Source organism: Chiloscyllium punctatum, chromosome 12 (assembly GCF_047496795.1).
Source record: "Chiloscyllium punctatum isolate Juve2018m chromosome 12, sChiPun1.3, whole genome shotgun sequence".
NCBI classification, from domain to species: Eukaryota; Metazoa; Chordata; class Chondrichthyes; order Orectolobiformes; family Hemiscylliidae; genus Chiloscyllium; species Chiloscyllium punctatum.
Window position 1 is genome coordinate 107210390 of NC_092750.1, and position 71680 is coordinate 107282069.

General features: G+C 51.9%; 1 long non-coding RNA gene across 1 annotated transcript; it reads left to right on the top strand.

Annotated features, from left to right (window-relative positions):
* Positions 1–30533: 30533 nt before the first annotated feature.
* On the top strand, positions 30534–59061 carry LOC140483506 (uncharacterized). Its single transcript, XR_011961998.1, has 3 exons — positions 30534–30733; positions 31129–31239; positions 58806–59061. It is a non-coding gene; the product is annotated as an uncharacterized lncRNA (long non-coding RNA).
* Positions 59062–71680: the final 12619 nt, after the last annotated feature.

The window sequence follows — 71680 nt, forward strand, 5'->3', positions numbered from 1 at the left end:
CTTCCCCCTCTCCTTCTCCCGTTCCCCATCTCCTTCCTTTCACATCTCCTTCCTTCCCCCTTCCTTCCTCCCCTCTCCTCCCCCCTCTCCTTCCCCCCATCTCCTTCCTCCCCCCTTTCTTCCCGCCTCTCCTTCCACCCCTCTCCTTCCTTCCCCATCTGCTTCCTTCCCCCTCCTCCCCCTCTCCTTCCTCCCCATCTCCTTCCTACCCCCATCTCCTTCCCTCCATGTCCTTCCCTATCTCCTTACTCCCCCCCTCCTTCCACCCCCTTCCTTCCCCCTTCCTTCCCCTCTCTCTTTCCTCCCTCTCCTTCACCCCATCTCCTTCCTTCCCCTTTCCTTCCCCGATCCTTCCCCCACTCTCCTACCCCCACTCTCCTTCCCCCTCTACTTCTTTCCCCCTTCCTTCCCCCCTCCTTCCCCCACTCTCCTTCCCCCCTCTCCTTCCTTCCCCCTTCCTGCCCCTTTCTTCCCCCCTCCTTCCCACCCTCCTTCCTTCCCATCTCCTTCCTTCCCCCTTTCCTTCCCCGTCCTTCCTTCCCCCCCTCCACCCCATCTCCTTCCTTCCCCCACTCTGCTTCCCCTCTCTCCTTCCCCCCTCTCCTTCCTTCCACCCTCCTTCCCCCCTCCTTCCGTCCCATCTACTTCCTTCCCCCTTTCCTTCCCCCATCCTTCCTCCCCCCTCCTTCCCCCCTCTCCTTCCCCCATCTCCTTCCTTCCCCCTTCCTTCCCCACTCCTTCCCCCGCTCTCCTTCATTCCCCCTTCCTCCCCCCACCTGCCTCCCTCCTTCCTTCCCCCTTCCTTCCCCCATCCTTCCCCCTTCCCCCATCTCCTTCCTTCCCCGGTCTCCTTTCTCCCCCACTCTCCTTACCCCCTCCTTCCTTCCCTCCCTCCTTCCTCCACCCTTCTTCCCCCTCTCCTTCCCCCCTCTCCTTCCTTCCCCCCTCTCCTTCCTTACCCCCCTCCTTCCTTCCCTCCCCTCTCCTTCACCCCCTCTCCTTGCGCCCCTCTCCTTCCCCCTTCCTTCCCCCATCCTACCCACTCTCCTTCACTCCCCCTTCCTCCCCCCACCTGCCCCCCCTCCTTCCTTCACCCTTCATTCCCCCATCCTTCCTTCCCCCATCTCCTTCCTTCCCCCATCTCCTTCCTTCCCCATTCCTTCCCCCCCTCCTTCCCCCATCTCCTTTCTTCCCCCTTCCTTCCCCCCTCCTACCTTCCCCCCTCCTTTCTTCCCCCTTCCTTCCCTCTCTCCTTCCTTCCCCTTTTATTCCCCCCCTCCCTCCCCCCTCTCCTTCCCCCATCTCCTGCCTTCGCCCCCTCTCCTTCCCACCATCTCCTTCCTTCCCCATCTCCTTCCTTCCCCCCTCCTTCCCCATCTCCTTTCTTCCCCCTTCTCTTCCCCACTCCATCCTTCCCTCTTCCTTCCCCCTCATTCCTCCCCTCGCCTTCCCCCATCTCCTGCCTTCACCCCCCCTCTTCTTCCCCCCATCTCATTCCTTCCCCCCATCTCCTTCCTCTCCCCCTCCTTCACCCCCTCTCCTTCCTTCCACCCCTCCTTCCCTCCCACCCTCTCCTTCTTCTCCCATCTCCTTCCTTCCGCCCCCCTCCTTCCTTCCCCTCCTACCTCCCCCCTCCTTCCCCCATCTCCTTCATTCCCCCTCTCTCCTTCCCCGCCTACTTCCCCCCCTTGCCCCCTCTCCTTCCTTCCCCATCTCCTTCCTTCCACCCATCTCCTTCCTCCCCTCCTTCCCCCCTCCTCCCCCCATCTCTTTCCCCCTTCCTTCCACGCCTCCTTCCCCCATCTACTTCCCCCTTCCTTCTCCCCCTGTCCTTCCCCCTCTCCTTCCTCCACCCACTCTCCTTACTTTCCCATCTCCTTTCTTTTCCCCTCCTACCTTCCCCCCCTCCTTTCTTCCCCCTTCCTTACGCCTCTCCTACCTTCCCCTTTTCCCCCCTCCTTACCCCTCTCCTTCCCCCCATCTCCAGCCTTCGCCCCCTATCCTTCCTCCCCCCTCCTTCACCCCATCTCCTTCTTTCTCCCCATCTCCTTCCTTCCCCCAATTCCCCCATCTCCTTTCTTCCCCCTTCCTTCCCCCCTCCATCCTTCCCCCTTCCTTACGCCGCTCCTACCTTCCCCCTTTATTCCCCCCTCCTTCCCCCTCTCCTTCCCACCATCTCCTTCCTTCCCCCCATCAACTTCCTCCCCCCTCCTTCACCCCCATCTCCTTCCTTCTCCCCCTCTCCTTCCTCCCCTCTCCTTCCCCCCATCTCCTTCCTTCCCCCATCTCCTTCCTCTCCCCCTCCTTCACCCCCTCTCCTTCCTTCCACCCCTCCTTCCCTCCCACCCTCTCCTTCTTCTCCCCTCTCCTTCCTTCTGCCCCCCTCCTTCCTTCCCCCCAACTTCCCCCCTCCTTCCCCCATCTCCTTCATTCCCCTCTCTCCTTCCCCCCTCGTTCCCCCCCCTTGCCCCCCTCCTTCCTTCCCCCCATCTCCTTCCTTCCACCCATTTCCTTCCTCCCCTCCTTCCCCCCTTCCCCCATCTCCTTCCCCCCTCCTTCCCACCTCTCTCCTCCCCCCTTCTTTACTCCCCCTCTCCTTCCCCATCTCCTTCCTTCCCCCTCACATTCCTTCCCCTTCCTTCCCCCCTCCATCCCCCTCTCCTTCTGCCCATCTCCTGCCTTCCCCCCCTCCTTCACCCCAATCTCCTTCCTTCCCCCCTCTCCTTCCCCATCTCCTTCCTTCCCCCTCCTTCCCCCCTCTCCTTCCCCCTCTACTTGCTTCCCCCTCCCTTCATCCCCTCCTTCCCCCCATCTCCTGCCTTTCCCACCTCTCCTGCCCCCCTCTCCTTCCTTCTCCCGCTCTCTCCTTCCCCCTCCCCTTCTCCCCATCTCCTTCATTCTGCCCCCTCTCCTTCCCCCCTCTCCTTCACCACCATCTCCTTCCTTCCCCCATCCCCCCTCCTTCCCCATCACCTTCCTTCCCCCATCTCCTTCCTTCCCCCCTCCTCACCCCTTCCTTCCCCCTTCCTTCCCCCCTCTCATTTCACCATCTCACCTCTCTCCTTCCCCCTTCCTTCCTCCCCACTCCTTCACCCCCTCTCCTTCCCCCTTCCTTCCCCCCTCCATCCTCCCTCTCCTTCCCCATCTCCTGCCTTCCCCCCTCCTTCACCCCCTTCTTCCTTCTCCCCATCTCCTTCCTTCCCCCATCTCCTTCCTTCCCCCTTCCTTCCCCCCTCTCCTTCCCCCATCTCCATCCTTCCCTCTTCCTTCCTCCATCTCCTTCCCCCATCTCCTTCCTTCTCCCTTCCGTACCCCCCTCCTTCCCCCCATCTCCTTCCTTACCCCTTCCTTCCCCCTGCCCCCTCCTCCTTCCCCCCATCTCCTTCCTTCCACCTTCCTTCCCCCTTCCCCTCCATCTCCTCCTTCCTTCCCCCTTCTTCCGCCCCCTCTCCTTCCCCCCATCTCCTTCCTTCCCCCTTCCCCTCCATCTCCTCCTTCCACCTTCCTTCCCCCTCTCCTTCCCCATTTCCTTCCTTCCCCCTTCCTTCCCCACTTCCTTCCCCTTCCTTCCCCCCTCTCCTTCCCCCAATCTCCTTCCTTCCAACTTCCTTCCCCACTCTCTTTCCCCCTTTCCTTCCCCCTCTCCTTCCCCCCTTCCCCCATCTCCTTACTTTCCCATTTCCTTCCTTCCCCCTTCCTTCCTCCCCTTTCCTTTCCCCCCTCCTTCCCCATCTCCTTCCTTCCCCCTCTCCTTCCCCCATCTCCTTCCTTCCCCCTTCCTTCCCCCTCTCCTTCCCCATCTCCTTCCTTCTCCCTTCCATCCCCCCTCCTTCCCCCATCTCCTTCCTTACCCCTTCCTTCCCCCTTCTCCCTCCTCCTTCCCCCCATCTCCTTCCTTCCACCTTCCTTCCCCCTTCCCCTCCATCTCCTCCTCCCACCTTCCTTCCCCCTTCCTTCCCCCCTCTCCTTCCCCATTTCCTTCCTTCCCCCTTCCTTCCCCTTCCTTCCCCCCCTCTCCTTCCCCCAATCTCCTTCCTTCCAAATTCCTTCCCCACTCTCTTTCCCCCTCTCCTTCCCCCCTTCCCCCATCTCCTTCCTTTCACATCTCCTTCCTTCCCCTTTCCTTCCCCCCTCTCCTTCCCCCCTCCTTCCCCAACTCCTTCCTTCCCCCTTCCTTCCCGCTCTCCTCCCCCTCTCCTTCCCCCATCTCCTTCTTTACTCTTTCCTTCCCCCTCTCTGCCCCCCATCTCCTTCCTCCCCCATTTCTTCCCCCTCTCCTTCCACCCCTCTCCTTCCTTCCCCATCTCCTTCCATCCCCCTCCTCCCCCTCTCCTTCCTCCCCATCTCCTTTCTACCCCCATCTCCTTCCCTCAATCTCCTTCCCCAATCTCCTTCCTTCCCCCCTCCTTACACCCTCTCTTTCCCCCTCTCCTTCCGCCTCTCCTTCCCCCCTTCCCCATCTCCTTCCTTTCACATCTCCTTCCTTCCCCCTTCCTTCCTCCCCTCTCCTTCCCCCTCTCCTCCCCCCTTTCCTTCCCCCCATCTCCTTCCTCCCCCCTTTCTTCCCCCTCTCCTTCCACCCCTCTCCTTCCTTCCCCATCTCCTTCCTTCCCCATCCTCCCCCTCTCCTTCCTCCCCATCTCCTTCCTACCCCCCATCTCCTTCCCTCCATGTCCTTCCCCCATCTCCTTCCTTCCCCCCTCCTTCCACCCCATTCCTTCCCCCTTCCTTCCCCCCTCCTTCCCCCACTCTCCTTCCCCCACTCTCCTTCCCCCCTCTCCTTCCTTCCCCCTTCCTGCCCCCTTCTTCCCCCCTCCTTCCCACCCTCCTTCCCTCCCATCTCCTTCCTTCCCCCTTTCCTTCCCCAGTCCTTCCTTCCCCCCTCTCCTTCACTCCATCTCCTTCCTTCCCCCCTCCTTCCCCCACTCTCCTTCCCCCACTCTGCTTCCCCTCTCTCCTTCCCCCACTCCTTCCTTCCACCCTCCTTCCCCCCTCCTTCCCTCCCATCTCCTTCCTTCCCCCTTTCCTTTCCCCGTCCTTCCTCCCCCCTCCTTCCCCCAATCTCCTTCCTTCCCCCTCCTTCCCCCCTCTCCTTCCCCCCATCTCCTTCCTCCCCCCTCCTTCCCCCCTCTCCTTCCCCCGCTCTCCTTCATTCCCCCTTCCTCCCCCCACCTGCCTCCCTCCTTCCTTCCCCCATCCTTCCTCCCCCTCCTTCCCCCCTCTCCTTCCCGCATCTCCTTCCTTCCCCCTTTCTTCCCCACTCCTTCCCCCGCTCTCCTTCATTTCCCCTTCCTCCCCCCACCTGCCTCCCTCCTTCCTTCCCCCTTCCTTCCCCTCTCCTTCCTCCCCTCTTCTTCCCCCCATCTCCATTCTTCCCCCATCTCCTTCCTCTCCCCCCCTTCACCCCCTCTCCTTTCTTCCACCCCTCCTTCCTTCCCCCCCTCTCCTTCTTCTCCCATCTCCTTCCTTCCGCCCCCCCTCCTTCCTTCCCCCCTACTTCCCCCTCCTTCCCCCATCTCCCTTCATTCCCCCTCTCTCCTTCCCCCCCTACTTCCCCCCTCCTTGCCCCCCTCCATCCTTCCCCATCTACTTCCTTCCCCCCTCCTTCCACCCCTCGCCTTCCCCCCATCTCCTGCCTTCACCCCACTCTCCTTCCCCCATCTCCTTCCCTCCCACCCTCTCCTTTTTCTCCCCTCTCCTTCCTTCCGCCCCCTCCTTCCTTCCCCCCTACTTCCCCCTCCTTCCCCGCATCTCCTTCATTCCCCCTCTCTCCTTCCCCCCTCGTTCCCCCATTGCCCCCTCTCCTTCCTTCCCCCATCTCCTTCCATCTCCCATCTCCTTCCTTCCACCCATCTCCTTCATCGCCTCCTTCCCCCCTTCCTCCCCATCTCCTTCTTTCCCCCATCTCCTTGCCCCCCTCCTCCCCCATCTCCTTCCCCCTTCCTTCCACCCCACCTTCCCCCATCTACTTCCCCCTTCCTTCTCCCCCGTCCTTCCCCCCTCTCCTTCCTCCCCCCACTCTCCTTCCTTCCCCCTCTCCTTTCTTCTCCCCTCCTACCTTCCCCCCTCCTTTCTTCCCCCTTCCTTCCCCCTCTCCTACCTTCCCCCTTTATTCCCTCCTCCTTCGCCTCCTCTCCTTCCCACCATCTCCTTCCTTCCCCATTCCTTCCTCCCCCACCTTTCCCCCATCTCCTTTCTTCCCCCTTCCTTCCCCCCTCCTTCCACACCTCGCCTTCCCCCATCTCCTCCATTCCCCCCATCTCCTTCCTCTCCCCCTCCTTCAGCCCCTCTCCTTCCTTCCACCCCTCCTTCCCTCCCACCCTCTCCTTCTTCTCCCCTCTCCTTCCTTCTGCCCCCCCTTCCTTCCCCCTACCTCCCCCCTCCTTCCCCCATCTCCTTCATTCCCCCTCTCTCCTTCCCCCCCCCGTTCCCCCCCTTGCCCCCTCTCCTTCCATCTCCCATCTCCTTCCTTCCACCGATCTCCTTCCTCCACTCCTTCCCCCCTTCCTCCCCATCTACTTCCCTCCCCCCTCTCCTTGCCTCCCTCCTTCCCCCATCTCCTTCCCCCTTCCGTACTCCCCCTCTCCTTCCCCCATTTCCTTCCTTCCCCCTCACATTCCTTCCCCCTTCCTTCCCCCTCCATCCCCCCTCTCCTTCTGCCCATCTCCTGCCTCCCCCCCTCACCCCGATCTCCTTTCTTCTCCCCATCTCCTTCCTTCCCCCATCTCCTTCCTTCCTCCTTTCTTCCCCCCTCTCCTTCCCCATCTCCTTCCTTCCCACTTGCTTCACCCCCTTTCCTTCCCCCCTCCTTCCCCCCTCTCCTTCCCCCCATCTCCTGCCTTCCCCCCTCTCCTTCCCCCATCTCCTTCCTTCCCCCATCCTTCCCTGCCACCCTCCTTCTTTCCAACCGATTTTCCTTCCCCCATCCTTCTTTCCCCCCTCCTACACCCCATCTCCTTCCTCCCCCATCTCCTTCCTAGCTCCCCCTTACACCCCCCTCTCCTTCCTTCTCCCCCTCACTCCTTCCACCCTCCCCTTCTCCCCATCTCCTTCATTCTGCCCCCTCTCCTTCCCCCCTCTCCATCACCCCCACCTCCTTCCTTCCCCCCTTCCCCCCTCCTTCCCCCATCACCTTCCTTCCACCCATCTCCTTCCTTCCCCTCTCTCCTCCCCACTTCCTTCCCCCCTCTCATTCCACCATCTCTCCTTCCCCCTCTCTTTCCTCCCTCTCTCCTTCCGTCCTCCTTCCTCCCCCCTCCTTCCCCCCTCTTCTTCCCCATCTACTGTCTTCGCCCCGTCTCCTTCCCCGCCATCTCCTTCCTTCCCCCCACCTCCTTCCTCCCCCCTCCTTCACCCCCTCTCCTTCCATCGCCCCACTTCACCCCCATCTCCTTCCTTCCCTCCCATCTCCTCCCTTCCCCATCTCCTTCCTTCCCCCTTCCTTCCCCCTCTACTTCCTTCCCCCTTCCTTCCCCCTTCCTTCCCCCCTCCTTCCCCCCTCTCCTTCCCCCATCTCCTTCCTTCCCCCCTCCTTCCCTGCCCCCCTCCTTCCTCCCCCGTTCTTCCTTCCCCCTCCTTCCTTCCCCTCCTCCTTCACCCCATCTCCTTCCTCCCTCCATCTCCTTCCTCGCCCCCCTTACACCCCCCTCTCCTTCCTTCTCCCCCTCTCTCCTTCCCCCCTCCCCTTCTCCCCCATCTCCTTCATTCCGGACCCCTCTCCTTCCCCCTCTCCTTCACCCCCATCTCCTTCCTTTCCCCCCTTTCCCCCTCCTTCCCCCATCACCTTCCTTCCCCCCATCTCCTTCCTTCCCCCCTCTCCTCCCCCCTTCTTTCCCCCTTCCTTCCCCCCTCTCATTTCCCCTTCTCTCCTTCCCCCTCTCTTTCCTCCCTCTCTCCTTCCCCCTTTCTTCCTCCCCACTCCTTCACCCCCTCTCCTTCCCCCTTCCTTCCCCCCTCCTTCTCACCATCTCGTTCCTTCCCCCTTCCCTCCCCCACTCCTTCCGTCCTCCTTCCTCCCCCTTCCCCCTCTCCTTCCCCCATCTCCTGCCTTCGCCCACTCTCCTTCCCCGCCATCTCCTTCCTTCCCCCATCTCCTTCCTCCCCCCTCCTTCACCCCCTCTCCTTCCATCGCCCCCCCTTCACTCCCATCTCCTTCCTTCCCCCTTCCTTCCCCCCTTTCCTTCCCCCATCTCCTTCCTTCCCCCTTCCTTACCCCTTGCTTCCTTCCCCCTTCCTTCCCCTCTCCTTCCCCCATCTCTTGCCTTCCCCCTCCTTCCCCCATCTCCTTCCTTCCCCCATCTCCTTCCTCCCCCTTCCTTCCCCCCTCTCCTTCCCCCCAACTCCTTCCTTGCCGCCCCTTCCCCCATCCTTCCTTCCCCCTTCCTTCCCCCCTTCTCCTTCCCCCATCTCCTGCCTTCCCACCCTCACTCTCCCCCCTCCTTCCTCCTCCATTCCTTCCTCCCCCTCATTCCTTCCCACCTCCTTCCCCTCTCCTTACCCCCATCTGCTTCCTTCCCCCTATCCTTTCCCCCTCTCTCCTTCCCCCTTCCTTCCCCCCTCTCCTTCCCCCATCTTCTTCATTCCCCCTCTCCTTCCTTCCCCCCTCTCCTTCACTCCCCTCTCCTTCCTTTCCCCCATCTCCTTCCTTCTCCCCCCTCTCCTTCCCCGTTTCCTATCCCCTCTCCTTCCCCCTCTCCCCTTCCCCCTTCGTTCCCCCCTCTCTCTTTCCCCCTCTCTCCTTCCCCCCTCTCTCCTTCCCCTCTCCTTCCTCCCTCTCTGTCCCCCTGCCTGCCCCCTCTCCTTTCCCCCACTCTCCTTTCACCTTCCACCCTCCCATCCCCTTCCCCTCTCTCTCTCTCTCCCCCTTCCTTCCCCCCTTCCCCCTTCCTTTCCACCCCTCCTTCCCTCTTCCTTCTCCCCTCCTTCCCTCCCCATCTCCTTCCCCCTTCCTTCCCCCTCCTTCCCCCATCTCCTTCCCCCATCTCCTTCCCCCATCTCCTTCCCCTCTCCTTCCCCCCTATCTCCTTGCCCCATCTACTTCCCCCTATCTCCTACCCCGCTATCTCCTTCCCAACTATCTCCTTCCCACTTATCTCCTTCCCCCTTCCTTCCCCCTCCTTCCCCCATCTCCTTCCCCCTTCCTTCCCCTCTCCTTCCCCCCATCGCCTTCCCCCATCTCCTTCCCCCTTCCTTCCCCCCTCTCCTTCCCCCTATTTCCTTCCTCCCTCTCCTTCCCCCTTATCTCCTTCCTCCCCTCTCCTTCCCCCTTCCTTCCCCCTTCCCCTATCTCCTTGCCCCCTCCTTCCCCCTTATTGCCTTCCCCCTTCCTTGCCCCCTTCCCCCATCTCCTTCCCCCCATCTCCTTCCCCCTTCCTTCCCCCCTCCTTCCCCATCTCCTTCCCCCATCTCCTTCCCCCTTCCTCCCCCCCATCTCCTTCCATCTTCCTTCCCCCCATCTCCTTCCCCCCTCCTTCCCCCCTCTCCTTCCCCCATCTCCTTTCTTCCCCCCTCCTTCCCTGCCCCCCTCCTTCCTCCCCCGTTCTTCCTTCCCCCTCCTTCCTTCCCCTCCTCCTTCACCCCATCTCCTTCCTCCCTCCATCTCCTTCCTCGCCCCCCTTACACCCCCCTCTCCTTCCTTCTCCCCCTCTCTCCTTCCCTCCTCCCCTTCTCCCCCATCTCCTTCATTCCGGACCCCTCTCCTTCCCCCTCTCCTTCACCCCCATCTCCTTCCTTTCCCCCCTTTCCCCCTCCTTCCCCCCTTCCCCCTTCCTTCCCACCCCTCCTTCCCTCCCCATCTCCTTCCCCCTTCCTTCCCCCTCCTTCCCCCATCTCCTTCCCCCATCTCCTTCCCCATCTCCTTCCCCTCTCCTTCCCCCCTATCTCCTTGCCCCATCTACTTCCCCCTATCTCCTACCCCGCTATCTCCTTCCCAACTATCTCCTTCCCACTTATCTCCTTCCCCCTTCCTTCCCCTCTCCTTCCCCCCATCGCCTTCCCCCATCTCCTTCCCCCCATCTCCTCCCCCCAATCTTCTTCTTCCCCATCTCCTTCCCCCTTCCTTCCCCCCTCTCCTTCCCCCTATTTCCTTCCTCCCTCTCCTTCCCCCTTATCTCCTTCATCCCCTCTCCTTCCCCCTTCCTTCCCCCTTCCCCTATCTCCTTGCCCCCTCCTTCCCCCCTTATTGCCTTCCCCCTTCCTTGCCCCCTTCCCCCATCTCCTTCCCCCCATCTCCTTCCCCCTTCCTTCCCCCCTCCTTCCCCATCTCCTTCCCCCATCTCCTTCCCCCTTCCTCCCCCCATCTCCTTCCCCCCATCTCCTTCCCCCTTCCTTGCCCACTTCCCCCATCTCCTTCCCCCATCTCCTTCCCCCTTCCTCCCCCCCATCTCCTTCCATCTTCCTTCCCCCTATCTCCTTCCATCTTCCTTCCTCCCCATCTCCTTCCCACTATCTCCTCCCCCTATCTCCTTCCCCCTTCCTTCACCCCTCTCCTTCCCCCTATCTCCTTCCCCCTTCCTTCCCCCATCTCCTTCCCCCTTCTTTCCCCCATCTCCTTCCCCCTTCCTCCCCCATCTCCTTCCCCCTTCCTTCCCCCCTTCTTCTCCCTATCTTCTTCCCCCTTCCTTCCCCCTCTCTCCTTCTCCCCTCTCTCCTTCCCTTCCTTACCCCCTCTCCTTCTCCCGTCTCTCCTTCCCCCACTCCTCCCCCTCCCCTTCTCCCTTCCTTACCCCCTCTCCTTCTCCCCTCTCTCCTCCCACTTCCTTCCCCGCTCTCCTTCTGTCCTCTATTCTGCCCCCTGCTTTCCCTCCCCTCTATCCTTCCCCCCTCTCTCCTCCCCCTATCTTTCACCCTCTCCTTCTCCCCCCTCTCCCTCTTTCGTTCTCTACTCTCTCATTCCCCCTTCCTTCCTCTCTCTCCTTCTCCCCTGTCTCCTTTCCCCTTCCTTTACCCCCCTCCTTCTCCCCTCTCTCGTTGCCCCTCTCCTTCCCTGTCTCCTTCTCCACTATCTCCTTCTCCCCTCTCTCCTTCGCCAGTTCTTCCCCTCTGTCCTTTCTCTCTCTCCCCTTCCCACCTCTCTCTTTCTCCACCTCTCCTTCCCACTTCCTTCCCCCCCTCTCCTCCCCCTTCCTTTCACCCTCTCCTTCTCCCCCCTTTCCCCCTTTCGTTCTCTACTCTCTCATTCCCCCTTCCTTCCCCTCTCTCCTTCTCCCCTGTATCCTTTCCCCTTCCTGTACCCCCCTCCTTCTCCCCTCTCTCGTTGCCCCTCTCCTTCCTCCGTCTCCTTCGCCCCTCTCTCCTTCTCCCCTCTCTCCTTCGCCGGTTCTTCCCCTCTGTCCTTTCTCTCTCTCTCCTTCCCACCTCTCTATTTCTCCACCTCTCCTTCCCACTTCCTTGCCCTCTCTCCTACCCCCTTCAATTACGCCCCTCTCCTTCTCCCCTGTCTCCTTTCCCCTTCCTTCGCCCCCCCATTCTCCCTTCTCTCGTTGCCCCCTCCTTCCCCTCTCTCCTTCTCCCCTCTCTCCTTCGCCGGTTCTTCACCTCTGTCCTTTCTCTCTCTCTCCTTCTCACCTCTCCCTTTCTCCACTGCTCCTTCCCCCTTCCTTCCCCTCTCTCCTACCCCCTTCCTTTACCCCCTCCTTCTCCCCTCTCTCCTTCTCCCTTCCTTACCCCCTCTCCTTCTCCCCTCTCTCCTCCCACTTCCTTCCCCGCTCTCCTTCTGTCCTCTCTTCTGCCCCCTGCTTTCCCTCCCCTCTATCCTTCCCCCCTCTCTCCTCCCCCTTCCTTTCACCCTCTCCTTCTCCCCCCTTTCCCCCTTTCGTTCTCTACTCTCTCATTCCCCCTTCCTTCCTCTCTCTCCTTCTCCCCTGTCTCCTTTCCCCTTCCTTTACCCCCCTCCTTCTCCCCTCTCTCGTTGCCCCTCTCCTTCCCTGTCTCCTTCTCCCCTATCTCCTTCTCCCCTCTCTCCTTCGCCAGTTCTTCCCCTCTGTCCTTTCTCTCTCTCCCCTTCCCACCTCTCTCTTTCTCCACCTCTCCTTCCCACTTCCTTCCCCCCCTCTCCTCCCCCTTCCTTTCACCCTCTCCTTCTCCCCCCTTTCCCCCTTTCGTTCTCTACTCTCTCATTCCCCCTTCCTTCCCCTCTCTCCTTCTCCCCTGTATCCTTTCCCCTTCCTTTACCCCCCTCCTTCTCCCCTCTCTCGTTGCCCCTCTCCTTCCTCCGTCTCCTTCGCCCCTCTCTCCTTCTCCCCTCTCTCCTTCGCCGGTTCTTCCCCTCTGTCCTTTCTCTCTCTCTCCTTCCCACCTCTCTATTTCTCCACCTCTCCTTCCCACTTCCTTGCCCTCTCTCCTACCCCCTTCAATTACGCCCCTCTCCTTCTCCCCTGTCTCCTTTCCCCTTCCTTCGCCCCCCCATTCTCCCTTCTCTCGTTGCCCCCTCCTTCCCCTCTCTCCTTCTCCCCTCTCTCCTTCGCCGGTTCTTCACCTCTGTCCTTTCTCTCTCTCTCCTTCTCACCTCTCCCTTTCTCCACTGCTCCTTCCCCCTTCCTTCCCCTCTCTCCTACCCCCTTCCTTTACCCCCTCCTTCTCCCCTCTCTCCTTCTCCCTTCCTTACCCCCTCTCCTTCTCCCCTCTCTCCTCCCACTTCCTTCCCCGCTCTCCTTCTGTCCTCTCTTCTGCCCCCTGCTTTCCCTCCCCTCTATCCTTCCCCCCTCTCTCCTCCCCCTTCCTTTCACCCTCTCCTTCTCCCCCCTTTCCCCCTTTCGTTTTCTACTCTCTCATTCCCCCTTCCTTCCCCTCTCTCCTTCTCCCCTGTCTCCTTTCCCCTTCCTTTACCCCCCTCCTTCTCCCCTCTCTCGTTGCCCCTCTCCTTCCCCCGTCTCCTTCGCCCCTCTCTCCTTCTCCCCTCTCTCCTTCGCCAGTTCTTCCCCTCTGTCCTTTCTCTCTCTCCCCTTCCCACCTCTCTCTTTCTCCACCTCTCCTTCCCACTTCCTTCCCCTCTCTCCTACCCCCTTCATTTACCCCCCTCTCCTTCTCCCCTGTCTCCTTCCCCCTTCCTTTACCCCCTCCTTCTCCCCTCTCTCCTACCCCCTTCATTTACCCCCCTCTCCTTCTCCCCTCTCTCCTTCCCCCTTCCTTCACCCCTCTCCTTCTCCCCTGTCTCCTTCCCCCTTCCTTTACCCCCTCCTTCTTACCTCTCTCCTTCCCCCTTCCTTCCCCTCTCTCCTTTTCCCCTCTCTCCTTTCCCCTTTCTTCTGATCTCTCTTTCTCCCTCCTTCCTTTCCCACCTCATTCTCCCCTCTCTCATTGCCCCTCTCCTTCCCTTCTCTCATTCTCCCCTCTCTCCTTCCCCCCCTTTCTTTCTCCCCTCTCTCCTTCTCCCCTCTCTCCTTCTGCCTCCCCTTCCCCTCCCTCCTCCCCCTTCCTTGCTCCTTTTTCCCGCCTCTCTCCTTCCCCCTCTCATTCTCCACTCTTACTTCTCCCCTCTCTCCTTTCCCCTTCCTTACCCCGTCTCCTTCTCCCCCTCTCATTCCCCCTTCCTTCCTCCCTCCCCTTCTCCCCTCTCTCCTTCCCCCTTCCTTCCCCTCTCTCCTTTACCGCCTCTCTCCTTCCACCCTCGCTCCTTCCCCATTCCTTCCCCTTTCTCTCCTCCCCCTCTCTCCTTCCCCCTCTCCTTCCCTCTTCGTTCTCCCTCTCTCTCTTTCCCCATTCCTTATCCTCTCTCCTTCCCCCCTCTCCTTCCCCCCTTCCTTCCCTCTCCCCTTCCCCCTCCTCTCATTCCCCCTGTCTCCTTCCCCCCTTGCTCCTTCCACTCCTCTGTCCTTCCACACTCTCTACTTGCCCCCCCTCTCCTTTCCCCTCTCCTTCCCCACGTCTCCTTCTCCCCTCTCTCCTTCCCCCTTCCTTCCCTCTCTCTTTCCCCCCTCTCCTTCCCCCTTCCTTCCCTCTCTCTTTCCCCCCTCTCCTTCCCCTTCCTTCCCTCTCCCCTTCCCCATCTTCTCATTCGCCCCCGTCTCCTTCCCCCCTTGCTCCTTCTACCCCTCTGTCCTTCCCCACTCTCTCCTTTCCCCCTCTCTAATTCCCCCTTCATTCCGGTCTCTCCTTCTCCCCTCTCTCTCCTTCCCCCTTCTCTCCTTCCCCCTTCTCTCCTTCCCCTCTCCCCTTCCCTCCCCTCTTTTTTGCCCCTCTCCTTCCCCCCTCGCTCCTTCCTCCCCTCTGTCCTTCCGCACTCTCTACTTCCCCCCTCGCTACTTCCCCTCACTCCTTCCTCCCCTCTGTCCTTCCCCACTCTCTACGTCCCCCCTCTCTCCTTCCACCCTCTCCTTCCCCACATCTACGTTCGCCCTCTCCTTCACCCCCCTTCACTCTATCTCCTTCTGACAATCCTCCTCCCCCTCTCTTTCACTCCCTGTCCATTCGCCCTTCCCCCCTCTCCTTCCACCCTTCCCCCCTCTCCTTACCACACTCTTTCCCTCACTCTTTCCCCCAACTCCTTCTGACATCTCTCCTCTCCACTCTCTGCCTCCGTCTCCTTGCCCCTCTCCTTCCCCCTCCTTCTCCCTCTACTTCCCCCCTTTCCCCTACTCACCTTCACCCCATTCTCCCTCTTCTTCCCCCTCTCCTTCCCCCGCTCTCCTTCCCCCGACTCTCAAACCTCTCTCTCTCCTTCCCATATCTTCCCATATCTCCCCTTCCCATCTCTTCTTCCCCCTCTCCTTACCCCATCTCTACTTTCACCCTCTCTCTGTCCACCCCCTTCCCCCACTCTCCTTCCCCCCTCTCCTTCTCCCCCTTTCCCACCCTCTCCTTCCCCCCTCTGCTTCCCCCTCACCTTACTCCATCTCTATTTTCATCCCCTCTCCTTCCCCTTTCCTTCCCCCCTCTCCTCACCACCTCTCTCCTTCCCCCACTCCTTCCCCACCTCTCCTTCCCCACCTCTCCTTACCCCTCTCTCCTTCCCCACCTCGCATTACACCCCTTCCCCTCTCCTTTCCAACCTCCCTCCTCCCCCTCCTTCCCCCCCTCCCCTCCTCTCCTTCACCCCTCCATCTTATCCCTCTATCACTCGCTCCTTCCCACACTCTCTCTCTGTGCATCTTGTGTTCTTTGACCCCGTTGTCTCAAACACAATCACCTTGTGCTGCAAAATATTTCCATCTCCCCCACTTCAAATACCCACGAGTCACATTGCTGTGTGTGGGACGGTTTTATTTGTTTAAAATATCAACAAAAGAAGCTGGAGAGGGTGGGAGAGAGGGGACAGAGAGAGAGAGAGAGAGAGAGAGAGACAGAGAGAGAGAGACATACAGACAGACAGAGAGATCCCCTCCCTGATACTCCGGGAATTGAATTGAACGGGCCAACCTGTGTCTTATTGATGTGATTATCACATTTGATCACCCAGGCCTGTACACATCTCACATTACTCTGACATTAGAACAAGTCTTTGGGGAGAGTTTCTCATTTAAGGTTTTTATTCCCTTCTTGGGAAGTCTGGTCTGTCAGACATTTTCTGCGGATTCATATATTTGTATTAAATCGCAAGTCCCCAGTTACTTTAACCCCAGGCTTCAAATCTGTTTTAAAAATGACAGGGCCGCAATCTGACAGGAACCAGTTACCCAGAGGCCCCTAAAACCCAGCCCCCCCCCAGAGGAGATTAAACCTCGGGGTAAATAAACACACAACTCACTGTGGGTCCCCACGGGGTGCAGCCTGTCGACCAGGCCTCAGGCCTCAGGCCCGTGCTCCCCCTCTGGAGGTTGTTCTTTCCTGGATCTTCACATTGCAGCTTTCCAAACAAAAGTTCCTCAGGATAAAAGAGAGAAAAGATCATGTGAAAGGGGGAGCGAGAGCATTTTGAAGGCAAGCTTAAAATCCCAGGTTTAAAATCACCCCCGCCCATCCCCAATGTATCAAAATATCTAACACAGTCAACAGTGGAACATGGTGTTGGAGCAGATCTTCCCAGGGATTGGAGGAGGATAGTGAGGGAATACCATCAGATTCTTACACTCTGCAGTGACCTGGGATCAATTGCCTTTTACTGAAAACAGTTCCCAACTTGTATGTGCCTGGAGCTCCCTCCAATCTGAAACCCTCATGACCCTCTCTCCTGTCTCCTGTCTCTGAGCCAATGGTGTCTTCATTCTGTTACTGACCCTTCAGTCCCTTCAGACACAGCAAGATCCCACAAGTAGCAGTGGGAACACAGACAGATTGTGTGTTTCACTGATGCTGGCTGAGGGTTCAATTCTGGCTTCAGGATGACAAAGATCCTGCTGTTTGACAAATTCAAACCACTTCCCACTTTCTTTCTTCTCTACGCACTCGCTTGCTCTCTCTCTCTCTCTCTCTCTCTCCACCCTCCCCTTCTCCATCTCTCATCTTTTTCCCTTTCTCTGATTTAACCTTGTACATGGTAATCTTTATCTTACCTTTTAAAAGATTGCAACATTTATATTTGACAATATTCCCTCTGATAAACAGTTTCCCAGCAGTCTCTGTGCCAGCAATGCTGTGGGCCATTGACGCACAGGGAGATCCCACAGGGTACTCCCTTCCTGCTCCTGAATGTGCTCCAATCCCACTTTCTGTCCAACAAGAGACTGTGGATATCTTTGAGACTCCTGTTTTTTTTAAAAACCCTCCATCCCAGGATTTAATTTTGTGGATGGTAGTTTCTAGAAGGAAGTGATTGGAGCTGGGCGATGATGGGATATTGGAGAGTCCCGTTGTCTCCCCACTCCCCCAGATCCTGTCTCCCTTTCCCAGCCCAGCTACAAAGACACATCTTATCTCTCTATCACTCCCTCCTTCCCACACACATTTGCTGTCTTTGTCTGCATCTTGTCTTTTTTTACCCCTTTGTCTCAAAAACAATCACCTTGTGCTGCTAAATATTTCCATCTCCCCCACTTCAAATACCCACGAGTCACATTGCTGTGTGTGGGACGGTTTTATTTGTTTGAAAAACCAACAAAAGAAGCTGGAGAGGGTGTGAGAGAGGGGACAGAGAGAGAGAGAGAGAGAGATCCCCTCCCAGATACTCAGGGATTGGGCCAACCTGGGTCTGATTTATGTGATTATCACATTTGGTCACCCTTCTTGCAATGTAGGCCACTCTGCAGGTGGTTTGAGACACAGCAAGATCCCACAAGTAGTATTACTCTCATGTTACAACAAGTCTTTGGGTAGAGTTTCTCATTTAAGGTTTTAATTCCCTCTTTGAGGGAGTCCTGTCTGTCAGACACTCACTGGGGATTGATGTGTTTGTGTCAAATCCCAGGGCCCCGGTTATTTTAACCTCAGGCTTAAAACCTGTTTTAAAACCAACAGGGCCCCAATCTGACAGGAGCCAATTAACCAGAGGCCCCTAAAACCCAGGGTCCCCAAAATGAGATTAACCCTTGAGGTAAATAAACACAGAATCCCGCCCACACAGTGCAGCCTATCAACCAGGCCTCAGGCCTCAGGACCGTGTCCCCTCTGGAGAAAGCCGTTGTTCAAAGGTCTCCTGATCCTAAAGTTTCTCTCTTTAAATCTTCAAGTGGCCCGTGGGAGGAAAGAGACAGCATTCGTTGAAAATAGGAAAATCATTACAGAGAGATAGCACAGCAAGATCCCAGGTTTTCCTCTCTCAGTGACACAGACAATCTCTCAGCAACATCCAAACACAAATATATCAGGCAATGAGCTGCATTTTTATGCTAAAGCCTTGGAAAAATTTTGAAATGATGGATTAGCTGATTAAAACACTCACTGCCTGCAATGGTAGTATTGGGGGAGCTGGTGCACAGCAAGATCCCACATGCACCAATGCAGCAGCAGCTCACTACTCTGACCATTTCTCCCCTCTGTGATGCTGCTTCAGTTTAATTATTTCCTGTCACCCCAGAATCAAACATTGCAGCAACTTCACAATCTCAAAATGCCTCTCCCTCTCTCTCCCCTTCTGTTTCCTCTGCTCTTTCAATTTTTTAAGTGTTTCTCTCACTCTCTTTCTCTCACTGTTGAATTTTCTCATCCTGCCCTCTCGATAACCCACATCACTCTGACTTTATGAGACGTCTTCAGAGAGGGTCACAGCATTTGGGTTTTAATTCCCCCCTAGGGCAGTCCTGCCTCTCAGATCCTGGGAATTGACATACTTCAGTCCCAGGCTTCAAATCTGTTTTAAAAATGACAGGGCCACAATCCGACAGGAACCAGTTACCCAGAGGCCCCTAAAACCCAGGGTCCCTCAGAGGAGATTAAACCTCGGGGTAAATAAACACACAACTCACGTGAGCCCCCACAGGGTGCAGCCTGTCGACCAGGCCTCAGGCCTTAGGCCCGTGCTCCCCCTGTGGAGATTGTTCTTTCCTGGACTCGAACATTTTGGATCTTCACGTTGCAGCTTTCCAAAGCTCCTCGGGATAAAAGAGAGAAAAGATGAGTTGAAAGGGGAAGCCAGAGCATTTTGAAGGCAAGTTACACAGCAAGATCCCAGGGTTAAAAGCACCCCTGCCCATCCCCAATGTATTAATGTAGCTAACACAGTCAGCAGTTAGGATGGAACATGGTGTGGGAGCAGACCTTCCCAGGGATTGGAGGAGGATAGTGAGGGAAAGGCATCAGATTCTTTCACTCTGCAGTGACCTGGGATCAATTGCCTTTTACTGAAAACAGTTCCCAACTTGTATGTGCCTGCAGCTCCCTCCAATCTGAAACCCTCATTCCCCTCTATCCTGTCTCCTGTCTCTGAGCCAATGGGGTATTCATTCTGTTACTGACCCTTCAGTCCCACTGGGATCATTTTTTCTCACCTTCTCTCATCCACGTGAAGGAATTGGACCCTGACAATTCCATTTACACTGTCTCCCATCAATCTTCATAGGATCCATATCACAGAGGTTAGACAGTGATCCCAGCAAACACTCCCAGGGCAGAGGGAGCACAGGGTTCCAGACAAAATAAAGCTCCCATTAAACTGTCTCCATTTAAATCCCCAGGGCAGGTAGAGAATGGGGTCAGATACAGAGTAAATCTCCCTCTACACTGCACCATTTCAGATTCCCAGGCCATTTTGAGCTCGGCGTTAGGTACTGATTAAATCTCCCACTTCCCCCATCCTGTTCACATCAAACTCAATCAGGATCGCTCCATCACTGGGTTAGATACAGAGGATGTGTCTGTTTGGATTTCAGCCGCAATCCAGTTGGTGATGATCACGGCCTTGTTAAGTGTGTTTGGGAATGGGGAGGGAGCTGGGAGCAGGGTGATGGTGGGATAGTGGGGAGCAGAGCTGCCTTCCAAGCAGTTGACCCGGGTTCGATACTTGGCCATCGCAGTGTTTTAAGGGAAAGCCATTGGGATAAATCCCAAACATGAATGGAAAAACGGATCTCTCAGATTGCTCCTTGCTGATGGTTCCTGTGAATTGCAGTGTGGAAACGGGCAGCATTGCTCGGCATCTCGGAAGCTTTCCCCTCTGCTGCTTCCCATTTCTTATTGAAATATTGGTTGCAGCACAAGGATGGGTTTGATTTGTTCGAAAAGTGAGAGAATAATTACAGAAGCCGCTGGAAACACTGAACAGTTCCAACAGCTTCTGTAGTGGTGGGGAGGGAGGATTAATGTGTCAAATCTACACACGGATAAAATAAACTCCAGCCTCAAATCAATCAGAAATCCTAACTCTGCAAACATCCTTGTAAATCTTTTCTGAATCTTCACAAGTTTCACACCATTCTCCCGATAGCAGAAAGACCAGAATTGTGTGGTTTATGGAATGTTACTATATCCGAACAGTTGCTGTTTATGGTTAAATAATGTTCATTTAGTTCAGGTTTCCAATCGAGTTCGGTTTGTCCAATCTTTCTTCCTTATGTTTGTGTTCCAACGATAGTGTGGAGTAAAGTGTGTTTTGATTCAGGCCTGGCAGTTTGACCAATCACATTGTAACGCCTTAGACTTCCCTTCAGGAAATCAGGAAAAGGGGTCGAGACCATTTCCTTAAGGCAGAGGAGTTTGGTCTGGTTCATAACATCCTCAATGTCATCAATCCATGTCCCTTCAGACCTGAGCAATGATGTTTACAGATTAATGGAGGATAAACAGACACATTCATCGGGATTATCTTGGACAGGAGTCATTTGGGAATGATATTCCTCAGACCATCAACTCTCAGCTCGGCCAAGGATAAAGGCCAGGAATCCGGCCCAATTGGGAAACAGCCCATTTCCCGGGAGACTGAGAGGTCACTAACAGAGTGGGAGCTGGAGAGTCAGGAACAGAATAACAGGGACAGGCCGCTCTGTTCACTCACCCTTCACCCCCTCAGTGAATCCAGTGTCAGGAATGACTGCTATTAGTCAGACTGACAGAATGTGATCAGATACACACACTGTCCTTCCACATCATCAATATCTCCCAGCTCCCACCCTGTCTCAGCTCATCTGCCCCTCTGACATCTTCAATGTTTTAATCGGGGCAGCATTAAGTGCCGTGCTTTGAGCTGAGCTGTCTTACCTTCTGTACTCTCTCTCTAAACGGCTCCAATTCCCCCCTGATCCCTCTCTGGTTTAAGATGCTCCTTGACATCTGCCCCAATGAATGAGGTAGACCCTCACCTGACCCAGTATCCCCTTCGGTTGGTCAACATCTACTGTATTTAAAACAAGGATCTGCAGATCCTGGAGAGCTGACTGATAACACAGAAATTACTGGCGGGATTTAGTGGGAGGGGTATCATTTGTGGGAGAAATCCGAGTGAACCTCTCGAGTCCAGGGATTGTCCTTCAGAACTGAAGGGATCTGATGCTGATGCTGTCAGACCTGCTGAGCTCCCCCAGCAGTTTCTGTTTGGATTTCAGTCCCAATCCAATTGGTCCTGATCACAGCCTCGGGAATACCTTGCCAATTACTGGGAAAGGGTTGGATATGTCTCCTTCCCAGCAGTTAACCCGGGCTCGAATCCCTGCCATCTCACTGTTGCACTTTGAAAGCAATCTTAAACGGGGAAAAACGCCAAGATGGAATGAATGAGATTGGACTCTCCGAGGTTTCCCAAACATGGCCACATTAGGGGGACAGGGTGGGTCCCACCTGCTATTACATTCTCAGAGCTGGATTACAGGATTAGTGCCCATGTGCCTGACTGGGATAGTTCAGCTGAGACAAGATGCTCTGTAGAAATTCCCCAAGGTTCCTTCCAGAGCAGCTTCCAGACCCACGGCACTATCATGTGGAATGCTGAACACAGCAGATACACGGGAACACCACCAGGTGACAATTCCACATCAAGACACTCCCCACCCTGGCTTGGAAAAACATCTCAGTCCCACAAGTGCCACTGGTTGGAAATCCTGGAACTCCCTCCCTTACATCATTGTGGGTTTATCTGCCCCAAATAAATGGCAGCAGTTCAAGGCAATAACTCACCGTCACCTTCACCAGAGCAATTATATCTGAGCAATCTGTGGGGACCCAGCGGCAATGACCCAAACACATTAATGAATCACAAAATAAAGCTCAGTATTTGGGACCCGTGTGCTCCAGGGCTGAGTATCTGAATAAATTGGGTCTATATTCTAGAAAATTGAAAGGTGATTTCATTTGAATATCTCAGATTATGAAGAGGCTTGAGAGGGGAGATGCTGAGAAATTAATCCTGTGGGTCTGGGAATCTGAAACACAATAACACAGTCTCAGGGGTTACTGGAAAAGCTCAGCAGCATCTGTGCAGAGAAATCAGCGTTAATGTTACAGCATCTGCAGGTCATTCGGGTTTGATTGTCACCCTCTCAGGGTAAGGGGCAGGTTATTTGGGACTGAGATGAGGAGACAGCGCTTCACTCTAAGGCTCTGTCAGACCTGCTGAGATTCCCCAGCAATTTCTTGTTTGGATTTCAGCCCCAATCCAGTTGGTGATGATCACGGCCTTGTTAAGTGTGTTTGGGAATGGGGAGGGAGCTGGGAGGTGGGAGCAGGGAGCAGGGTGATGGTGGGATAGTGGGAGCAGAGCTGTTCTTCCAAGCAGTTGACCCCGGTTCGATTCCCGGCCATCGCAATATTGCGGCTTTTAAATCAGTTTCTAAAGGAAAGCCCCCGGGATAAAACCGGATCTGTCAGATTGCTCCTTGCTTTTCCTGGCGATGGTTCCTGTGAATTGCAGTGTGGAAACGGGCAGCATTGCTCGGCATCTCGGAAGCTTTCCCCTCTGCTGCTTCCCATTTCTTATTGAAATATTGGGTACAGCACAAGGATGGGTTTGTTTTGTTCGAAAAGGGAGGGACTGCTCCCGTCAGGAACCTGAAATAATTACAGAAGCTGCTAGAAACACTGAACAGTTCCAACAGCTTCTGTAGTGGTGGGGAGGGAGGATTAATGTGTCAAATCTACACAAGGATAAAATAAACTCCAGCCACAAAACAATCAGAGTTCCTAAGTTTTACAAACATCCGTATAACATTTTTCTGAGCCATCAATTCCCCTTAAACCCTTCCAATGTGGAATACCATCTTTCTGACCCTCACTTTGAGAGATGTCCCTCAGTGAGCTCCTCCACAATTCTTTCCATTTCACTGGGGACCCACTATCCACAGTCTCCAATCAAATGACCTGAACTCAGACACACAGAGATCTTAAAGAGTGACACAATGCAGATAGGAAGTTGATTTCATTTCTGTTTCTGAGTCCAATCTTCACTCAGTGAGACAGAGTCAGGTATTCAAGGCTCCAACAAGAGCTGGATTCTGCTTCTGGTGATTGTCTTCATTCAGTGAGAAGGAGGGCCGTGGGCCAGAAGGAGCTCATCATTGTGCTTCGGGTTGTCTGCTCAGTCTGCAGCATTGCAGGCCGTGGGAGCAGGGCAGTGGGAAAGGTACCTCGTGTGGACTGCAATAGGACTTTCAACACATTGTTCCAGGGCAGTTACAGAGCTGCAGGAATTCTGAATGAGGATCGGAAAAATGCATTGATTGAAGGAGGAGGATTAAGGAAACAGGATAAAGCTGATGGGATCAGCAGGATTTCTCGGTCTAACTCTGTACCATACTTTATTTACTGCTTCATAAATTTACAATCAGGAGCTCAACCCACTCAGAGCAATATAAACTCGGAAACAAATCATTCAGTCCAACACATCCATGCTGAACTGATATCCGATGTCAATCTCATCCTATTTGTCAGAATTTGGCCCAAGTTCCTCTGAACCCTTTTAAATTCCTACACCCACCCAGATACCTTTTAAATGTTGTAATTGTACCAGCCTCCACTACTTCCTCTGGCAGCTCATGCACACAGTGCCCTCTGTGTGAAAAATGTTCCCCTTAGGTCCCTTTTATGTTTCCCCTCTCAACGTTAACATGTACCATCTGCTTCTGGACTCCCACACCACAGGGAAATCACCTTGCCTTTTTACCCTATTGAGGGTCATTCATGATTTTGTGAACCTCTATAAGGTTACCCCTCAGCCACTGACACTCCAGGGATAATAGCCCCAACCAATACAGTCTTACCCTCCAGCACACACCCTCCAACCTTGGCAACATCCTTGTAAAACCTTTCTCAACACTTTAAAGTTTCACAACATCCCTCTTACAGGATGGAGTCCAGAATTGCACATTATATACCAAAGGTGGTCGAACCAATACCACAACATGACCTCCCAACCCCTTTACACAATTAACTGAGCAATAAAGACAAAAATGCCAAACGCCTTCTTCACCATCCTATCGAAATGTTAGTCCACCTTCAACAGTCTATGAAAAAGCACTCCAGGTCTATTTGTTTCACAACATCCCTCATACCTTGTCATTCAGTGTGTAAGTCCTGCTCTCTTTTGCTTCTCCAAAATGCAGCACTTCAGACTTATCTAAATTAATCTTCATCTGCCACTCCTCAGCCCAGTGGCCCATCTGATCGAGATCCTGTTGTAATCTGAGATAATCATCTTCACTGTCCTCGACACTTCCAATTTTACTGTCATCTGCAAACTTACTAACCATTCGTCCTATGGTCACATCCAAATCATTTATATAAATGACAAAACAACAGTGGACCCAGCACCGATCCTTGTGACACACCACTGGTCACAGGCCTCCAGTCTGAAAAGCAACCCTCCCCCACCACCCTCTGTCTTCTACCTTTAGAAAAAAGAAGTGTTGCAAGTATCAGTTAACTGGAGATTCAGATCAGTGCGTCACGAAATGAAAAAAAAAATGCAGGGCATCATTAATTGGAGAATTCATGCAGGTGCCATTTAAATTCGAAGTGGGAGAATTGGTGCAGTTCCAGGATGTGTGCAGGATACGGAAATGGGGGAAATAGCCATAAATAGAGTCATACAATCATAGAGATTTACAACACAGAAACAGATCCTTCGGTCCAACTTGTCCATGCCACAATTAAAGAATTCTGGCAGCGCTCAAATAAATTGGAGAATCATTGCAAGGAAGTACTTACTGGGAGAATTGGGGAAGGGCTTATCGAAATGTGAGAAATGTAACAGGGCATCAGTTAATGGGAGAATTAGGGCAGTGTAACACTAAATGGGAGAATTCGGGCAGGACAATACTTGATGGGAGATTGAGAGTTGGACACCCCTAAATTGTTCGAGGACATCAGTCAGTATGAGGTTTGGTGTAAGGCAACACTGAGTGGAGAACTTGTTCCAGACTTCAGTAATTTAGGAAAGTGGTGCTCAGCAACACTGAATTGGAGAATTGGTGTGGGGCATCAGTAAAAGAGAGACCTGCACAGGGTGCTGATAACTTCGAGAATTGGAGCAAATGGGAGAACACGGGCAGTGAATCAGTAAATAGGACCAATGTTGCAAAGGATTAGTGGTCCAGATTCAATACAGTGTACCACGAAATGGGGGAGTTGGTGCAGTTCATCAATAAAGGGAAGATATGTGTAGGATCAGTAATTTGGAGATTTCATGCAAGAATCGCAAGATTAGAGAATTCTGGCAGCAGACTACTAAATGGGAGAATTGTTGCAGGGAAATACTGAATGGAAGACCTGGTGCACAGTGGAGCTCAATTAGAGAATGGGTGTATGGCAACAGGGAATGGGAGAATTAGGGTAGCGCACCCTTAAATGGTAGAATCAGCTAGGCCATCAGTCAATGGAAGGATTAGTACAGGGGTATGAGTAAATGGGAGATTTGGTGGGAATCAATAAATGGGATATTCCGTGCACAGTGCCATTACATTAGAAAATTGGTGGGAGTGTCAATATATTAGAAAAGTGGAGCACAGTTTGTCTAAATTGGGGAATAGGGGCCAGAGAATCAATAAAAAGAAGAAATGTTGCAAGCATCGGGAAATTGGAGATTCAGTTCAGTGCATTACTGAATGAAAACAATTCAGCAGGGCACCCGTATGTGGAAGAAGTGTTTCAGGGAACAATTAAATGGAAGGAATTGATACAGGATAACAATAATTGGAGAATTCATGCAGATGCTATTAAATTCTAAATGGGAGGACTGGGGCAGGATAACGTCAATGGGAGAGTTGGTGAAATTCCCGAATTAGTGCAGGATTGGGAAATGGGAGAATTGGTGCAGGGAAGTAGAGCACTAATTACAGCCTTAGAGATGTACAGCACGGAAACAGATTCCTCAGTCCAACTTGTCCACGCCCAAATTTAAGAATTCTGGCAGAGCTCCACGAAATTGGAGAATCATTGCAAGAAACTAATAAATGAAAAAAAAACTGGGAAAGTGATTATGGAAATGTGAGAATTTGCAACTGGGCTTCAGATAATGGTTAATTAGTGCAGTTCAGCACTGAATGGGTGAGTCGTGCTGTGTTGCACTAAATGGGAGAATTGGGGCAGGACATTACCTCTTGGGAGATTTAGAGTAGCGCACCCCTAAATTGGGCGAGGGCATCAGTCAGTATGAGGATTGGTGTAAGGCAACACTGAATGGAGAACTTGTTCAGGATGTCAGTAATTGGGGGAAATGGTGCTCAGCAACACGGGATTGGAGAATTGGTGTGGGACCTCAGGAAATGAGAGACCTGGTGCACAGTGGAGCTAAATTAGAGAATTGGTGCATGGCGACAGTAAATGGGAGAATTAGAGTAGTGCACCCTTAAATGGTAGAATCGGGCTCGGGCACCAGTAAATGGAAGGATTAGTACAGGGATATGAGAAAATGGGAGATTTGGTGGAAACAATAAATGGGAGATTGGTGCACAGTGCCGTTACATTAGAAAATTGGTGGGAGTGCCAATATATTGGAAAATTGGAGTAGAGCCTGTCGAAATTGGGGAATAGAGGACAGGGATTCAATAAAAATAAGAAATGTTGCAAGCATCGGGAAATGAAAAAAAATCAGCAGGGCATCCGTACGTGGAAGATGTGTATCAGGGAATAACTAAATGGAAGGAATTGATGTAGGGCAACAATAATTGGAGAATTCATGCAGGTGCCATTAAATTCTAAGTGGGAGACCTGGGCCTTGTGACTCCACCTCACAAGGACTTCAGTTGCTATGAAGCACATTCAGAAATCCTGAATGTGTGAAAATACATTTATAAATACAAATCAAGCCTTAGTAATGAATAAAGCACCCAAGAACAGGGAAGGAAATGGACATCTATCGGTCTCATCTCACGGGAGAGAAATCAGTGGGTAAAAACTGTGTTTTTGATGTGATTGCTACCTGAATAATTAAACACCAGTTCAATTAAAAAGACAATTCACATCCAATGAAGTGAACCACTGCCGACAGATGAACACAGTCCAATTCTGGATACAATAACAGCAGAATACGATCACATGTTACCCCACTGGAATGTGTGTGTGTGTCACCATAGTCTTCCCAGACCATAGGGGCTGATCTCTTCATTACAGAGAGAAGCAACTCATGGTGATTTGACCAGAGGGCCCTCAGACCTCAGGCAAGGGAAGAATTTGAGAACGAGTGTCCTTCATGGTAATCTTAAACTGGCAATGGGAACCGAACCCACGCTGTTCACATCACACTGCTCTGTAAACCAACAATACAACCAACTCAGCTAAACTGGAGTGTCACGTGTGGGGATGAATAATTGAATCCCTCGCTACACACAGTGCAGGTGAACGGCTTCTTCCCACAATGTGTTTGTTGGTGTTTCATCAAATCATTACTACTCATAAAGCTCTTCTCACAGTCAGCGCATTGACATGTTCTCTCATTGATGTGAACAAAGCCATAGCTGCTGAGATTGGAGAACCGAGAGAACCCCTTCCCACACAAGGAGCAGGGAAAAGGTGGGAATGTGTTGGTGCTCACTGAGTCCAGATGACTAAGTGAGTCCCTTCCTACACTCAGTGCAGGCGGACAGTCTCTCTCTCTCTCTCTCTCTCTCTCTCTAGTATGGCCACACTTGTGTATTTGAGGCTTTGCTGATTTAATAAATCCCTTCTCACACACAGAGCAGATGATTAGTCTCTCTCCAGAGTCAACTCAACAGTTGACATTAGGCTGAATTGGGAAGGTTATTCATTCCCAAACAGAGCAGACAACGCTTCTCTCCCGATGATGAAGACGTTTGTCTGACATTAGGCTGGATCCCCAAGTGAATACCTTCCCACACGTGGAACAGCTGAATACCTTCTCCCCCATGGGAACGGGTTGATGTTAAATTATGACCATTAAATTTAAGACCTTTACACATCTTAAAGTTTCTTTTTTTCCCACAATCAGGGGAAAGTTCTCTTGTCAGTGTGAACCCACTGGTGTTACATGAAGCTGGATGACAGAGTAAATCCCTCCCAACACATAGAGCAGGTGAACAGTCTCTCCCCAGAATGTCTGTGTCGATTAGTCTCCAGCTGGTCTGGGATTTGCAATCCTTCTCACAATCCAGACATTTCCATGGTGCTGATCTCCTCAGATATCTCCAAGTTGGATGATCTGTTGAATCCTTTTCCATAAACACAACATATTTATGGCTTCTCTGTCTGTGGATTTTTAAAGAATGTTAACTCGATAATGTTAAATAATTTCTGCAGTCAGTTCAGTGGAACACTCACACTCTTGTGTGTGTGTGTGTGTGTGTGTCTCTTTACCACTCACAATGTTTTTGTGAAATCTTTGCTGACAGACATACCAGATAAACACATTCCCTTTATGTCCAAATGAATTAAGTGACTCTGTTGGATCTTTATTTCATGTTTGATTTGACTCACTCATCTTCAATTCTTTCAGTCTTTTTCTCTGTGAAATTATCTTCAAACATTATCACAGTCCATACAGGGTAAAATCTCAGAACAAACAAATCCAATTTCAAAAAGACATTGTTCCTCTATTCTATGCCACACCCAAACAAATGATCCAGTCACATCAAAAGATGCAAAAATCCCCATCAAAAGCAAAAAGGAACCTTCCTGAATAAATCAGGTTGTTGTTACAGCATACATGAGACAATGTGTGTCCTGAGGTGCAAACATGTTGTGGGATGTACCTCGCCAACTGATGGACAGCACAGCCCCCTATCCAGAAGAATATTACACAAGAGATTTGCTGTGACTGTATATCAATGGGGAAGAAAGGGAATGGGGAAGGTTGTTGGCAATCAAGAGTGCTGTTTTGTCCCACCTGTTGATGAGCTTCTTGTGTTGTTGAAGCAGCATTCAACCAGGCAAGTGGAGAGGATTCCATATCACACCTGACTTATGTCTTGTAAGGTGGGCAGGCAGGAGGTGAGTTGAGCGCTGTAAGATTGTTTTGCCTCTGCCCTGATCTTGTATCAATTGCATGGCTACTCCTGTTCAGTTTCTCATCAATATTACACCCCCGGAATGCTGTTCATGGAGGATTCAACAATGATATTGCTGTGGAATGTCATCAAGGGATACTCAGATATTCTATTGTTGAAGATGGGCTTTGCCAGGCACGGATGTGATACAGCTGTTACTTACCATTTGTGCAGATTCTAGATGCTGACCAGGTCTTGCTACATATGGATGTGTTGTGTTTGAGAAAATGTTTAGCTCAGGTTGAGGTTCAGGTTGTAAGATTGTTCTCAATGAGAACAAACCTACCAGCTCAGCGAGCAAACTTACAACCTGAACATATGGATATGTGCTACATCAGTATCGGAGCAGTTGAAAATGATGTTGAATATTGTCCAATCGTTAACCAACATCCCCACTTCTGAAGGGAAAGTGATTGACGAAGCAGCTGAAGATGGTTGACCCTGAGACTCCACCCTGAGGGACTCCCCTCGAACTAACAAGGCCTGGATTCTCAAGGCCCACCTCCTTCACAAGTGGGACATGACACGTCTGAACAGGTTGGTTAAAAATGTCACCTGCAGAAAACTCCAGGGGTTCAAGTAGACTGCTGTTTGTTTCAGAGATCACCTGAGGGTGAAGCTGTTATAAAGCTAATGCCCAGGACACTGCACCACCCGGGCAATGGGTTCTGAAGAAGATGCACACAGGACTGGAATGGTTCACTCTGTTTCTCTGTCCACATCTCCTGCCAGACCCACTGACTTCCTCCAGCACTTTCTGATTTGATTTGGATGTGAGGCACAGTTAGTAAGTTTGCAGATGACACCAAAATTAGAGGTGTAGAGGACAGAGAAGAAGGTTACCTCAGATTACAACAGGATCTTGACCAGATGGGCCAATGGGCTGAGAAATGGCAGATGGAGTTTAATTCGGATAAATGCAAGGTTCTGGATTTTGGGAAAGCAAATCTTAGCAGGACTTATATACTTAATGGTAAGGTCCAAGGGAGTGTTGATGAACAAAGAGACCTTGGAGTGCAGGTTCATAGCTCCTTGAAAGTGGAGTCGCAGATTAATAGGATAGTGAAGAAGGCGTTTGGTATGCTTTCCTTTATTGGTCAGAGTATTGATTACAGGGGTTGGGAGGTTATGTTGTGGCTGTATATGACATCAGTTAGGCCACTGTTGGAATATTGTGTTCAATTCTGGTCTCCTTCCTATTGGAAAGATGTTATGAAACTTGAAAGCGTTCACAAAAGATTTACAAGGCTGTTGCCAGGATTGGAGAATTTGAGCAATAGGGAGAAGCTGAACAGGCTGGGGCTGTTTTCCCTGGAGTGGCGGAGGTTGAGGGATGACCTGACAGAGGTTAACAAAATCATTAGGGGCATGGATAGGATAAACAGACAAAGATTTTTCCCTGGGGTGGGGGTATCCAGAACTCGAGGGCATAGGTTTAGGGTGAGAGGGGAAAGATATAAAAGAGACCTAAGGGGCAATATTTTCACACAGAGGGTGGTACGGGTATGGAATGAGCTGCCAGAGATGTGGTGGAGGCCAGTACAATTACAACATTTAAAAGACATTTGGATGGGTATATGAATAGGAAGGTTTGGAGGGATATGGGCCGGGTGCTGGTAGGTGGGACTAGATTGGGTTGGGATATCAGGTCGGTATGGACGGGTTGGACCGAAGGGTCTGTTTCCATGTTGGACATTTCTGTGACTCCAGTCTCAGATTTTCAGCATCTGCATGAATCACACTCAGGCCCCGCCCCGTGACGTCACACATCAGTGTGCGCATGCGTCCACGGTCCCGGCCAAGATGGCGGATTTTCACCTCGAAATTGCAAAACATTTAACCACACGTTATTTTTCAAGGTGCTCGCTTCTCTCTGGAAGGGTTTATTCTCGGTTTGAATCCCCCTGTCCAGCTCCTGCAGCCTTGCCGTCTGGAAAAGCGCGTCTCTTCCCGTTTCCCACGGAGACAGACCCGGCACTGCGGCTGCGCCGCCCTCGCCTGTAGTGAGTATAGAGGGTATTCCCCACCGCGGGGAATGCTGGGTAGATACTCCACCATTGAGGAGATTAACACAGAAGATTAATTCTGTTCATTAATAAGTTTCTCTTTCCTGTATTCCAATCTTCTGCTATCCAAATAATCTTTGGAAGAACACAATTAGCGGTTAGATAAATATCTTAAAATTTGAAGCATCTATCAAATCTCCCAAGTCATCTGTACAACATAACCTTGTCATTAAAATACTAATTCTCTCAAATCATTTGATCAATTCCCGTCCTCAACTGATGTTGGTAGATTTTGGAAACTCCTTCAATAGGTGGATATTTAACACTCAAGCCAAGGGCTGGTTTATTCTGAATGTCTCTCAACATGTTTCTTTTGTCATCTCATTTTACAGAGAAGTGGAATTCATGAAAACGAAGTGTTTGATGCCAGTCCTGTGCTAACTTCTCAGCTACAAGCTTCAGCCAGGGAGTTTACATTGAAGTACAATCACATTGATTCAGAGGTGAATGTTTTTGAACATTCATCTATAATTCAATTGTAAACTTGTTTTGCTGTGGTTGATTGGATAGGCCCTGGTATGATCCCCTTACTGTGGATCTGAATGCATACCCATGCATTATTCTGTTTCATCCCTGTCCTTCATGACAATCTCTTTGCCATTGTCCAACCTGCACTACCTTTAATAATGAGTGTTTTGACTTTCTGTGACAGTTTACTGTTATTCTTCCAGTCATGTTCAAATGAGGGTTTCATCACTGCAGGTCCCTGAGGTATGTGCTGTTAATTTATTCCACTCGTATGTGTGGCCTCCCTCACAAACATCACTCAGACTCACTTTATGCTCCCTCTCACACACACTATTCCCTTCCCTGCTCATACCACCCAGCCTCCTACAGAGGCTTTCATATTCTTCTGTCTGAACAGCCCTCCCTATGTATTTCACCTTGGGGGAACATCACAGCCGTCCCGATCTGTTTAAACTCCTCCAGCCACTGCAACCTTCCCTATTACTGTCACCTCCACCAAACACTCCATCCCTCCCTATCACTGTAACCTCCTCCAAACACTCCAACCATCCCGAGCACTGTCACCTCCTCCACACACTCCATCCCTCCCTATCACTGTCACCTCCCCCAGACACTCCAACCCTCCCTATCACTGTCACCTCCTCCAAACACTCCAACCCTCCCAAGCACTGTCACCTCCTCCAAACACTCCAACCCTCCCTATCACTGTCACCTCCTCCAAACACTCCAACCCTCCCTATCACTGTCACCTCCTCCAACCACTCCAACCCTCCCTATCACTGTCACCTCCTCCAAACACTCCATCCTTCCCTATCACTGTCACCTCCTCCAAACACTCCAACCCTCCCTATCACTGTCACCTCCTCCAACCACTCCAACCCTCCCTATCACTGACCACTCCTCCAGTAACATCAACCCTCCCTCTCACTGTAACCTCCTCAATATACTCCAACCCTCAATATCGCTGTCACCTTCTCGAATCACTCCATCCCTCCCTCTCACTGTCACCTCCTCCAGATAATCCATCCCTCCCTATCACTGTCACCACCTCCAAATACTCCATCCCTCCCTATCACTGTCACTTCCTCCAAACAGGCCAATCCTCCCTATCACTGTCACCTCCTCCAGACACTCCAACCCTCCCATTCACTATCACCTTCTCTGTATACTCCAACCCTCCCTACCACTGTCACCTCCTCCAGACACTGTAACCTTCCCTATCACTGTCACTTCCTAAAAACACTCCATCCCTATCACTGTCGTCTCCTCCAAACACTCAAACCCCACTATCACTGTCGCCTCCTCCAAACAATCCAACCCTCCCTATCACTGTCACCTCCTCCAACCACTCCAACCCTCCCTATCACTGTCACCTCCTCCAGACAGTGTAACCTTCCCTATTACTGTCACCTCCTCCACACACTCCAACCCTCCCTATCACTGTCACCTCCTCCAACCACTCCAACCCTCCCTATTACTGTCACCTCCTCCAAACCTCCAACCCTCCCGATCACTGTCACCTCCTCCAGACAGTGTAACCTTCCCTATCACTGTCACCTCCTCCAAACACTCCAACCTTCCCTATCACTGTCACCTCCTCCAGACGCTCCATCCCTCCCTATCACTGTCACCTCCTCCAAACACTCCATCCCTCCCTATCACTGTCACCACCTCCTAACACTCCAAACCTCCCTATCGCTGTCACCTCCTCCAAACACTCCAACCCTCCCTATCGCTGTCACCTCCTCCAAACACTCCAACCCTTTCAATCACTGTCACCTCCTCCAAACACTCCAACCCTTTCAATCACTGTCACCTCCTCCAAACACTCCAACCCTCCCTATCACTGTCACCTCCTCCAAACACTCCAACCCTCCCTATCACTGTCACCTCCTCCACACACTCCAACCCTCCCTATCACTGTCACCTCCTCCAAACACTCCAACCCTCCCTATCACTGTCACCTCCTCCAAACACTCCAACCCTTTCAATCACTGTCACCTCCTCCAAATACGCCAACCCTCCTGATCACTGTCACCTCCTCCAAACACTCCAACCATCCCTATCACTGTCACCTCCTCCAAACACTCCAACCCTCCCTATCGCTTTCACCTCCTCCAAACACTCCATCCCTCCCTATCACTGTCACCTCTTCCAAACACTCTAACCCTTTCAATCACTGTCACCTCCTCCAAATACGCCAACCCTCCCTATCACTGTCACCTCCTCCAGATACATCAACCCTGCCTCTCACTGTAACTTCCTCAATATACTCCAACACTCCGTATCTCTGTCACCTCCTCGAATCACTCCATCCCTCCCTATCACTGTCACCTCCTCCAAACACTCCAACCCTCCCTATCACTCTCACCTCCTCCGGACCCTCAAACCCCACTATCACTGTCATCTCCTCCAAACACTCCAACCTTCCCTATCACTGTCACCTCCTCCAAACACTCCAACCCTCCCTATCACTGTCACCTCCTCCAAACACTCCAACCCTCCCTATTACTGTCACCTCCTCCAAACACTCCAACCCTCCCTATTACTGTCACCTCCTCCAAACACTCCAACCCTCCCTATTACTGTCACCTCCTCCAAACACGCCAACCCTCCCTATTACTGTCACCTCCTCCAAACACGCCAACCCTCCCTATTACTGTCACCTCCTCCAAACACTCCAACCCTCCCTATCACTGTCACCTCCTCCAACCACTCCAACCCTCCCTATCACTGTCCACTCCTCCAGTAACATCAACCCTCCCTCTCACTGTAACCTCCTCCATATACTCCAACCCTCCGTATCTCTGTCACCTCCTCGAATCACTCTATCCCTCTCTATCACTGTCACTTCCTCCAAACAGGCCAATCTTCCCTATCACTGTCACCTCCTCCAAACACTCCAACCCTCCCTATCACTGTCACCTCCTCCAAACACTCCAACCCTCCCTATCGCTGTCACCTCCTCCAAACACTCCAACCCTCCCTATCACTGTCATCTCCCCCAAACACTCCAACCCTCCCTATCACTGTCATCTCCCCCAAACACTCCAACCCTCCCTATCACTGTCACCTCCTCCAAACACTCCAACCCTCCCTATCACTGTCACCTCCTCAAACACGCCAACCCTCCCTATCACTGTCACCTCTTCCACACACTCCATCCCTCCCTATCACTGTCACCTCCTCCAAACACTCCATCCCTCCCTATCACTGTCACCTCCTCCAGACACTCCAACCATCCCTATCACTGTCACTTCCTCCAAACACTCCCTCCCTATCACTGTCCACTCCTCCAGTAACATCAACCCTCCCTCTCATTGTAACCTCCTCAATATACTCCAACCCTCCGTATCTCTGTCACCTCCTCGAATCACTCCAACCCTCCGTATCACTGTCACCTCCTCGAATCACTCTATCCCTCTCTATCACTGTCACTTCCTCCAAACAGGCCAATCTTCCCTATCACTGTCACCTCCTCGAATCACTCTATCCCTCTCTATCACTGTCACTTCCTCCAAACAGGCCAATCTTCCCTATCACTGTCACCTCCTCCAAACACTCCATCCCTCCCTATCACTGTCACCTCCTCAAACACTCCAACCCTCCCTTTCACTGTCACCTCCTCCACACACTCCAACCCTCCCTATCACTGTCACCTCCTCCGGACCCTCAAACCCCACTATCACTGTCACCTCCTCAAACACTCCAACCCTCCCTATCACTGTCACCTCCTCAAACACTCCAACCCTCCCTATCGCTGTCACCTCTTCCACACACTCCAACCCTCCCTATCACTGTCACCTCCTCCGGACCCTCAAACCCCACTATCACTGTCACCTCCTCCAAACACTCCAACCCTCCCTATCACTGTCACCACCTCCTAACACTCCAACCCTCCCTATCACTGTCACCTCCTCCAAACACTCCAACCCTCCCTATCACTGTCACCTTCTCCAAACACTCCAACCTTCCCTATCACTGTCACCTCCTCCAAACACTCCAACCCTCCCTATCACTGTCACCTCCTCCAAACACTCCAACCCTCCCTATTACTGTCACCTCCTCCAAACACTCCAACCCTCCCTATCACTGTCACCTCCTCCAAACACTCCAACCCTCCCTATTACTGTCACCTCCTCCAAACACTCCAACCCTCCCTATTACTGTCACCTCCTCCAAACACTCCAACCCTCCCTATCACTGTCACCTCCTCCAACCACTCCAACCCTCCCTATCACTGTCCACTCCTCCAGTAACATCAACCCTCCCTCTCACTGTAACCTCCTCCATATACTCCAACCCTCCGTATCTCTGTCACCTCCTCGAATCACTCCATCCCTCCCTATCGCTGTCACCTCCTCCACACACTCCAACCCTCCCTATCACTGTCACCTCCTCCAAACATTCCAACCCTCCCTATCACTGTCACCTCCCCCCACACACTCCATCCCTCCCTATCACTGTCACCTCCTCCAAACACTCCAACCCTCCCTATCACTGTCACCTCCTCCAAACACTCCAACCCTCCCTATCACTGTCACCTCCTCCAAACACTCCAACCCTCCCTATCGCTGTCACCTCCTCCAAACACTCCAACCCTCCCTATCACTGTCACCTCCTCCAAACACTCCAACCCTCCCTATCGCTGTCACCTCCTCCAAACACTCCAACCCTCCCTATCACTGTCATCTCCCCCAAACACTCCAACCCTCCCTATCACTGTCATCTCCCCCAAACACTCCAACCCTCCCTATCGCTGTCACCTCCTCCAAACACTCCATCCCTCCCTATCACTGTCATCTCCCCCAAACACTCCAACCCTCCCTATCACTGTCACCTCCTCCACACACTCCATCCCTCCCTATCACTGTCATCTCCCCCAAACACTCCAACCCTCCCTATCACTGTCACCTCCTCCAAACACTCCAACCCTCCCTATCACTGTCACCTCCTCAAACACGCCAACCCTCCCTATCACTGTCACCTCTTCCACACACTCCATCCCTCCCTATCACTGTCACCTCCTCCAAACACTCCATTCCTCCCTATCACTGTCACCTCCTCCAAACACTCCATCCCTCCCTATCACTGTCACCTCCTCCAGACACTCCAACCCTCCCTATCACTGTCACTTCCTCCAAACACTCCCTCCCTATCACTGTCCACTCCTCCAGTAACATCAACCCTCCCTCTCATTGTAACCTCCTCAATATACTCCAACCCTCCGTATCACTGTCACCTCCTCGAATCACTCTATCCCTCTCTATCACTGTCACTTCCTCCAAACAGGCCAATCTTCCCTATCACTGTCACCTCCTCCAAACACTCCAACCCTCCCTACCACTGTCACCTCCTCCAGACACTCCATCCCTCCCTATCACTATCACCTCCTCAAACATTCCAACCCTCCCTATCACTGTCACCTCCTCCAGACACTCCATCCCTCCCTATCACTGTCACCTCCTCCAAACACTCCATCCCTCCCTATCACTGTCACCTCCTCCAAACACTCCTTCCCTCCCTATCACTGTCACCTCCTCCAAACACTCCTTCCCTCCCTATCACTGTCACCTCCTCCAACCACTCCAACACTCCCTATTACTGTCAACTCCTCCAGTAACATCAACCCTCCCTCTCAGTGTAACCTCCTCAATATACTCCCTCCCTCCGTATCACTGTCACCTCCTCGAATCACTCTATCCATCTCTATCACTGTCACCTCCTCCAACCACTCCAACCCTCCCTATCACTGTCACCTCCTCCAAACACTCCAACCCTCCCTATCACTGTCTCCTCCTCCATATACTCCAACCCTCCCTACCACTGTCACCTCCTCCAAACACTCCAAACCTCTCTATCACTGTCACCTCCTCCACTCACTTTAAACCTTCCCTCCCAAACCTGCCTCTTACTGTACTTTGTTCAGTCATTCCAAACCGCCCTCTTCCGCCCTAATCTCTCCCCCCACCGTCTCCTTCCCCCCCGTCTCCTTCCCCACCGTCTCCTTCCCCCCCGTCTCCTTCTCCCCCCCGTCTCCTTCCCCCCCGTCTCCTTCCCCCCCGTCTCCTTCCCCCCCGTCTCCTTCCCCCCCGTCTCCTTCCCCCCCCGTCTCCTTCCCCCCCGTCTCCTTCCCCCCCCGTCTCCTTCCCCCCCCGTCTCCTTCCCCCCCCGTCTCCTTCCCCCCCCCGTCTCCTTCCCCCCCCCGTCTCCTTCCCCCCCCGTCTCCTTCCCCCCCCCGTCTCCTTCCCCCCCCCGTCTCCTTCCCCCCCCCGTCTCCTTCCCCCCCCCGTCTCCTTCCCCCCCCGTCTCCTTCCCCCCCGTCTCCTTCCCCCCCCCGTCTCCTTCCCACCCCCGTCTCCTTCCCCCCCGTCTCCTTCCCCCCCCGTCTCCTTCACCACCCCCGTCTCCTTCCCCCCCCCGTCTCCTTCCCCCCCCCGTCTCCTTCCCCCCCCCGTCTCCTTCCCCCCCCGTCTCCTTCCCCCCCCCGTCTCCTTCCCCCCCCCGTCTCCTTCCCCCCCCGTCTCCTTCCCCCCCATCGCCTTCCGCCCCCCGTCGCCCCCCCCCATTATCTGCCCCTCCCAATCATCCCCCCGCTCCCCATCATTCCTCGGCCCCCATTGTTCCGCCTCCCCTAATTGTCCCCCCATCATCACCCCTCCTCCCACCGTCTCCCCCGTCCCCATCGAACCCCCCCCACCCCTCACCTGCCCCCTTCTGTCCCCATCATTCCCCAGCAGACCTCATCTGTTTAATTCAGTCCCCACCCACTACCGTTCGTCCCTTGTCCAGTCCCCATCTTTCCCCACCGGTTCCCCCAGTCCCCACCTGTTCCGCTCTGTTCCCCTCTGTCCTGTGTCCCCACCAATCCGCATCTGACCCCATCAGAATCATCAGACCCCACCAGTCTCCGTGTCCCCACAGGTCCCACCAGTCCCAATGTGTCCCCACCAATCCCCCACCAGTCTCCATTTTTCCCCACCAGTCCCCGATCAGTCCCATCAGTCCCCCCATTCCCCATGTGCCCCTACCAGTCCCTATCAGAACAATTTGTCCCCCTCCTGTCTCCTTCTCTCCCCATCAGTTGCCACAAGAACCATCTGTCTCCCTCTGTCCCCTTCTCTCCCCACCTCGCCCCGCCAGTCCCTGCAGTCTCCCTCTGTCCCCACCAGTCCCCATTATTCCCATTCTATCCTCATCAGTCCCTCTCTGTCCCTGTCAGTCGCCACCAATCCCTCTCTTTTCCCCCCTCTCACTCTTTCCCCCCCCCCACTCTCTCCACCCCCCCACTCTCCCCATCTGTTGCAACCAGTCCCAATCTCTCCCCATCTGTCGCCACCAGTCATCATCTGTCGCCATTATTCCCATTCAGTCCCCCTCTGCTCCCATCTGTTCCCACCAGTCTCCTCTGTCGCCATTAGTCATCATCTCACCACCAGTCGCCAACTGAATCATCTGTCCCCATCTGTCCCTATCAGTTCCTGTCAGTCCCCATCTGTCATCACCAGTCCCACTCCTTCCCCCTCCATTCCCACCAGTCCACATCTGTCCCCATCAGAATCACCTGTCCCCACCTGACCCCACCTGTCCCCACCCGTCCTGACCCGTTCCCATCAAATCCTGAGGGTTCTCCCTGAATATAACTGGAATAACCCGAACACTGAGATAACAACCAGAACCAGGTGAATGGGGAGGATTCTGCAGTGAGCATCTCCCTAGCCCCTGTCCCAATGTCAAAACACACCCCCCTGCCCTCGTCAGTGTTATAATCCAGGACCAGAGCTCGGAATCAATGGGACCTTTTGTTTTGGGATCAGGAATTTGCTTTCCCACCAAGACCCTCTTCCCTTCCCCCACCCCTCTCTGCCTTCCACAAGGACCGTTCCCTTTGACACTCCTTGGGTTTGTATCACTCTCACCCCCCAAACCCCCAGGTACCTTCCCCTGTCACTGGAAAAGATACAAAACCTGCTGTTACACCCCCAGCCCCCTCAGCTCCATCCCGGGCCCCCAACCCCTTCTTCCAGGGGAGACAGAGGTTCACCTGCCTCTCCTCCAACCGTGTTTCCAGCATCAGGTGCTCCCGGTGTGGGCTTCTCTCCATCAGGAAGACCCAATGGAAACTTAGGGAACGGTTCACTGAGCATCACACCGGGCCCAGAGGGGCTGACCAGACCCCCCAGTCACCGCCCAGTTCACTTCCCCCCCAACATGACCATCCTCGACCTCCTGCATTGCCACAACGAACCACACCTCAAATTGGAGGAACAACATCTCATCCCCCTCCTGGGAAACCTCCAGCCCAGAGGATTCAACACGGAGTTCTCCAATTTCAAATAACCTCCCTCCCTCTCCCTTCCCCTGCTCCCTCCCACCAACTGGATTCATTCCTCCCATTGTCCAACCAGGTGGGACCCTCTACCTGTCCTCACCCCCTTCGCCCTCATTTCCCCCACCCTGACCTGTTCCACCCCTTCGTCCTCCCTCCCCCTCACCCTCCCACCCTATCCTCCTTCCCCCTCACCCTCAATCCCCCTCCCACCCCATCCTCCCTCCCCCTCCCCCTCTCCCTCCTCCCCCTCCCACCCCATCCTCTCTCCCACTTCCACCCCATCATCCCTCCCCCTCCCCCCATCCTCCCTCCCCCTCCCTCCCCCCTTCGTCCTCCCTCCCCCTCCCTCCCCTCTTCGTCCTCCCTCCCCCTCCCTCCCCTCTTCGTCCTCCCTCACCCTTCGTCCTCCTTCCCCCTCGTCCTCTCTCCCCCCTTGGACTTCCCTCACCCTCCCTCTCCCTCCCCATCCTCCCATTCCCTCATCCTCCCTCCCCATTCCCTCTACCTCCCTCCCCACTCCCTCCCTCCCCACTCCCTCCCTCTCCTGTCAGTCCCTCTCTCCGTTGTTCCACTCCCTTTCCATTCTGTTTTTTGGCCCATCCGTCTTTTCTCTGGCCCCCTCCCTCCTTGTTCCTGCCCTCTGAACGTCCCCCTACGTATATAAAAGCCCCTCTGTGTCCTATATACCCTCCTCATTGTCCTACCCCAATACCCGTCCAGGGGGTACAGGAGCCTGTGGGGACTGACTGAGACCAGAATCCCTGATGGCTCACAGTCCAGGAGGAGGATATTCAGCCCATCGTGTCTATCCCCCCTTCTATTAACGGCCCAGTGTCCTGCCCCCCTGGGATTTGCCCCTGAATGGCCCCTGACTGAGTCCCCGTTCTGGCAGAGACCGCTCCTCACTGATAGCCCACCGCCTCCCCACACAGTGAGCATGTGCAGACACTCACTGGCCTTTTGACTGACCGTGGATGGGCAGAGGAAGATCCCACTCTCCAGCAATTTCGTCACTTCTTCCTCCCCCCCCCCCACCCCATGCCCCAATCTCACTCAAAGGGGTTTTACCTGACACCCCCTGCTCCCTAGTTTTCCATATGGATTCCCCCTAATTATTTGCCCTCCCAAAGTTTTGTCCCCACCCCTGGATGTTATGTCTGTTCCTAATTTGGCAGCACCCCCTCCCCCACCCACCCCTTTATGTTGGGGGGACACAGTGAGTACGTGCAGACACTCAGTGACCTTTTGAGGGACTGCTTCACTGCCCCTCACTCCCTGAGACAGGGACTTTACATAAACCTCCCCCCCATCACATTTTCACTCTATTGTGCTGCCCCCCCCCCCCCCCCGCCAATTATATTCCTGACCACAATTCCCAATACCCCCATGTTCAGTCTCTCCCCCACTTCGGGGGGGTTTCCAGCCCATCCCCATTTATTTCCCTTTCCAATCCACACCCCCACCAAATATTGCCCCCCAATATTCTGTTTCCCCTACATTTACCACCCCCTTCCTCTGTAACCCCACAGCCCCCCATCTTCGGCTAATTTGTGACCACACCCACAATTTTCCACCCCCCTGGAATTTTCCAGCCCCCCCTATTTTCCCCTCCTTCCCCAATCTAATTGCCCCTCTTCCTTTTGTGCACCTTCATTTACCCCCTACCCACCCCACTGTCCCCTCTGCCCATACTTCCCCCATCTCTGTATAAAAGCCCCCTCTGTGTCTCCATTGTGTACAATTCTCCCACCCTCCCTCACCACCCCCACCCCTCACTGTGTCCCAGGCCCTGGGCTTGGGGGGGGGGGGCACAGGGAGTATGTGCAGAGACTTACCGGCCATTCGACTGTGTGTGTCTTCATGCACAGCAAGATCCCAGTCCCCAGGCTTCCCCCCTGCCCCACTCCACCCTGAGAAAGGGGCGTTATTTCCCCCCACCCACACCCACACCCACACCCACAGTTTGGACAACAACAGGAGTCCCAGGGAACAGCATTAATCCCACTGTGTTAATGATATGTGCAATACCACACGATACTGAGTCCAAATCTCCCTTAGGGACAGGAGGACAGGGAGGGAGGGCTGGGGGCATACAGACAGATAGAGAGGGACAGAGACCGAGGTGGGGAGAGAACACAAACAAGATTAGGGACAGAGAAATGGAGACAGACACAGAAAGAGAGAAAATCCCAGGGTTGGCAGTGTGAGGGAGGGAGAGAGGGAGATGGAAGTTGATTAAATCAGAGCCAAGATCTTTTGAATCAAAAAACAAGAAAAACAAACAAAATCCCATCACTGAGTGACTTCCCAAAGCTCCCGATTTTATCAGCACTTCCCCCTGGTTTTAAACCCAGAGAATGGGAACAAATTTCATTGGGACCCAGGGGGTCAATGCTTTCTGACTGAGACCCCCAACCCCACCCCAAGGGTTTATATTCTGAGACTCGATGGAAGGGAGTTGGTCTCAGAGCCTGGATCTTGTCCCTCCCTCCGTGTTTAACCTGCCCCCTCCAGCTGCTTCTCTCCCTCTCTCCCTCCTTCCCTCACACTGTCTCTCTTTCTCCTTCACTCCTTCCCATCTGTTTCCCTCTCTCATTCTCTCTCTTCTCCCCCACCTCTCTCTCCCTGTCCCTATCCCCCTCTCCATCTCTGCTTAGATTCCTCTTGTTCTCGAGAATGGATTTGTGTGTGTCTCTCTCTCTCCATTCCCCTTTGTTCTGATTGAAATGCCCTCCCCTCCCTCCCTCCCTCCCATTTAAAGTGTGTTCCCATCTCCCCGCCCTGTCCTGTAGCCATTAGCCCCCTCACTATCACATTGTGGAGGGAGGGGGAGGAGAGGTGGTGGGGGGTCTGGGCTGGGGAAAGGAGGGATGATACACCCCACCCACTATCAGACCATCAGCAAACGGAGCCTGGGCCCTTTGGACAGACTCCTGTGATGTGTAAGGGGCAATCTGCAGGCTGAGGGACGCACAGCAAGATCCAACAGGGAGCCGGGTGTGGCATACCTGGGTATTTCCTCATCTTTACCCCCTGCGAGAACTAGTGCCATCCCCCAGCAACAACCCCTCCCCATATCAACCACTCCACAAGCAAAATGCCCCCCCATGTAATTTTCACACAGCAAGATCCCAATAATACCAGCACTTTACAAATCCAGTTTCTGATCATGAGTCTCTCTCTCTGTCTGTCTCTCCCTGCCTGGATTCCCACATCCTGTCCTCCACACCCCTCCCCATTAAAATGACGACAAGTCACAGGGTGGGCTATTGATGCACAGTGCAATCCCACAGGGTAGTCCCCTTCGTGCTCCACAATGTGCTCAAATCCCACTTTACATCCGACAGGAGGCTGTGGATTTCTGTGTGTGGGACGGTTTTATTTGTTTGAAAAATCAACCAAAGAAAGACCGAGAGAGAGAGAGATCCCCTCCCAGATACCTGGGGAATTGGCGAACCTGTGTCTTTTCTGTGCGATTATCACATTTGATCACTCTGGTCGCAACGTAGGCCACTCTGCAGGTAGTTTGAGACACAGCAAGATCCCACATGTAGCATTATTCTGATATTAGAAGAAGTCTTTGGAGAAAGTTTCTCATTTAAGGTTTTACTTCCCTCCTTGGGGAGTCCTGTCTGTCAGACACTCACTGGGGATTGATGTGTTTGTGTCAAATCCCAGGGCCCCAGTTACTTTAACTCCAGGCTTCAAATCTGTTTAAAAATGACAGGGCTGCAATCTGACAGGAGCCAGTTACCCAGAGGCCCCTAAAACCCAGGGTCCCCCAGAGGAGATTAAACCTCGGGGTAAATTAACACACAACTCACGTGGGCCCCCACGGGGTGCAGCCTGTCGACTAGGCCTCAGGCCTCAGGCCCGTGTCCCCTCTGGAGAAAGCTCTTGTTCAAAGGTCTCCTGATCCCAAAGTTTCTCTCTTTGAATCTTCAAGTGGCCAGCAAGATCCCTTGGGAGGAAAGAGACAGCATTCATTGAAAAGCAAAGGAGGAAAATTATTACAGAGAGATAGCACAGCAAGATCCCAGGTTTCCCCCTCTCTCTGTGACACAGACAATTTCCCAGCGACATCCAAACACAAACATATCGGGTGATGAGCTGAGTTTTCATTCCAAAGCTTTGGAGAAACTTTGAGATACCAGGTTACCTGATTAAAACACTCACTGCTTGCAATGACGGCATTGGGGCAGCTGGTGCACAGCAAGATCCCACATGCAACAATGCAGCAGCAGCTAATTACTCTGACCATTTTCCCCCTCTGTGATGCTGCTTCAGTTTAATTATTTCCTGTCACCCCAGAATCAAACATTGCAGAATTTCACAATCTCAACACACCTCTCCCTCTCTCTCCCCTTCTGTTTCCCCTGCTCTCTCAATTTTTCAAATCTCTCTCTCACTCTCTTTCTCTCACTGTTGTATTTTCTCACCCTACCCTCTCTGTAACCAATATTACTCTGACATTATGACAAGTCTTTAGAGAGTGTCACATCATTTGGGTTTTAATTCCCCCTCTCAGATCCTGGGGATGGACATAGAGTCAAAGAGATGTACAGAACGGAAACAGACCCTTCGGTCCAACCCGTCCATACCGACCAGATATCCCAACCCAATCTAGTCCCACCTGCCATCACCCGGCCCATATCCCTTCAAACCCTTCCTATTCATATACCCATCCAAATGCCTTTTCAATGTTGCAATTGTACCAGCCTCCACCACATCCTCTGGCAGCTCATTCCATACACGTACCACCCTCTGCGTGAAAATGTTGCCCCTTAGGTCTCTTTTATATCTTTCCCCTCTCACCCTAAACCTATGCCCTCTAGTTTTGGACTCCCCGACCCCAGGGACAATACTATGTCTATTTATCCTATCCATGCTCCTCATAATTTTGTAAACCTCTATAAGGTCATCCCTCAGCCTCCGATGCTCCAGGGAAAACAGCCCCAGCCTGTTCAGCCTCTCCCTGTAGCTCAAATCCTCCAACCCTGGCAACATCCTTGTAAATCTTTCAACCCTTTCAAGTTTCACAACATCTTTCCGATTGGAAGGAGACCAGAACTGCACGCAATATTCCAACAGTGGCCTAACCAATGTCCTGTACAGCTGCAACATGACCTCCCAACTCCTGTACTCAATACTCTGACCAATAAAGGAAAGCATACCAAACACCTTCTTCACTATTCTACCTACCTGCGACTTCACTTTCAAGGAGGTATGCACCTGGACTCCAAGGTCTCTTTGTTCAGCAACACTCCCTAGGACCTTACCATTAAGTGTATAAGTCCTGCTAAGATTTGCTTTCCCAAAATGTAGCGCCTCACATTTATCTGAATTAAACTCCATCTGCCACTTCTCAGCCCAGTGGCCCATCTGGTCCAGATCCTGTTGTAATCTGAGGTAACCCTGTTCACTGTTCACTACACCTCCAATTTTGGTGTCATCTGCAAACCTACTAACTGTACCTCTTATGCTCGCATCCAAATCATTTATGTAAATGACATACTTTAACACCAGGCTTCAAACCTGCTTTAAAAATGACAGGGCCGCAATCTGACAGTAGCCAGTTAACCGGATGCCCCTAAAACCCGGGAACCCCAGAGGAGATTAAAACTCGGGGTAAATAAACACACAATCCATGTCGGCCCCCACGGGGTGCAGCCTGTCAACCAGGCCTCAGGCCTCAGAACCACGTCTCCCTCTGGAGCTTGGCCAAGGCTTCCCTCGGCCTGAACATTTTGGATCTTCACGTTGCAGCTTTCCCAACAAAAGTTCATTGGGATAAAAGAAGGAAAAGATTACTTGAAAGGGAATGTGAGAGCATTTTGAAGGCAAGTTACACAGCAAGATCCCAGTTTTAAAATCACCCCCGTCCATCCCCAATGTATTAATGTATCTAACATAGTCAGCAGTTAGGATGGAACATGGTGTGGGAGCAGATCTTCCCAGGGATTGGAGGAGGATAGTGAGGGAAAGGCATCAGATTCTAACACTCTGCAGTGACCTGGGATCAATTGTCTTTTACTGAAAACAGTTCCCAACTTGTATGTGCCTGGAGCTCCCTCCAGTCTGAAAGTCTCATTCATCTCTATCATGTCTCCTGTCTCTGAGCCAATGGTATATTCATTCCCAGGATAGGGACAACATGGGGCTAGATACAGAGTAAATCTCCCTCCACACTGTCTGCATCGAATACTCCCAGCACATGTGCAGCATGGGGTTAGATACAGAGTATAGATCCCTCTGCACTGTTCCTATCAAACACACACAGGATCGGGACAGCATGGGGTGAGATACAAAGTTAGGCAGCATTGTAGACAGTGCAGATGGTACCTTAACATTACAAAGGGATATCGATAGATTGGGTGAATGGGCAAAGCTGTGTTAGATGGAGTTCAGTGTCAGCAAGTGTGTGGGTATCAGGTTGGAGTACAGAGAGGGAGCACAAAGGAGGTTTACAAGAATGATCCTGGAGCTCAGGGATTACATTCTGAGGGGAGACTGGACAAATGAGGCCGTTTTCCTCCAGAATTGAGAAAGCTAAGGGGTGATCTGATCAAAGCCTTCAAGGAATAAACAGAATGAGACAGGATCAATCAAGATCAACGATTCCCACAGGTTGGAGATTCTAGACCAAGAGGGAACAGAGTCTGAGAATGAGGGCCCAGAGTGTTCAGGAGAGATGGTAGGAAGCACTTTAACACACACAGGGTGGGAGAGGTTTGGGACTCTCTTCCACAAACAGCAGTGGATGCTGGATCAGTCGTTCAGGTTAAATCAGAGAGAGATACATGTTTATTCAGTGAAGATATTGAGGGATATGGGCCAAAGGAAGGAATGTGGAGTTAGGCCACAGATTAGTCATGATCCCATTGAATGATGGAACAGGCTCGAGGGGCTGAATGGCCTCCTCCTGTTCCTATGTTCCAAAATAACGATCCTCCTGCACTTTCCCTATCAACCCCTCCCAGGGCAGGGACAGGATGGGGTTGGATACACAGTAAAGCTCCCTTTTCTGTATCACCATCAACCCTTCCCAGGGTAGGGTCGGAACAGGGTTAGATACAGAGTAAAGCTCCCCCTACACTGTCCCCATCAACCCATCCCAGGATTGTTTAATGGAGCTTTAATATTTGAAAATGCTTCTATTATTCTGTCATTCACTGTCCCTCAGTAACTGTGTGCGCGTTCGTGCGTGCATAAGTGAGAGACTGAGAGAGAGAAACGGAGACAGAGACCAGGGCCCTGCATTACTGGGTCAGGTAGTGTTGTGGAGAAACTATAGAGAACCACCAGGAGACGCAGAGAGTTCTTCAAGAAATAAGTCTTTTATTTGCAAACAAAAAACCGTGACACTGAGAAAGCAGATTCTCGAATGCCCCCGAACCTCAGGGTCCGTGGATTTTTATATAATTTTTGATCATGTTTCTGTGAGCTTGTCAGCATGACCAACTATCTTAATCAAAGTATCTCACTCCAGCTCCACAATAAACCAGTGATGTTAGTTCCCATTACCTCTTTAGTTGTACATTCTACTTGATGTTATTCGAATGTCATGATTAGATATTTATTGCGAACTCTGCTGCAGTGATCTTCCATTGCAGACTAACCTGTCATGATAGATATTTAGCTATTCCATCTATTACAATAGTCTCCTGTCTCAAGCTGACTCGACTAACTATTAGTTAGATATTTTAATGTCATATCCCAAATATTTCCGGTCCCAATCCTGTCATAATAACACTTACCAGAGAAACTTGCTTTATTACTAGTGTTATCTCATCTGGCCATAGTGACCCTTCAGCCTTAACCTTACTCTGCTGATGGGTGTCAGAATGTTCCACTATGGTTATCCCATCCTGCCCCTGCATTCCACAGATCACAGATTCCCAGTGGTCTTCATGCTTTAACCCTTCCTATGCTTTCATGGTCTTTATTTTCCATTGACCTCACTCCAACAACAATACATTTTATTAGTTAAACAGGATGGAAGACAGCATCAATTCTCAGGAAGTGTTTTACTGTTTCTGTTTTTGTTAAAACACTTGGGCGGTGTGCTGGCTCAGTCAGGAGACTGTCTGTGTGGTGTTTGCACATTCACCCTGTGTCTGCGTGGGTTTCCTCCGGGTGCTCCGGTTTCCTCCCACAGTCCAAAGATGTGTAGGTCAGGTGGATTGGTCATGCTCAATTGCCCGTAGTGTTCGGTACATTAGTCAGAGGGAAATTGGCCTGGGTGGGTTACTCTCCGGAGGGTCGGTGTGGATTGTTTCCACACTGTCGGGAATCTAATCTATTTATGACATAACATCATACATAGTAATCTGAGATTGACCAGGTTCTGAATTTATTGTTACAATGGTTAAAGACTGTCACCTATATGCCCATCTCTCGTCAACTGGTGTGTTGAATTTCCCTCATGTTTTGCTCGATATACCAAGTGGGAAGTTGCTCAGTGACATCTTAATTAGGTTACTCCGAAGTCCAAGCCCTCAAACAATAAAGTGCTCCTTTGAGATTAAATTTAAAGGTGTTTCTCTGCAAATGGCCAGACTCAAAATGATCACAGCAGATTCAGCCTTCACTTCACAGCAAAGTATCATCTTCCTTTAAATGGGAATATACATCATCTTAAAAGCTAAGGAAATAATTGTGACTTTAAATAAATACTTCCAGTAACTAACATAATCCAATAAATATTGCATACCTTTTGATATTTTTTACTGGAACTGTTAAACTCAGACTATTATAAAGTTGTTTAAAACATAAGGAACTACAACTACATTAACATTGAAATGACTAATGTGGACTATTAGACCACTCACAAAATTCTTAAGCAGGCAGCCCAGAGCATAACATTGCAGTTTGTTTCGATAAGTGTACAGTGAAAATTACCTGGAATAAAATAGCTCGGTTGCTGACTAGATTTTAAACAGGCACAATCATTACTCACAAAATTACACAAAGAACAAAGAACCCCTACAGAACCCCACCTATCCAGCTCGACGTAATTATGCTGTTCCGAGTACATCAGTTCCAATGTTAAACACCAGTATCAATGCTTCAAGTTGAAGTTGGAGGGCAGAAAAGAGAGTTTCTACACAACTCCCTGTTGAACTTTGCAAACCTGTTCAGCTTAGCTCAGCTAAAGAGCTGACCACTGCCCTTTGATTATGTCGGTGAGTTGTCAAGCACGATCACTTTGGCCTGAAGGCTCATCTGTTTACATGTAAACAAAAGGCCTCTTCAAATCCTTTTTATCTCTGTACCACACCAGACTGATCGGAACCTGCACCCCCCCCACCTCCACCTCCAACAAAAAATCAAGGACAGAGTCTCCTTGAGCCAAGGAACAGCTTTCAGATAAAAATGGACGAGTTTTGTGACACTAAAGAAAGTCCACATTTTTGTTTCAAATGCAATCCCACTGTCTCTGATTACAGATAGTAGCTTTAATTTGGACCCTTGCCAAGTCTAACCTCAATCCTCCAATGTGTAGTCAGCAAACAATCAAACTGCAAGGTCTTGCTTCTTTCAGCAGAAGGACTGCAGTAGTTATTGGGGAGACAGACAGAGGAAGCCGAATCCAGACTGATTAATTCACCAGACTTGGTGCAGTTAATATACTGGTGCAATTATTTTCTGCTCACAACATTTAAAATTCAGTCCTCAGTTATAACTATGTGATCTTTGTTCAGTCTCATTCAACGATGCATGGTTCATCGCAGCTTCTCCCAAGAATTGGGATACAATGTCAGGACAATAAACTTTCCCAAAGTTATTAAGTTTCGAGGGAATGCAGTGAATTGTCACTTTGTTTCAGCACCTGTCAACACAAGTTGTCACCTGCTCCTTTTTCAAATGCACACACTTTTGTTCCACACACAAATCTCTTCACATCACCAAAATCATTTTTCTTGTTTCATATTATCTATTTTTTAAAAATATTACACATTCTGGACAAGATGGATTTTGGCCTGCATTGATGCAGCAATATTCTATAATTTAAAACCAGCTTTCAGGGGAATATCAATAATGGTTTGAACTCACACCAAGCATAGCACAATAGTGTCTGCTGTTCAAATTTTTTTTAAAATCCTGCGCTAACATGCCTCAGCAATGTGTAACTTTTCCACTGTCTTGTGGACTCTAGTGAGACCGTCAATCAAGGAGTATACAGTGGGATTTAGGTAAAGTATTGTTACTTCTGCAATCATAATTACTTGAGCAAGGTAAATACACTCACACCAGTGGAGAATTGTTTCAACCAAGAGCTGAGTTCACAAGAATGAAAACTATGTGAAGGAAATATATAATTGTTTTTGTATTATCTCAGATGTGCATACAAGAATGAAACATGCCTGTAAACAATGGTAGATGTTATAGACAAATAGATAAGGTGCTGTGAGGGTGGAGGTTAAGCCAGATATGCCTGTACAAACAGTAGTTCGAAGCATCTGTTTCCCACTTCTGTAAAAACAAAAACAAACCCCAATTATAGGGTCATAGAGCTCAATATGGATGAGGAATGGGAGGGAATGTTACAAGGGAAACAGATGGCAGTGAAGGAGGATATACCTAACAATGGGCCGCAGCAGGATGTGGTGAAATAGCCAAGCAAGACTTCTACTTTGTTATGTACAAGGCTGGATACGGCAAGAGATAAACAACAGTAATGGGCACCGGGTTGGGAGGAGTGAATCCTATATAAGATATGGACTTGCTAAACTCTGGGTGCCTTACGGCAGGCACCACGCTTGCAAGTGTATCATAAACAATACTGATTGCTTCAGGTCTTGTCTCTGACTGAAATTATTGAAGTGCATGAGCTTTGTTTCTCAAAACTGGGGGTTCATCCGGGATATTCTTCCATTGCTGGGGGGAGTGGCTGGCCCTGGACACTGGGAAGACATGTCCCGTTCCCGATTGAGGAGCGGTCTCGTGTCCCAGTTTGGTCCGCTCCCTTGGGTGACTGGTATGAATCCCACAAGAGAGACATCTGAATCAGACAGTGAACGGAGGTCGATAGAAAATACAGCAGAAAGGGGCAAGGCAACTCTGTGCACAGACCAAGGTAAGAAACCTGACTTTTAAGTATTGCCTTGGTGGCTGAGAAAAGGGGTATTTAATCGCTGAGGGACTGGCGAGGGTCCTGAGAAATGGAGGGTAGGCAGAGTAAGTCAAACTGTGACAAAGTAAAGGAAGAAAAAGTCCCTGCTAACATTCCTCCAGAAAGTCCGTTGGGGAGGATGTTGCGGGAATGGACAAGTAAGACTTGTACAAGGGAAAAAGATAACTTGTACAAGGGAAAAAGATAAAAAGAAAATGATGAAATATTGTTGTTTATTATGGACCAAAGAACCAATCCTTCGTCCGGCTGTCTTCTGACCAAAGTATGGTTCGGACGAGGATTGGGCATATCAGTATTTAGATTTGTATGTGAATGAAAAACAACCTTTTAGTCAAGAGGAGGCGGACTATGCGTCTTGTTGGAAGGGCAGTTTGGGAATGATGGTAGTAAAGACAAAGGATTCCCCCTCTGCCCCACCCAGTCTCTGGGATCCTCTTGGCTGCTTCCCCCCGCTCCCCCCCCCCCCCGTACCATAAAATCAGATTAGGTGGAAATGGAGGAGGAGGAGGAGAGACAGATAGACGGGGACAGGGAACGGATGACCCACAAGAGGAGGAAGAAGGGACGGTGGATGGGGATGTTTTTGTCCCAGACCCTCAATCCTCATTGAAAGAAAAGGAAGATAAAGTAGATGTTGAGGAGGCTCCGGAGTATCTAAACGAAAGCCTAGGGGAGGAAAACAAAAAAAGGGGAAGAACGTAAAGAGTTATCCCCTTCGGGAGGTACCAGTAGGGGACAAAGAGATTGGGTTTGTAAGTGCCCCCCTCACAAGTGGGGAGGTCAGAACATTTAAAAAGGAGATGAAGGTCCTGGTTGAGGATCCGGTAGGGTTGTCTGAACAAATTGATCAATTCTTGGGGCCCAGTCTGTACACATGGACTGAGTTAATGTCTATTTTGAATATCCTATTTACTGGGAAAGAAAGGGGACTTATTCGAGGAGCATCCATTAAAATATGGGACAGGGAATATCCCACTGGGGATGGGGATGCTGGACAGGGAGAGGTGAAGTTTCCCCTCAGAGACCCCCAGTGGGAAAACCAAAACCCGGATCATAGAGAAACAATGAGGGAATTGAAAGACCTGATTCTAAAAGGAATAAGAGAGGCAGTTCCAAAGTCACAGAATTTGACTAAAGCCTTTGAAGTTAGACAGGAGAAAGATGAGACTCCCTCAGCTTTCTTGAAAAGATTATGAGACTCAATGCGGAAATATTCTGGAATGAACCCTGAGGGCCCAGTGGCACAGGGTCTTTTGAAAGTACATTTTGTGACAAAGGCATGGCCAGACATACAGAGAAAGATACAGAAGATAGAAGGGTGGAGTGAAAAACCATTAGATGAATTATTAAGAGAGGCACAGAAAGTGTTTGTAAAGAGAGAGGATGAGAGACAGAAACAGAAGGTGAAAATGATGGGAGCTACGGTTGGTGAGGTAGTTAAGAAACGAATGGAACCAATAGTGAGCAACTGGAGGGTGGGTGGCAGCAGGTAGGACAGAGAGGGAGAGGGAGAGGGAGAGGGAGAGGGGGAGAGGGAGAGGGAGAGGGAGAGGACGAGGGGGAGAGGGAGAGGGAGAGGACGAGGGGGAGAGGGAGAGGGAGAGGACAAGGGGGAGAGGGAGAGGACAAGGGGGAGAGGGAGAGGACAAGGGGGAGAGGGAGAGGGAGAGGACAAGGGGGAGAGGGAGAGGGAGAGGACAAGGGGGAGAGGGAGAGGGGGAGAGGGAGAGGGAGAGGACAAGGGGGAGAGGGAGAGGACAAGGGGGAGAGGGAGAGGACAAGGGGGAGAGGACAAGGGGGAGAGGACAAGGGGGAGAGGACAAAGGGGAGAGGGGGAGAGGACAAGGGGGAGAGGACAAGGGGGAGGGGGAGAGGGAGAGGACAAGGGGGAGGGGGAGAGGGAGAGGACAAGGGGGAGAGGGAGAGGGAGAGGACAAGGGGGAGAGGGAGAGGGAGAGGACAAGGGGGAGAGGGAGAGGGAGAGGACAAGGGGGAGAGGGAGAGGACAAGGGGGAGAGGGAGAGGACAAGGGGGAGAGGGAGAGGACAAGGGGGAGAGGGAGAGGGAGAGGACAAGGGGGAGAGGGAGAGGGAGAGGGGGAGAGGGAGAGGGGGAGAGGGAGAGGACAAGGGGGAGAGGGAGAGGGAGAGGACAAGGGGGAGAGGGATAGGGAGAGGGAGAGGACAAGGGGGAGAGGGAGAGGACAAGGGGGAGAGGGAGAGGGAGAGGACAAGGGGGAGAGGGAGAGGGAGAGGACAAGGGGGAGAGGGAGAGGGAGAGGACAAGGGGGAGAGGGAGAGGGAGAGGACAAGGGGGAGAGGGAGAGGGAGAGGACAAGAGGGAGAGGGAGAGGACAAGGACAAGGGGGAGAGGGAGAGGACAAGGGGGAGAGGGAGAGGACAAGGGGGAGAGGGAGAGGACAAGGGGGAGAGGGAGAGGGGGAGAGGGAGAGGGAGAGGACAAGGGGGAGAGAGAGAGGGAGAGGACAAGGGGGAGAGGACAAGGGGGAGAGGGAGAGGACAAGGGGGAGAGGGAGAGGACAAGGGCGAGAGGGAGAGGACAAGGGCGAGAGGGAGAGGACAAGGGCGAGAGGGAGAGGACAAGGGCGAGAGGGAGAGGACAAGGGGGAGAGGGAGAGGACAAGAGGGAGAGGGAGAGGACAAGAGGGAGAGGGAGAGGACAAGGGGGAGAGGGAGAGGGAGAGGACAAGGGTGAGAGGGAGAGGGAGAGGACAAGGGGGAGAGGGAGAGGGAGAGGACAAGGGGGAGAGGGAGAGGACAAGAGGGAGAGGGAGAGGACAAGAGGGAGAGGGAGAGGACAAGGGGGAGAGGGAGAGGGAGAGGGAGAGGACAAGAGGGACAGGGAGAGGACAAGAGGGAGAGGGAGAGGACAAGGGGGAGAGGGAGAGGGAGAGGACAAGGGGGAGAGGGAGAGGACAAGGGGGAGAGGGAGAGGGCAAGGGGGAGAGGGAGAGGACAAGGGGGAGAGGGAGAGGGAGAGGACAAGGGGGAGAGGGAGAGGGAGAGGACAAGGGGGAGAGGTAGAGGGAGAGGACAAGGGGGAGAGGGAGAGGACAAGGGGGAGATGGAGAGGACAAGAGGGAGAGGGAGAGGACAAGAGGGAGAGGGAGAGGACAAGGGGGAGAGGGAGAGGGAGAGGACAAGGGGGAGAGGGAGAGGACAAGGGGGAGAGGGAGAGGGAGAGGACAAGGGGGAGAGGGAGAGGACAAGGGGGATAGGGAGAGGGAGAGGACAAGGGGGAGAGGGAGAGGACAAGGGGGATAGGGAGAGGGAGAGGACAAGGGGGAGAGGGAGAGGACAAGGGGGAGAGGGAGAGGACAAGGGGGAGAGGGAGAGGGAGAGGACAAGGGGGAGAGGGAGAGGGAGAGGACAAGGGGGAGAGGGAGAGGACAAGGGGGATAGGGAGAGGGAGAGGACAAGGGGGAGAGGGAGAGGACAAGGGGGAGAGGGAGAGGACAAGGGGGAGAGGGAGAGGGGGAGAGGGAGAGGGAGAGGACAAGGGGGAGAGAGAGAGGGAGAGGACAAGGGGGAGAGGACAAGGGGGAGAGGGAGAGGACAAGGGGGAGAGGGAGAGGACAAGGGGGAGAGGGAGAGGACAAGGGGGAGAGGGAGAGGACAAGAGGGAGAGGGAGATGACAAGAGGGAGAGGGAGAGGACAAGGGGGAGAGGGAGAGGACAAGGGGGAGAGGGAGAGGGAGCGGACAAGGGTGAGAGGGAGAGGGAGAGGACAAGGGGGAGAGGGAGAGGGAGAGGACAAGGGGGAGAGGGAGAGGACAAGAGGGAGAGGGAGAGGACAAGAGGGAGAGGGAGAGGACAAGGGGGAGAGGGAGAGGGAGAGGACAAGAGGGACAGGGAGAGGACAAGAGGGAGAGGGAGAGGACAAGGGGGAGAGGGAGAGGGAGAGGACAAGGGGGAGAGGGAGAGGACAAGGGGGAGAGGGAGAGGACAAGGGGGAGAGGGAGAGGGCAAGGGGGAGAGGGAGAGGACAAGGGGGAGAGGGAGAGGGAGAGGACAAGGGGGAGAGGGAGAGGGAGAGGACAAGCGGGAGAGGGAGAGGGAGAGGACAAGGGGGAGAGGGAGAGGGAGAGGACAAGGGGGAGAGGTAGAGGGAGAGGACAAGGGGGAGAGGGAGAGGACAAGAGGGAGAGGGAGAGGACAAGAGGGAGAGGGAGAGGGAGAGGACAAGGGGGAGAGGGAGAGGGAGAGGACAAGGGGGAGAGGGAGAGGACAAGGGGGAGAGGGAGAGGGAGAGGACAAGGGGGAGAGGGAGAGGACAAGGGGGATAGGGAGAGGGAGAGGACAAGGGGGAGAGGGAGAGGACAAGGGGGAGAGGGAGAGGACAAGGGGGATAGGGAGAGGGAGAGGACAAGGGGGAGAGGGAGAGGACAAGGGGGAGAGGGAGAGGACAAGGGGGAGAGGGAGAGGGAGAGGACAAGGGGGAGAGGGAGAGGACAAGGGGGAGAGGGAGAGGGAGAGGACAAGGGGGAGAGGGAGAGGACAAGGGGGATAGGGAGAGGGAGAGGACAAGGGGGAGAGGGAGAGGACAAGGGGGAGAGGGAGAGGACAAGAGGGAGAGGGAGAGGACAAGGGGGAGAGGGAGAGAGAGAGGACAAGAGGGAGAGGGAGAGGGAGAGGACAAGAGGGAGAGGGAGAGGGAGAGGACAAGAGGGAGAGGGAGAGGGAGAGGACAAGAGGGAGAGGGAGAGGACAAGGGGGAGAGGGAGAGGGAGAGGACAAGGGGGAGAGGGAGAGGGAGAGGACAAGGGGGAGAGGGAGAGGACAAGGGGGAGAGGGAGAGGACAAGAGGGAGAGGGAGAGGACAAGGGGGAGAGGGAGAGGGAGAGGACAAGGGGGAGAGGGAGAGGACAAGGGGGAGAGGGAGAGGGAGAGGACAAGGGGGAGAGGGAGAGGACAAGGGGGAGAGGGAGAGGACAAGGGGGAGAGGGAGAGGACAAGGGGGAGAGGGAGAGGACAAGGGGGAGAGGGAGAGGACAAGGGGGAGAGGGAGAGGGAGAGGACAAGGGGGAGAGGGAGAGGACAAGGGGGAGAGGGAGAGGGAGAGGACAAGGGGGAGAGGGAGAGGGAGAGGACAAGGGGGAGAGGGAGAGGGAGAGGACAAGGGGGAGAGGGAGAGGACAAGGGGGAGAGGGAGAGGGAGAGGACAAGGGGGAGAGGGAGAGGACAAGGGGGAGAGGGAGAGGACAAGGGGGAGAGGGAGAGGACAAGGGGGAGAGGGAGAGGACAAGGGGGAGAGGGAGAGGGAGAGGACAAGGGGGAGAGGGAGAGGACAAGGGGGAGAGGGAGAGGGAGAGGACAAGGGGGAGAGGGAGAGGGAGAGGACAAGGGGGAGAGGGAGAGGGAGAGGACAAGAGGGAGAGGGAGAGGACAAGAGGGAGAGGGAGAGGACAAGGGGGAGAGGGAGATGGAGAGGGAGAGGACAAGGGGGAGAGGGAGAGGACAAGGGGGAGCATTTGATGGAGGGTTCGAGCGACAGGGACAGAGATGGAGGTCTCCACAGGCAGGATGCTATTATTGTGGAAAGATAATATTCACAAATGGTTTAGTGTGATAGATTTCAAGGATGCCTTTTGGGCTTGTCTCTTGGCGGAGGAAAGGAGGAATTTGTTTACCTTTGAGTGGGAAGATCCCAAGACAGGACGGAAACAGCAATACCGGTGGGCTGTGCACCCCCAGGAGTTTACGGTCTCCCTGAGTTTATTGAGCTGGCTGTTAGAACAAATATTAGAGAAATTTAGCAGCCCCAAGGGGACTACCCTGTTGCAGGATGTAGACGACCTCTTAGTAACAGGAAAACGAAGAGAAAGAGTAGTAGAAGCCACTAACAAATTATTGAATTTCCTGGGTCAGCAGGGACTGAGGATATCTAAGAACAAACTACAATATGTGGAGTGAGAAGTGAAATACTTGGGACATTTAGTTAGTGAGGGAAAGCGAAAGATAAGCCCGGAAGAGATAGAGGGAATAGTGGGGATGCCACTGCCCAGGACTTAACGGGAGTTACGTACATTTTTGGGTCTAACGGGATATTGCAGATTGTGGATTGATTCCTATGGACAGAAGACTAAGAAATTATATCTCAAACTATTAGAGGGGGAACCAAAATGTCTAAGTTGGGATGATCGGGAAAAAGAACGAGTTGAGGAACTCAAAAGAGATCTGATCCATGCCCCCGAGTCAGCCTTACCTTCTCTAGATAAACCTTTCCACCTCTTTGTTACCGTAGATAAGGGAGCGGCTCTGGGAGTATTGACCCAGAGGTGGGGTGGAATGAGACAACCAGGAGCATATCTTTCGAAGCTATTGGATCCAGTATCCCGGGGGTGACCTGAGTGTGTGCAGGCTGTCGCTGCCACTGCACTGTTGGTGGAGGAAAGCAGGAAGCTTACATTTGGGGGAGCCCTAATAGTAAGCACCCCACACCAAGTGAGAACGATCATAAACCAAAAAGCTGGGCGATGGTTGGCAGACTCGCGGATTCTGAAATATGAGGCAATATTAATAGAAAAGGATGATCTAGTGTTGGTCACGGACAATTCTTTAAATCCAGCTGCCTTTCTTTGGAAAGGGGAAGGAGAATCTCCTTAGAATCCAGGGCACGACTGCCTTGACATTATAGAATACCAAACTAAGGTCCGCATGGACCTGAGAGATATTCCACTTCATGCAGGAGCCCCACAATTTATAGACAGATCATCCCGGGTGACTGAAGGGAAAAGACATAATGGGTATGCAGTCGAAGATGGGATGGAAGGTAGTGTGGTGGAGACAGGAAGGTTGCCAAATGGGTGGTCAGCTCAGACCTGCGAACTCTATGCATTGGAAAGAGCCCTTAGGGCGTTAGAAAATAAAGAGGGAACAGTATACACTGACTCTAAATATGTATTTGGTGTTGGCACGTTCGGAAAGATATGGCAGGAAAGAGGACTGATCAATACCCGGGGGAAAGAATTAGTACACGAAGAGTTGATTAAACGGGTCTTGGAGTCCCTATTACTCCCCCGAGAAATAGCAGTAGTGCATGTAAATGCTCATCAGAAAGGAAATGAACCTGAAGTTAGGGGGAATAGATTAGCCGATGAAGTGGCTAAGGAAGCAGCCCTGAACCCACAAGAAGTGGTGATCCATTCCCTAATACCTACTGTCCCAGGTCCTAGGGAAGCTCCTATATTTACTGAAAGAGAGGAAAATAATTGAGAGATTTAGGGGCTGTAAAAACAGCAGATGGGCATTGGAGGTTACCTGATGGAAGGGAAATGTTAAACAAAATGATGATGGGAGAGATTATGGCTGTCCTACATCAAGGCAGGCATTGGGGAGTACAAGCAATGTGTGATTTAGTTCTTAGGGAATATGGATGTAAAGGAATGTATACAATTGTTAAACAAATATGTGAGGGATGTATAATATGCAGAAAGGTAAATAAGAAAGTCTTGAGAAAACAGACCCCAGGAGGAAGAGACCCAGGATTGAGATCCTTCCAGAGTATACAAGTAGATTATACTGAACTACCCAGAGTAGGGAGACTAAAGTATATGTTGGTTATAGTAGATCATCTATCTGGTTGGGTTGAAGCATACTCCCGAGCTACTGCCACTGCGAGTGGGGTGTCTAAAACAATATTAGAGAACATAATTCCCCGATATGGGCTAGTGAACCATATAGATTCTGACCAAGGAACTTATTTTACCTCTAAAGTGTCACAGGGGTAATGAAAGGGTTGGGAATTTCCTGGGAGTTCCATACTCAATGGCACCCGCCATCATCAGGAAGGGTTGAGAGAATGAACCAAACACTCAAATGACAGCTCGCTAAACTGATAATAGAAACCAGACTCCCTTGGATCAAATGTTTACCTATAGCTCTCTTGTGAGTACGAACAGCCCCAAGGAAAGATTTGGGACTATCCCCCTATGAAATCTTATTTGGATTACCTTATCTGGGAACAAATGGGGAATTGCCACTTCCCGAAACTAAAGACTTGTTCTTAAAGAAGTATATACTGGGTTTGTCCTCCTCTTTGTCTTTCCTCAGGGAACAGGGTTTATTGGCACAGACTCCACCCCTTGAATTCACCGTTCATCCCATCCGGCCGGGAGATTGGGTCTCAGTAAAATCATGGACAGAGACTAAATTACAGCCGGACTGGGAAGGGCCGTACCAGGCTCTTTTGACGACCGAAACGTTAATAAGGATAGTGGGGGAAAGGCTGGACTCACTACACTCGGATCAAAGGGACAGTGGAATCTCCAGTTGGGGAAGAAGTCTGGACAGTCGGATCAACGGAAGACCCGCTGAAACTCAGACTAAAGAGACTTTGAGTAACTGATTATACAGTGGTGATGCGAGCGCGGGATTATTTCTGTAAGATTGTATATTAAGTCGTTTTGTGCTTCGCCATCATGTTTAGAATGCTGGAGATGCTTAGAGTTATGATGCTAGCTCTCTTCGTATTGGGATTTTGTCAAATATCATTTTCATATGTGTTATTAACAGTTCCTCAGTCTGATAATCCACAAGTAATAGACGCTGATGCATGCAGCTTAAATTGTGGGGATGTAGATAATCAGAGACAGTACCACAGCTCAGAGATACATCTTAAGTTCTATGGGGATGGCCTTGGGGATGGTACTTGGTATAGTGGTCTCGTCACAGTACACCGGGCCCCCTTCCGATCAGCTCGCGATTGTCCCGATAAAAAGTGTAACCCAATATACTTAACGATGAAGAAAACCACATGGCACAGAGCAATTCTGGGGGTGGGGGGGGTAGGGGGGGGCACCTATGAGAGACAATTAAATGAAACATTTGGGATAGAAATGAAAGCAAATGGGAAGGATTTCTTGGGCTGTTGTTTTCGAATTAGCGTAGGACAGGGAAAACGGGCAGAACTACTGCGTCACCCCTCCCAATGACCCTAAAGTAGTAAAAATTACACAGGAAAAGGACTTAAAACAGACCATCAAAGTAGAAACTGGAAATGGTGATGCAAACGCCTGGGTTAAATGGGTAAAGTATACTGTAAAAAGTCTGAACAAGACCAATTGCTCTGCATGTGCCTCCGGTCGGCCAGTGGCCCAGGTGGTTCCCTTTCCGCTCGGGTGGAAGGGAGACAGGAAGGGCATGAAATGTATGATAGCCCTGTACCAGGATGAGACTGCATGGAATGATAGGAATTGTACCTCCCTATCTCTGATGTTCCCTCCCTTGGAGAAGAAAGACTCAAAACCCCCACCCCCCCCACGTTTCCAGCCACAGTCAGAAATCACACATGGTGTGTGTGTAGACGAGGTACAAATCGGTCTGGAGACTTGGGGGGAGCTGAAATTATGTACAGAGATTAAGGATGTTACTGAAACGGAGAAGGGAGGGAACTACTCAGCACTGAAGGTTCCCCGAGTGGATCTGTGGTGGGACTGTGGAGGCAAAATAGAGAGACCCACCCTCCCTCTGGATTGGAGAGGGATATGTGGAATTGTACAGTTGGCAATTCCATTTACCCTGGCATTTGAGAAGGAAAAGCTAGTAGGGAAAAAGAGAAGGGGTAAGAGATCACTATTAGACACTTCTTTCAATGACAGGATTTATCTCGATTCTGTAGGAGTCCCTGGGGCGGGGGGGTACCTGATGAATTCAAGGCTCGTAACCAGATTGCAGCAGGCTTTGAGTCAGCTCTCTTCTGGTGGGTAACAATTAATAAAAATATAGATTGGATAAATTACATTTTCTATAATCAACAGTGATTTATAAATTATACAAGAGATGTGGTTAAAGGAATATCAGACCAGCTTGATGTGACAAGTGGGATGGCTTGGGAAAATAGAATGGCCCTTGAGATGATTCTAGCGGGAAAAGGGGGTGTGTGTGTGATGTTAGGAGGAATCTGGTGCACCTTTATTCCTAATAACACTGCACCTGATGGTTCAATCACTCGGGCCTTAAGGGGATTGACTCCCTTAGCAGATGAACAGGCTGAGAATTCGGGAGTAGACACATCTCTCACGGGATGGCTTGAATCCTGGTTTGGAAAATGGAAGGGGGGTGGTGGTTTCTATCCTTCCTTCCCTGACAGTAGTAGCCGGGGTGTTGGTAGCCACTGGCTGTTGTATCATACCCTGTATACGAGGACTCACCCAAAGACTGATTGAGACAGCCTTAATGAAACAGATGCCCCTAAAAGGGAATCAGGCAGGGGAACTTTATCGACTAAATAATGAGGGGATGAGTGAGACCAAGATGGATGAAATCTCCGGAATGATGCTTGTGAATTTCGGGGGCGATGCTTAAAAGAAAAATTGCAGAAGGTAACAAATGGTAATTAAAGAAAATGGGGAAATTGTGGGATGTGGGAAAACTAGTGTTACTTCTGCAATTCCATTTACTTGTACAAGGCAAAAAAAACTCACACCAGTGTGTAATTGTTTTAGCCAAGAGCTGAGTCAACAAGAATGGAAACGATGTGGAGGAAATACATAATTGTTTTTGTATTAGCTAAAATTGTATGCAAGAATGAAACGTGACTGCAAAACAATGGTAGATATTACAGGCGAATAGATAAGATGCTGTGAGGGGAGGAAGTTCAGCTAGGTACGCCTGTACAAACAGGAGATATAAACATCTGTTTCCCACTTTTACAGAGACACAGGAACAAACCCCAATTAAAAGGGTCATAAGGATCAGGGGAAGGTACAGATGGAGGGAGTAGATAATGGTGAAGAAAGAATATGCCGAACAATGACCTACAGCAGGATGAGGTCAAACAGCCTTGTGAGGCCAGAAATAAGCATTTTGTCACAGACAAGGCCGGATAAGGCAAGAGATAAACAGGGGTAATGGGGGTCGGTCGTAGGGAAGTGGACGATGTAAACAGGGGAGGAGCAATGAAAAACAAAAGAAACCAAATTATATAAATATTGTGTATGAATTGAATTTGGGGTGTGTATGTCCCTTGCCTTGTAGACACTGGACATCACACCCTCTTGCAAGAGTAAAATAAAGGACACTACTGATTCAGATTTTGTCTCGGACTGCAATTATTGAAGTGTGTGAGCTTTGTTTCTCATAGTTCCAGACCCTAACCCCTGGATTAATCCGGCCTATCCCACTCTCTCAGACACTGTATTCCAGACCCTAACCACTGGATTAACCCGGCCAACCCCACATTCTCTGACACTGTATTCCAGACACTAAACTCTGGATTAATCCAACCTATCCCACTCTCTCAGACACTGTATTCCAGACCCTAACCACTGGATTAACCCGGCCAACCCCACATTCTCTGACACTGTATTCCAGACACTAAACCCTGGATTAATCCAACCTATCCCACTCTCTCAGGCACTGTCTTCTCAAACCTAACCATTGGATTAATCCAGCACACCCACACTCGCAGACACCGCATTCCAGAACCTACGTCCTGGATTAATCCGGCCTATCCCAAACATTCTCGGACACTGTGTTCTAGACCCTAATCCCTGGATTAATCCGAACAATCCCACACTCTCAGACATTGTGTTCCAGAACGTAACTCGTTGATAGAATGGGCCGATCCTACACTCTCAGACACTGTGTTCCAGACCCTAGCCCCTGGATTAATCCGGCCTATCCCACACTCTCAGACACTGTGTTCCAGACCCTAACCCCTGGATTAATCCGACCAAATCCACATTCTCAACCACTATGTTCCAGATCCTAACACCTGGATTAATCCGACCTATCCCACTCTCTCAGGAACTGTGTTCCAGACACTAACTGCTGGATTAGTCCGACCTATCCCACTCTCTCAGGAACTGTGTTCCAGTCCCTAACTCATGGATTAGTCCGGCCTATCCCACTCTCTCAGGCACTGTGTTCCAGACTCTATTCCCTGTATTAATCCTGCCTATCCTACTCTCTCAGGCACTTTGTTGCAGACACTAAACTCTGGATTAATCTGGCCTATCCAACAATGTCAGACACTCTGTTCCAGTCCCTAACCCCTGGATTAATCCAGCCTATCCAACTCTCTCAGGCACTGTGTTCCAGACCCTAACCACTGGATTGACCCTGCCTATCCCACACCCTCGGGCACTGTGTACTGACCCTAACCCCTGGATTAATTTAGCCTAACCCACACTCTCTAAAAGTGTATTCCAGACAACAAACCCTGGATTAATCCGACCTATCCTACTCTCTCAAGCACTGCTTTCCAGACCCTAAATCCTGGAATATTCCGGCCTATCCCACACTCACACACTGTGTTCCAGACCCTAACGCATGGATTAATCCAGTCTATCCCATAAACTCAGACATTGTATTCCAGACCCTAACCCATGGATTGACCCGGCCTCCCCAAACTCTCTGACACTGTGTTCCCGACCCTAACCCATGGATTGACCCGGCCTCCCCAAACTCTCTGACACTGTGTTCCAGACCCTAACCCATGGATTAATCCCGCCTATTCCACACTCTCAGATACTGTATTCCAGAGCCTAGCCCTTGGATAAATCTGGCCTATCCCACACCCTCAGACCCGTGTTCCAGACACTAATCCCTGGATTATTCCGACCTACGCCACTCTCACAAGTACTATAATCCAGACACAAACCCCTGGATTAATCCGGCCTAGCACACATTCTCAGGCACTGTGTTCCCGACCCTAACCCCGGATTAATCTGGCCTATCCCACACTCTCAGGCACAGTGTTCCAGACCCTATTTCCTGTATTAATCCGACCTATCCCACTCTCTCAGACACTGTTTTCCAGAACCTAACCCTTGGATTAATCCGGCCTATCCCACTCTCTCAGGCACTGTGTTCCAGACTCTAACCCCTTGATTAATCCGACCAATCACACACTCTCAGACATTTTGTTCCAGAATGTAAACCCTGGATTGACCGGGCCTATCCCACACTCTCAGACATTGTATTCCAGACCCTAACCCCTGGATTAATCTGGCCTATCCCACACTCTCAGACACTGTGTTCTAGGACCTAACCCCTGGATTAATCTGGCCTATCACACACTGTCAGACACTGTTCCAGACCCTAACCCCTGGATTGACCCGGCCTCCAACACACTCTTAGACACTGTGTTTCAGATCTAATCCCTGGATTCTCCGGCCTCCCCCAGACTCTCAGGCACTGTGTTCGAGACCCTAAACCCAGGATTAATCCAGCCCATTCCACACTCTGAGGCACTGTGATGCAGACCCTAACCCCTGGATTAATCCGGCCTATCCCACAGTCTCAGGGGCTGTGTTCCAGACACTAACCATTGGATTGACCCGGTCTATCCCACACTCTCAGACACTGTTCCAGACCCTAAATCCTGGACTATTCCGGCCACCCCCACATTCTCAGGCTCTTTGTTCCAGAGCCTAGCCCCTGGATTAATCCGGCCTATCCCACACTCTCAGACACTGTGTTCCAGACCAAAACCCTGGAATATTCCAGCCTGCCCCACACTCTCAGACACTGTGTTCCAGACCCTAACCCCTGGATTATTCCGTCCTACCCCACACTCTCAGACACTGTGTTCCAGACCCTAATGCCTTGATTAATCCGGCCTATCCCACACTCCCAGGTACTTTGTTCCAGACTCTAACCCCGGGATTGAATCGGCCTTCTCCACACTTTCCGGAACTCTGTACCAGACCCTAACCCCTGGATTAATCCTGCCTATCCTACGCTCTCAGACACTGTGTTCCAGACCGTAACCCCTGGATTAATCCGACCTATCCTACTCCCGCACTGTGTTGCAGACCCTAACCCCTGGATTGACCCGGCCTATCCTACACTCTCAGACACTGTGTTCCAGACCGTAACCCCTGGATTAATCTGGCCTATCCCACTCTCTCAGACACTGTGTTCCAGACGCTAACTCCTGCATTAATCCGGCCTATCCCACTCTCTCAGACACTGTGTTCCAGACCCTAACCCCTGGATAGACCCGGTGTCCCCACACTCTCAGGCACTGAATTCCAGACCCTAACTCCTGCATTAATCCAGCCTAACCCACACTCTCAAACGTTGTGTCCCAGACCTTCACACCTGGATTAATCCGGCCTATCCCTCACGCTCATACACTGTGTTCCAGACCCCAACCCATGGATTAATCCAGTCAATACACACTCTCAGGCACTGTGTTTCAGACACTAACCCCTGGATTAATCCGACCTATCCCACTCTCTCAAGCACTGCATTCCAGACCCTAACTCCTGGAATATTCCGGTCTATCCCACACTCACACTCTGTGTTCCAGACCCTAACCCCTGGATTAATCTGGTCTATCCCATAAACTCAGACAATGTATTCCAGACCCTAACCCCTGGATTAATCTGGTCTATCCCATAAACTCAGACAATGTATTCCAGACCCTAACCCCTGGATTGACTCGGCCACCCCAAACTCTCTGACACTGTGTTCCAGATCCTAACCCCTGGATTAATCCAGTCAATACACACTCTCAGGCACTGTGTTTCAGACACTAACCCCTGGATTAATCCGACCTATCCCACTCTCTCAAGCACTGCATTCCAGACCCTAACACCTGGATTATTACGGCCTCCCCAAACTCTCATGCACTTTGTTCCAGACCCTAATCCCTGGATTAATCCGGCGTACCCACACTCTCAGACACCCTGTGTTCCAGACTCTAACCCCTGGATTAATCCGGCCCATCCCACACTCCTAAATAATTTGTTCCAGACTCTAAACCCGGGATTGAATCGGCCTTCCCCACACGTTCCGGCACTTTGTACCAGACCCTAATCCCTGGATTAATCCGGCCTATCCTACTCCCGCAGACACTGAATTCCAGACCCACACTGCTGGATTCATCCAGCCTATCCCACACTCTCAGACACTGTGTTCCAGACCCTAATCCCTGGATTAATCCGGCCTATCCTACTCCCGCAGACACTGAATTCCAGACCCACACTGCTGGATTCATCCAGCCTATCCCACACTCTCTGACACTGTGTTTCAGACCCTAACCCCTGGATTGACCTGGCCTATCCCATACTCTCAGGCACAGTGTTCCAGACCGTAACTCCTGCATTAATTCAGTCTATCCCACACTCTCAAATGCTGTGTCCCAGACCTCAACACCTGGATTAATCCGACCGATCCCACACTCTCAGAAATTGTGTTCCAGATCCTAACCCCTGGATAGACCGGGCCTATCCTACACTCTCAGACACTGTGTTCCAGGCCCTAACCCCTGGATTAATCCGGCCTCTCCCACACTCTCAGGTTCTTTGTTCCAGACCCTAATCCCTGGAATCTTCCGGCCTACCCCACACTCTCAGACACTGTGTTCCAGACCCGAACCTATGGATTATTCCGGCCCATCCCACACTCTCAGACACTGTGTTAGACAGTAACCCCTGGACTATTCCGGCCAACTCCACACCCTCAGCCACTGTGTTCCAGACACTAACGCCTGGATTGTTCCGGCCTATCCCACACCCTCAGCCACTGTGTTCCATACGAGAACCCATGCATTAATCCGGCCTATCCCACACTTACCAGCACTTTGGTCCAGACCCTAAGCCCTGGATTTTCCGGCCTATCCCACACTCTCAGGCACTTTGTTCCAGATCCTAACCCCTGGAATAGTCCGGCCAATCCCTCACTCTCAGACACTGTGTTCCACACCGTAATGCATGGACTAATCCGGCCTATCCCACACTCCCAGATACTTTATTCCAGTCTCTAACCCAGGGATTCACCCGGCCACACCAAACTCTCTGACACTGTGTTCGAGACCCTAAATTCTGGATTGAACCGGCCATCAGTTCATCTCTTGGATCATCTCCTCGAGCCTGTGTGAGTTAGATTGTCAGAGTGGGGTCAGTCTGCTCTTCCCTGGGTGTGTTACATTGACAGAGTGGGGTCAGTCTGCTCTTCCCTGGGTGTGTTACATTGACAGAGTGGGGTCAGTCTGCTCTTCCCTGGGTGTGTTACATTGACAAAGTGGGGTCAGTCTGCTCTTCCCTGGGTGTGTTACATTGACAGAGTGAGGTCAGTCTGATCTTCGCTGGGTGTGTTATATTGACAGAGTGAGGTCAGTCTGATCTTCCCTGGATGTGTTACATTGACAGAGTGGGGTCAGTCAGCCCTTCCCTGGGTGGGCTACATTGACAGAGTGGGGTCAGTGTGCTCTTCCCTGGGTGGGCTACATTGACAGAGTGGGGTCCGTCTGCTCTTCCCTGGGTGTGTTACATTGACAGAGTGGGGTCAGTCTGCTCTTCCCTGGGTGGGCTACATTGACAGAGTGGGGTCAGTCTGCTCTTCCCTGGGTGTGTTACATTGACAGAGTGGGGTCCGTCTGTTCTTCCCTGGGTGTGTTACATTGACAGAGTGGGGTCAGTCTGCTCTTCACTGGGTGTGTTACATTGACAGAGTGGGGTCAGTCTGCTCTTCCCTGGGTGGGCTACACTGACAGAGTGGGGTCAGTCTGCTCTTCCCTGGGTGTGTTACATTGACAGAGTGGGGCAGTCTGCTCTTCCATGGGTATGTTACACTGACAGAGTTTGGTCAGTCTGCTCTTTTTTGGGTGTGTTACATTGACAGAGTGGGGTCAGTCTGCTCTTCCCTGGGTGTGTTACATTGACAGAGTGGGGTGAGTCTGCTCTTCCCTGGGTGTGTTACATTGACAGAGTGGGGTCAGTCTGCTCTTCCCTGGGTGGGCTACACTGACAGAGTGGGGTCAGTCTGCTCTTCCCTGGGTGTGTTACATTGACAGAGTGGGGCAGTCTGCTCTTCCATGGGTATGTTACACTGACAGAGTTTGGTCATTCTGCTCTTTTTTGGGTGTGTTACATTGACAGAGTGGGGTCAGTCTGCTCTTCCCTGGGTGTGTTACGTTGACAGAGTGGAATCAGTTTGCTCTTCCCTGTGTGGGTTACATTGACAGAGTGGGGTCAGTCTGCTCTTCCCCGGGTGAGTTACATTAACAGACTGGGGTCTATCTGCTCTTCCTTGTGTGGGTTACATTGACAGAGTGGGGTCAGTCTGCTCTTCCCTGGGTGTGTTACTTTGACAGAGTGGGGTATGTCTGTTCTTGCCTTGGTGTGTTACATTGACAGAGTGAGTTCATTCTGCTCTTCCCTGGTTGGGTTACATTAACAGACTTGGGTCAGACTGCTCAACCCTGGGTGGGTTACATTGGCAGAGTGAGGTCTGTCTTCTCTTCCCTGGGTGTGTTACATTGAAAGAGTGAGGTCATTCTGCGATTCCCTGGGTGTGTTACATTGACAGAGTGGGGTCAGTCTGCTCTTCCCTGGGTGTGTGACATTGACAGAGTGGGGTCATTCTGCTCTTCCCTGGGTGTGTTACATTGACAGAGTGGTGTCATTCTGCTCTTCCCTGGGTGTGTTACATTGACACAGTGGGGTCAGTCTGCTCTTTCCTGGTAGTGTTACATGGACAGAGTGGGGTCAGTCTGCTCTTCCCTGGGTGTGTTACATTGACAGAGCGGGGTCAGTCTGCTCTTCCTTTTTTGAGTTACATTGACAGATTGGGGTCAGTCTGCTCTTCCCTGGGTGTGTTCCATTGACAGAGTGGGGTCAGTCTGCTCTTCCCTGGGTGTGTTACATTGACAGAGTGGGGTCAGTCTGCTCTTCCCTGGGTGTGTTACATTGACAGAGTGGGGTCAGTCTGCTCTTCCCTGGGTGTGTTACATTGACAGAGTGGGGTCAGTCTGCTCTTCCCTGGGTGTGTTACATTGACAGAGTGGGGTCAGTCTGCACTTTCCTGGCTGGGTTACGTTGACAGAGTGGGGTCAGTGTGCGCTTCACTGGGTGTGTTACATTGAAAGAGTGGGGTCGGTCTGCTCTTCCCTGGGTGTGTTACATTGACAGAGGGGGGTCAGTCTGCCCTTCCCTGGGTGTGTTACATTGACAGATTGGGGTCAGTCTGCTCTTCCCTGGGTGTGTTACATTGACAGAGTGAGGCCAGTCTGCTCTTCCCTGCGTCTGTTACATTGACAGAGTGGGGTCAGTCTGCACTTCCCTGTGTGTGTTACAATGACAGAGTGTGCTCAGTCTGCTCTTCCCTGGGGGTGTTAAATTGACAGAGTGGGGTCAGTCTGCTCTTCCCTGGGGGTGTTACATTGAAAGAGTGGGGTCAGTCTGCTCTTCCCTGGGTGTGTTAAATTGACAGAGTGAGGTCAGTCTGCTCTTCACTGGGTGTGTTACATTGACAGAGTGGTGTCAGTCTGCTCTTCCCTGGGTGTGTTACTTTGATAGAATGGGGTCAGTCTGCTCTTCCCGGGGTGTGTTATATTGACAGAGTTGGGTCAGTCTGCTCTTCTCTGGGGGTGTTACATCGACAGAGCTGGGTCAGTCTGCTCTTGCCTGGGGGTGTTGTATTGAAAGAGTGTGGCCAGTCTGCTATTCCCTGGGTGTGTTGTATTGACAGAGTGTGGTCAGTCTGCTCTACCCTGGGTGTGTTACATTGACAGAGTGGCGTCAGTCTGCTCTTCCCTGTGTGTGTTACATTGACAGAGTGAGGTCAGTCTGCTCTTTCCTGGGTGGGTTACAGTGACAGAGTGGGGTCAGTGTGCTCAAACCTGGGTCTGTTACATTGACAGAGTGGGGTCAGTCTGCTCTTTTCAGGTTGTGTTACATTGACAGAGTTAGGTTGGTCTGCCCTTCCCTGTGTGTGTTACGTTGACAGAGTGGGGTCAGTGTGCTCAAACCTGGGTGCGTTAAATTGACAAAGTGGGCTCAATCAGCTCTTCCCTGTGTGTGTTACATTGACAGAGTGGGGTCAGTCTGCTCTTCCATGGGTGTGTTACATTGACAGAGTTGTGTCAGTCTCTTCTTCCCTGGGTCTGTTACATTGACAGAGTGGGGTCAGTCTGCTATTCCCTGTGTGTAACATTGACAGAGTGGGGTCAGTCTGCTCTTCCCTGTGTGTGTTAGATTGACAGAATGGGGTCAGTCTGCCCTTCCCTGGATTTGTTACATTGTCAGAGTGGGCTCAGTCTGCACTTCCCTGTGGGTGTTACATTGTCAGAGTGGGGTCAGTCTGCTCTTTAATCGGGGTGTTAAATTAACAGAATGGGGTCAGTCTGCGCTTCCCTGGGTGTGTTACATTGTCAGAGTGGGGTCGGTCTGCCCTTCCCTGTGTGTTTTACATTGACAGAGTGGGGTCAGTCTGCTCTTTACAGAGTGTGGTACATTGACAGAGTGGGGTCAGTCTGTTCTTCCCAAAGTGTGTTACATTGACAGAGTTGGGTCCGTCTGCTCTTCCCTGGGTGTGTTCCATTGACAGAGTGCGGTCTGTTTGCTTTTCCCTGGGAAGGTTACATTGACCGAGTGGGGTCAGTCTGCTCTTAACTGAGTGGGTTACATTGACAGACTTGGGTCAGTCTGCTCTTCCCTGTGTGTGTTACATTGACAGAGTGGGGTCAGTCTGCTCTTTCCTGGGTGGGCTACATTGACAGAGTGGGGTCAGTGTGCTCAAACCTGGGTGCGTTAAATTGACAGAGTGGGGTCCGTCAGTTCTTCCCTGGGTGTGTTACATTGACGGAGTGGGGTCGGTCTGCCCTTCCCTGTGTGTTTTACATTGACAGAGTGGGGTCAGTCTGGTCTTTACAGGGTGTGTTACATTGACAGATTGGGGTCAGTCTGTTCTTCCATGGGTGTGTTACATTGACAGAGTTGGGTCAGTCTGCTCTTCCCTGGGTGTTACTTTGAGAGAGTTGGGTCAGTCTGCTCTTCCCTGTGTGTGTTACATTGACTGAGAAGGGTCAGTCTGCTGTTCCCTGGGTGTGTTAGATTGACAGAATGGGTTCAGTCTGCCCTTCCCTGGGTGTGATACATTGACAGAGCAGGGTCAGTCTGCTCTTCCCTGGGTGGGTTACATTGACAGAGTGGGGTCAGTCTGCTCTTCCCTTTTTGAGTTACATTGACAGATTGGGGTCGGTCTGCTCTTTAATCGGGGTGTTAAATTAACAGAATGGGGTCAGTCTGCGCTTCCCTGGGTGTGTTACATTGTCAGAGTGGGGTCGGTCTGCCCTTCCCTGTGTGTTTTACATTGACAGAGTGGGGTCAGTCTGCTCTTTACAGAGTGTGGTACATTGACAGAGTGGGGTCAGTCTGTTCTTCCCAAAGTGTGTTACATTGACAGAGTTGGGTCCGTCTGCTCTTCCCTGGGTGTGTTCCATTGACAGAGTGCGGTCTGTTTGCTTTTCCCTGGGAAGGTTACATTGACCGAGTGGGGTCAGTCTGCTCTTAACTGAGTGGGTTACATTGACAGACTTGGGTCAGTCTGCTCTTCCCTGTGTGTGTTACATTGACAGAGTGGGGTCAGTCTGCTCTTTCCTGGGTGGGCTACATTGACAGAGTGGGGTCAGTGTGCTCAAACCTGGGTGCGTTAAATTGACAGAGTGGGGTCCGTCAGTTCTTCCCTGGGTGTGTTACATTGACGGAGTGGGGTCGGTCTGCCCTTCCCTGTGTGTTTTACATTGACAGAGTGGGGTCAGTCTGGTCTTTACAGGGTGTGTTACATTGACAGATTGGGGTCAGTCTGTTCTTCCATGGGTGTGTTACATTGACAGAGTTGGGTCAGTCTGCTCTTCCCTGTGTGTTACTTTGAGAGAGTTGGGTCAGTCTGCTCTTCCCTGTGTGTGTTACATTGACTGAGAAGGGTCAGTCTGCTGTTCCCTGGGTGTGTTAGATTGACAGAATGGGTTCAGTCTGCCCTTCCCTGGGTGTGATACATTGACAGAGCAGGGTCAGTCTGCTCTTCCCTGGGTGGGTTACATTGACAGAGTGGGGTCAGTCTGCTCTTCCCTTTTTGAGTTACATTGACAGATTGGGGTCGGTCTGCTCTTCCCTGGGTGTGTTACATTGACAGAGTGGGGTCAGTCTGCTCTTCCCTGTGTGTGTTACATTGACAGAGTGGGGTCAGTCTGC